This window comes from Zalophus californianus, chromosome 2, assembly GCF_009762305.2.
Source record: "Zalophus californianus isolate mZalCal1 chromosome 2, mZalCal1.pri.v2, whole genome shotgun sequence".
Taxonomy (NCBI): Eukaryota; Metazoa; Chordata; class Mammalia; order Carnivora; family Otariidae; genus Zalophus; species Zalophus californianus.
Genome location: NC_045596.1, coordinates 192938579 through 193010667, shown reverse-complemented (window position 1 = coordinate 193010667; position 72089 = coordinate 192938579).

The following is a 72089-nucleotide window of genomic DNA, read 5'->3' as shown; positions in this document are numbered from 1 at the left end:
TTTTGCTTGCAGAGGGGAAGAAAAAAGAAAAGAAAATATATTCATATATGTATAAATATATGATTGTAGACAAAGTTATCTTTTATCATGAAAGATTAAAGTAAAGATAATAACAAAATTGCATATATAGGACAATTTAACTTAATTTTGGTAGCTATACCTGCCGTGTCTGGAAGTATAATTTAATTAAAATGGAAAATGTGATATTTGGGTAATATGTTTTTGAACCTTCTATCTAATTACCAACTCTAAGTGCACTGACCTCATGCTGCTACTAAACAACGGAAAATAATACAAGTATTTCCCTAAATGTTCCTTACAAAGTCAGTGCAGTTAGCCAATTTTAAGCAAGTGTTTACTTCATGTTTCCATTTGAGCTAATATGTATGTGTTAAAATTTAGAACCTTAGAAAACTTGAAATTACTCTATTTAATTTCTGTATTAATGGCAAAAGTTTGTGAAAGTATTATTTCAGAATACCTTTCCTCTCTTTCATAAAATTGTTTCTAGCAAATTAGCACTTACAAATAAACAATATGTAAAGAAATTATAAATATAAAAAATACGTGATGGTTTCCATAATAGTTTCAAATTTTTCATTGCTTTTAAATGTTTTTTCACACAGAGATAATTTATACTTTGATCTCAAATACAACCTGCTTGGAGATGTTTAATTATTTATTAAATGTAGTATCATGTACAATTTAAATTTAGAGGGTTAGCTTTTACACAACAAATTCATGTAATGCCTTCTTGAGAATCCACTCTCAGTTACAAGTATTAGGAAATTCTGAATAAGAAATGACTTACATCAATCAGAGAAAGATAATTATCATATATGGCTTCACTTGTATGTGGAATATAAGACACAGGGCAGAGGACCATAGGGGAAGTGAGGGAAAACAGAAGGGGAAGTCATCAGAGAGAGAGAAAAACCATGAGAGGCTCTTAACTATGGGAAACAAACTGAGGGTTGCTGGAGGGGAGTTGGAGGCGGGGAATGGGGTAACTGGGTGATGGGCGTTAAGGAGGGCACATGATGTGATGAGTGCTGCGTGTTATATGCAACTGATGGATCATTGAACAGTACATCTGAAACTAATAATGTACTATATGCTGGCTAATTGAATTAAAATAAAAAAAGAAATGATTTACGTATATGACAAGTTTATTTGAATCTATGTGCGGAGATGTTTGAATGAGATGATTTTATGGCAAGGGCTGATGCCATGGAATTGAAATATACTGACCCTGGAAAGAGATGATCTGAACTACGTGTGGCACGTCTGCTGATCAACCTCATGCAAATCAGCATTTTCTGTGCCCATTTCTTTGTCTGTAAAATGGAGTTAATATTGTGTCCTTAACAATCTTTTTAGGATTAAGGTACAGAGCAGTTATACATTAGTGTACTATACACTGTTTTTTAGACTACTTAATCCCTTATAAAACATCAATTATTATTGCCTATATCAAAATTATCAGATATATTGGGCAAAATTTTGCATAATTCTTCTACATAATATCAAAAATAGATGTTTTGAATTCAGAATAAAAAAGTCAATGCCCTCATGAAGAAATGAATATATTCTGTATCTTTATTATCCACCATGCCCATAAAATGAATCTATTACAATGAAAATCTATCCATTCACAAAGCTTTTTAGAAGGGAAAATCATACTCTGCTGGGTAAATTAGTGTGGCATGGTTAAGTTTTACTCTTGACCAAAGTAATCTATTTTCTCTCTGCCTGTGTTCCTTTTTTCTCTGTCTTTCCTATTTTCTCCTGTCTTCCCTCTCTCTGTATTCTATTTCTACTCTTCTCCCTTCATGATTCGTTTAAAAATATATTATTTTCTTGTATCTGCTTTCTTATGAGTTGTTCTACCAGTCATGAAAGTAAGCAGAGGATTTTTGCATTCCTTCACTTATGAAAATTGAAATTGTCCTTTTTTTCATTAATGTCAATATCTATGGATATACCAAAATGTATTTTTAAAAAAGATTCTTATTTATTTATTTGTCAGAGAGAGAGAGCACAAGCAGGGGGAGCAACAGAGGCAGAGGGAGAAGCAGGCTTCCTGCGGAGCTGGGAGCCCGATGCAGAACTTGATCCCAGGACCCTGGGATCATGACCTGCGCCGAAGGCAGACGCTTAATGACTGAGCCACGCAGGTGTCCCTCAATATGTATTTTAGATTCCAGCATTTATTCACTTGTGGAATGCATACATCTCTTATTATATGCCAAGGATTGAGCTTGATGAAGGAAATACAAGAATATGAAAAGACAGGTATTTGTACTCAAACTAAAACAATACGAAACTATAGAGACAGGACAACACCAGTGGTTGCCACGGGTTAAAGGAAGAGGGATGAATATGGCGAGCACAGAGGATGTTTAGAGCAGTGAAAATACTTTGTATGATATTCTAATGGTGGGTAAATGTCATTACATATTTGTCCAAACCCATAGAAAGTAGAACCCCCATAGTGAACTGTCATGTAACTGAATGGAGTCTGGGTGATAATGTGTCAATGTAGCTTCATTAATTGTAACAAATGTCCAATTCTGATGGGGGATATTGATAATGCAGGAGGCTACCCACAGGTGGGGTCAGGGAGTATATGAGAAATCTCTGTACCTTCTCTTCAATTTTGCTGTAAACTTACAGCTGCTCTAAAAAAAATAAAGTTTTAAAAAAACCCAAAACTAATAATGTACAGAGGAGAATACATGCCAAAGATTATAATGTAAAACTACAGGTTTTACTGGAGGAAGTACTAAGTAGTCTGAGAACATACACACACACACACACACACACACACACACACACACACACACACACACACACACAGAGTGGGGATGAAAATAGGTGACAGAGAAGAGAAGAAACTATTTGAGTGAAAACCTGGGTAGTATTTTGTCAGGAAGACTCTCAGTGCAGAATACGTCGGGCAAGCAGACGGAATGTGAAAGTACCAAATCCTGAGAGATCACTGTGAAGTCAGGGGGCTACCCGCACATCAGTAATTCTAGACCTGGAACTGAAAAGGGGAGGTGAGCAAGAAATAAGGCTGCAAACTTATGGCTACAAGCAATAAGGAGTCTGAAATTTATTTTCAGAATAAGTGAGGAGTCCCAGAGAAATGAGGGAGGCAATATATGATTTGTTAAAGCTAGATCTTTGACATTCATTTGAAGCATTGATGGATTGAGAGGGAAGCCAATTAGAGGCTAGGGCAGAAAATGTCATATGCAGGTTACACTGGAGTCATTTACACAACAAGGATTTGATTCTAAATTTACAACCTAAAGTACAAATAATATATAGTCAATATTCTCCAGAAAAACATAGTTAGAAATAGGACACATTAAAAACCAACAAATTATCTGTCTATAAATACAAAATAAAAGCTTCTGCTACTTGGGATTTTATCTATGTTATTCACTACCATATTTCTAGAGCCTGTAAGATGTCTGGCACTATGATATGCTTAAAAAACATTGGTTAAATATGTGAGAGAATTTCAGCAACAAAGAACTGGAGGATATAAGATGGAAAATCTTATACATGTGTCCTTAAGAAAACAAAACAAGGACTGAGAGACTGATTTCCCACCAATGCCTGATTTACAGAAATTTGACAATGTTAGTTTTCTTAAATGATAGAGAGTTAGTCTGGGGTTACCTCATATAAACCAGGGGGAATTTTTGCTTATGGTTTCCAGAGATAAGAATAAGAAATGACCGAGGACAGGTTGATTTCACAAACTAGGCTGAATTAAGCTTTATTTGTACAACTAGACAGCTTTTGTCTGCGTGGGGAATGTTCAAAGTTGGTCTCCATTTGGTTTTGATTTTGACAGACTCCAGCTGAACTCTCACCTCTTTATACTCCCTGTGCACAAATACAGCTTGCTGCAAACCCTCAACAGACTCACCTGTAGCTTGCTATGCTCTGTGTGTCCCCACCTGCAATTCCTCTGCTATTCCTGAATAAACTCAACTTTTTGACAATTTTAGCTTCCCTCAGTTTACCTTTTTTTTTTTTTTTTTAGGTTTGTAACTAGTTAAGTGAACAATAGCCAAGTTGTCCTCCTCTGCTGGTAAAGAAAAGGGTTTTATTTGTGTATTTGTTTGTGTTTCTGCTTAGAGCCAGTGTAAGTAGCCAGTTTACTGTCAGGGTCCATACTGTATGAAAAACGTATTGTCATAGCCTAAGAAGATGTTCAGTGAAAAACATTTACACAGTGGCAGGTATCTAAGACCGAACATTCAAAGAAAAACAAACTCCAAATCCTGTTCCATGTCAGCCCCTGAATGCAATGGAGGGAGAGATGGTGTGTCTCACTCCTTCCTCTTTCTCCTGCCCTCACCATGTCTCCTTCCACATCCGAAGTTTAAGACCCTTAATGTTCATCTTTATGAATCCATTGTTTTGAAACAGTTTTATAGAAAGAATCATGAGGACTTCAACATGGCTGCACTAGCGGAGGTACAGAGGAGAGAATATTTATGGGGAATATTTTAGAGATTAAAGAGACAAGATGCCACAATCATTGATTCGTATGAAGGATTATGAGAGCGGGGCTAGTCATAGATGTTTGTGGCATGGAAACATCCTTAGTCAAGGTTCAAGTTTAAAGACAGAAACATACAAAGAGAAGTTCTTCCCTTGCTGCAAAGGATTGTAATTTTAGCCTGAACCTAAAGATCTTAAGGTGAATATTTTATTTTTAAATACAATTTCTGTGCAGAATTTGTTTTAAACTCAGGGGAGAGATATGACCTAGAGATAAAAGTGGGCCACTCCTCAGTGTGTCTGTGTATTTGAAGTCATATATCTGGATATGGTGTCTCAGGGAGATTGTGGTTTGAGAATAGAATTCTAAAGACAGAACCCTGTGGAGTAACAACAAGACGGGTAGCAAAAAACAAAAAGAAATCATAACAAACAGTGGTCAAAAAGTCATGGGCATCCAGAGGAGGAACAAGAAGATAGTTCCACAAGGGCGCCTGGGTGGCTCAGATGGTTGGGCGTCTGCCTTCGGCTCAGGTCATGATCCCAGGGTCCTGGGATCGAGTCCTGCATCGGACTCCCTGCTCCTTGGGAGCATGCTTCTCCCTCTGCCTCTCTCTCTCTCTGTCTCTACTGAATAGATAAATAAAATCTTAAAAAAAAAAAAAAAGAAGAAGATAGTTCCACAGGAGAAGAAAGCTTTAAAAATCAGAAGTTAGTCAACAGTAGGATGAGATGTGGAGAAGTTAGGAAAGAGAGAATACAAAGAATTACACGCTCTGGCACCATGAGATTCTTGGTAACCTTGGTGAGAAATTTTCAATTAATGTTGTAAACACAAAGCTATCCAGTATTTCCCCTCCTCATCAGAACAAGTTCCTGGACACTTCCAAAGCTCAAGGACCTAGAACAGAGCTTCCCAACCCTGTGTCAGGAATTCGTGTCACAAATCTTCAGATACTGACCCTACCCTCCTAGTTCTCGGGAATCAATATGGATCCTGGGCTCGCTGGACTATAGGCAACCCATCCTGTTATTCTAGTGTGCCACAATCTCATGTGGGTCATTATGTGAAAGGAGTTGGGAATTAATGTGATCTGCAAATGCATCCTCTAACATTTTTCCTGATCCCTACTCTTGCAAGCCATGCTGGTCTCCCTGCTATTCCTTGAACAGAAAGAAGTTGTAGGACTGTTCACACTCCCTGCTCTTCCCTGCCCCATGCAGCTCTCATTTCTTTAGGTTCTTTATAAAATGCCATCTCCTTACAAAATCTTCCCTTAACAGCCCTGGGTAAAATAGACCCCATACTCTCTAATAATAGTTATTTTGTTTTCTTTATAGCTCTTACTACTACCCAATATAGTTTAATTTAATTTGTTAGTTTATTGCATATTTCCCTTCCCATACACTGTGTGCTATGAGAGTAATGCTTTATATTGTTCACTACCATATCCTAGCAACTAAAATAATGTCTGGCATATAGTAAGTGCTAAATATTTGTGGGCTAAATGGAAGAATTAAAGAGTATGGACTTCAGACTATAGTGATTTCTCAGCAAAACTCAGAACTGAATGTTCAGGGTTGAAAAAAGGGAAACAGCAGGTAACACTGCATTGGACTTGATCTATGATATTAATATTTTTAGCACCTAAGTGGAATATTAATCATGGTGTGTGTGTGTGTGTGTGTGTGATTGCATGTTTCTATGTGTATTTCTGTGTCTTACAATCAGTCCTTTCTCTCAGATTGGTAATAATTTAGTTTATAGTAAAAAGAAAAGATATGTTTGCATGAACCAGAGTGATAAATTAACTGCTCAATTGTATGGTTTACATAAGTGGTGACCAAGAGGAGCTGATCATTCAGAAGCACCTAGGGAGTTTTAAGTATACAGGTTCTGAAACATAGCCCACGACATGCTGATTGAAATACATCTGGGATTAATATCTGAAGGTCTGCACTTAAAACTTTCCTGGGTATATAAGTGATCCCTTAGGTTTGAATACCACTGCTGTAGATAATCACTATTTCAGGGTCTAACATTTGGGGGTGGGGTGTGAGGTATAGCAGGTGAGGTTTTGAAATAATTTTAAGACTTTAAAGAAAGGGGACAATCTAGGTCGCATTCAGAAATAAAAACAACTAGCCAGGAAGAAAAATATAAGGAAGCAGTGGCTTCTATTGCTTTAAAAAGATAACCCAGCATGAGCTACAGGCTTTTTACTCCAAAGTCAACCTAAAGAAAAGGCAAAACAGGAGGAAAATGTGAATTCCAAAAGGAGACAGAAAGAGGACCTTGCATTGGTACTTAAGGTCCTATTGCCTTGTGGTGAGCGTGGGGGTGGATGGTTGCTGTGTGGGCAGCCTGTGTTCTAGGAAGTGATGCGAAGACATGTAAGAGAAAGCTTTTAGCCTTCTGCTTTGCCTTTCTCAGTGTGGAAGAGATGTATGGCAAAGTTCGGGCCACGGTGCTCATGTTTCACAATGGGGGTATGTACAGCCCAAGTGAGGGCCAGGAGTTGAAGAAAACCAGGGGGGAAATGTTCTTGAAGAGGGATGTCTCTAGCCTTTCAGGGACAGTTCTTCTCCCGTAGAGTTTCAAGGTGAACCTCGGGACCAGAAGAAGTAAATAAGATGGCTCCAAACAGAGAGATTAGTAATTATCTCTGTGCCTGGAAAATTGTTTTGGGGGTCTCCTTTCCATGTTTCTTCTTAAACACACCTTTACCTTGAAGCTCAACATAAATGGTAGCCCTAGCATTAAATCTTCCTCGATACATTCTTAGAAAAAATACATGCCATGCCTAGGAGAGCAAAAGCTTATGGACTATAAGCAGACCCCTGCCTGAAAAGGACAACTGCTCAAAAGATAGAAAATGAACCAGAACAAAGTGTACCATTGAAAGCAGAATTATAAAAATGTGTGCCCCAGAAATTTAAAATAAGCAGGAAAAATATATTTGGAAAGTAACTAAAAATATTAGCAAAATGAGAATGAACTAGAAGGCATAAAGGTGACTTAAGGAAATATTTTTTTAAGATTTTATTTATTTATTTATTTATTTATTTATTTTAGAGAGAGAAAGAAATCACACGCATGGGGGGAGGGGGGAGCGGGGGGTTGCCGAGGGAGAGAGAATCTTAGAGAGACTCCCTGCTGAGTGCGGAGCCCAAGCCCAGGGGCTCAATCTCAGGACCCTGAGATCCTGACCTGAGCTGAAATCAAGAGTTGGTCACTCAACTGACTACGCCACCCAGGTGCCCCATGACTTAAGGAAATATTAACAAAGAAATCTAGTTGTTGATGTGAAAGACAAAAAGATGAGGAAAATAGTGGACTGAATTCTGCAGAAAAAAAGTAGTAAAATGGCAGGTGACAGAGAGGAACAGTTTTGAAGGCAATTGGAGGGGATAAAGAAAAAGATAATACAGAATAAATACAATCGGAGTAGAAGTTTTGAAGGAAAAATATCACAAATGTAGATGAGGAGGTACTGGTAGAAATGTGGTGATAAATTGTCCAGAATTAGAGAAAGATTAAGTGTCCATTAAAAAGGCTCATAAAGTACTTAAGGAAAGAGAAGGAAAATCACACAGGGAGACAAATTTTAGTTGAATGTAAGAACATTGCCACATTCATAATACTTCCAGAAAAGCATAACAAATCACCTAAAACAATTATTTAATTCCAATCAGCATCAGACTACTCAATAGCAACCTGAGATGTAAGAAGTCAAACACAAAACAAAACATCCTAATGTATAAATTTTTTTCAGAAGCATGAAGAAAAACAGAAAATTAGTAAAGAAAATGAACAGACAGTTCACACAAATGCCTTTTAACACAATTTCACACATAAAAATGCAAAATAAAACTACAACAAGATAAAATTTTTCACCTAGTAGATTATAAGAATGTTTAAGATTTCATACCAAACTGAGGTGGCGAGGCTGTGAGGAATGAGGTTCTTTCATGTACTGCTTATAGGAATGCAAAATGGACACCATCTGACGAAGCTACAAATGCATTTAGCCTTGGATCCAGATATCCCACTTCTGGACTTAGTCCAAAAATATCTTTTGAAATTTTTGAAAGAAACAAAAAGTATTTTTATTGTGGCAGAATTTGTAATGGAAATATATTGGAAAATACCTGGATACCCATGCATGGAAGACACTTGGTTCAGATCCACACAGTGGGGTTCTGTGCAGCAGTGAAAAGGAATAAGAAAGATTTATATCAGCATAATCAGCTCACATGGAGTGAAAAACAGCAAGGTGCAGAATACTATCAAGCAATTAAACATTTAAATGTATTTGTTTGCTTCTGCAAAAAAAATGCAAGAGACACAGAAAGCATTAATTAGAAAAAATTAAAAATGCTTACTAAGAGGGTGGGTAAAAATTAAAAAAAAAATTGGGTAGAAGAAAATTTTGATTTAACATACGTTAATGATGTTTCTGTTCAAAAAACACATATTCTAAAATGTAAGATAAATATTAAATGAGGGTAAAGATTTTGCAATGAACCTTTAAAATAGTAAAAATACTGAATTCTATACAATACAAAACATAACTACACATTAAAGAATTAATTTAAGTAACTTTAAAACACAATGGGATATTTATTCGAAGAACAAAAATAATTGCAAAGAAATCTTGGAATTTATTTTATACAGTAATGATATTGGTATAGGAATTAAACAATATTCATTTTTGTTGTAGGCTAGATCAAATGAGTAAATGCATTCGCATTGTTAGTAACTATGATTAATACTGTAGGAATTTAGTAAATAGAGTAGAAATAAAATATGAATCCCTAAATACAGATATTTCTATTTAATAAATGATAAAGACATACTTTAAATTACTGATAAAGAGATAAATTACTCAATAAATGGTAATTGGACATGTAGCCAGCTCTTTTCATAAAGCTTGGATCACTAATTTAATCTTTACACCAAAATGAATTCTGTATTGATTAGCTCATAAATATAAGTACTAAGTAAAATATTTGGGTTTATTTTTAATCATTGTTTAAAAGGACATTTTAAGTAAGGAAGAAAATAAAGAAGCAATAAAGAATGTAGTAAAAATATGACTAAGTAAAATAAGAAAATTTTTGAAAATCTAATATGGCAAGGATATAAAAATAATTATATATTTATATGAAGAATATTTTAACAAATATGAAGGACATTAGTCTAAGTTCCTTAGTTTTAGAGACTCATAAAATAATTTTATTAATATGAAACATACAAAAGTAAAAATGGACAAATGAAGCAAATATGGTAGAACCAAAAATAAATAGCACATTAAATTTTAAAACGTTCACTTATTTCTAATTAAAGACATGCCAATCAAATAACAATGATAAAACATTTTTCCTGTATTAAGTTGGCAACACATCAAGAAGTCAGATACTATCCCATCCTGACAGTTGAGCGAGGGATTTGTATTTTTCACGTACTGTCGTTCAGGGTTAATATATTATTCAGGTAGAAATCACCAGTGTGGCCATATGCTCTAGTTGGTGCAAACATCTGTTCTAATTGGTCAGTGCCTGTATTCTAGTAATTGTAAAATACTTTTAATATCTCCCTTGTGTGAATAGGAGTGTAAATTGGCATACCCTTTTGACAGCACACTTGGTATTATGGATCCAGATTAAAAAAAGATACATGGACTTTGATTTAATAAATCCAGTGATAGGAATTTATCCCCTCTTCTAATACGCAAAAATTATTTACACCTTAAACTTACTATATAGCATTTTTCATAAACAATTTTAACTTCTCTTCTTAGAGGATCTCATTCCTAATCTTTGCTTCTGTGTAAGAGGGAGCTTCACCAGCTAACACTCTTGGACCTTATCAGGCTGCTCATATACTCCTCTTTCATCTGATTGGTGGCTTTGGGTTGAAGAAATTGGCAAGATTTGTCAATCTTATCAATCTACCATTCTCCTTTGGGATCACCTCTAAGAGAAACAAAACAAAACAAAACACTTCCAACTACTTTCTAACATGCTACCAGATTAGCAATAAAGGCTCTGCCCCCATATGGAACTTGTACCTAGTCAGTTGAATATTAGTCTGATAACAAGTATTTAAAATGTAAGAGTATTCTATGTGTAAGCCAAATTCTTGAGTATCATCTTGCATCAACATGAGTTCTATCCTTATTCTTCATCTACTTACTTGTTTACTCCTACCAATTGATTTTGAAATAAGATAAAGAAAGAGGGTTATATTTATTGTGCCTCCAACAAATTCCATCACATACACTAGAATACCGTAACTCAATGTCCTTACCTTAGATGTGGATAGTATTAGCGTCGACCTCACAGTGTGCATAGAACCCATACTATACACTTGAGATTCAGTTGGCTCTACTTGCCTGTATGCTTCAGCTACTATTTTTAAATGAGACCAGCTACTACGGATGCCACCTCGTCTTCCAAGGATGACCATATATCCTAGTCTGACCAAGACAATCCAAGTTTATACCTGTGCACTTAGTATAATTATTGTGCTTAGTGTAACTAATAGTAAGCCCTTTCAATCTTAGAAGTGCCTACATTTGGAAGATTGATTATACAGTTTCCTATTTAAAACTGTTGACTATTTTAGTCTCTTCCATGGGATAAGGGCTGGACTTTGGCTCAGTCTCTCTCTCTTTCTTTTTTTTTAAGATTTGATTTATTTATTTGAGAGAGAGTGAGAGAGCACAAGCAGGGTGGCGGGAAAGGCAGAGGGAGAAGCAGACTCCCCACTGAGCAGGGATCCCAATGCAGGGCTCCATCCCAGCATCCTGAGATCATGACCTGAGCTGAAGGCAGATGCTTAACCGACTGAGCCACCCAGGAACCCTGGCTCAACCTCTTTTGTGTCCACTTTGGTTGGAACCTAGACAGAATCAACACTTGGGTCCACAAAGGTCCAATATGATCAAACACAGCCTCTCCTTTTTCCCAGAATTTGTCCACAGGAGTCTTATAACTCAATACAGATGAGAAGGAAAGTTAATGCATGATGGATTGAATTTTTTCAGTGAAAGAAAGGGATTAGGGTGAATCCAGAAATGAAATGCATGCACTTCTTCCCTTTTATAGCTGATTAGAAGAGAGTAGCTTTATAAGGCCTCTCTGTATCTAGGGAACTAGCATTATTTTGAGAGGCTGTGACCCTTGGATTTACTTTCTATCTTTCCCTGACATACTCTCCTTTCTCTCTCCTTTGTTGACCTGGGATTGTATTCAAAGACATACAACATGGATTGTTCTCTTGCTTTGTTTTCTAGAGAACCCAGAGTAAGACAGTACCAGGACTGGCCCAAATGCAAACCCTCATAATGATCTTTTGGATTCAATATCTCACCTATCTGGAGGCAACAAGAACTTTTTTGCCTTTTTTAAGAGGGACAGTTATAGCATGCTATAAAATAACCCATTATAAAAGCTTTCAACTTTTTGAATTGGTATGGGGTATAGATAGAAGTCAAGGCATTAGATCAAGTGGCTGTTGCAATTGTTGGGTTAAGGGCTATAATACTTAGAAGGTTGTGACGTGGGTGACTGTTTTTTATGACAATGCAGGTCTTGCAAAAACAATATATATATATATATATGTGTGTGTGTGTGTGTGTGTGTGTGTGTGTGTGTGTGTGTGTGTGTGTGTGTGTGTATATACCTCAGGCACTTAATTTCCAATTTAAGACAAGTCCTAAATGTTAGAAGGCTTTAAAACAGCTTCAAAGGAGTCAATCATGTTTTGGAAATAGAAGGAATTTTGTGTTGAAATCAAGATTGCATGTGGCAGAGCAACTCAGATAAAGTATAATGTCCTATGTCAAATTTAGGGGTGTCATAGGAAAACAGTGGGAGCTGACAGCTGGGGTTTTGGTGGCTGTGCTTGTGAATCTTTAACTACCCAAGTTCCCCAAAACTCCCTGCTGGCAGAAGGATCCCAATCCCACTGGCAAAAGCTGAATAGCTTTCTTGTCTGAAGACCCTGAGATGATCATAGCCAGAGCATTTGCTTCTTAAGGTGATAATTTTTCCCCTCAATATCCACATGCACTACCCCTCTTTGCTTTAAGGAAGATGATATGGTCAGTTCTCAGCATTGCCAGAATTTGGGGGTGTGCACTCTGCTGTGGAAAGAAATAGTTCAAAGACCAAAATAATTGAAGTAGTAGGAAAATATTTTGGGAAATATCAGGTGATGGGGACAAAAGATAAGGCAGATTATGGGAAAATGCATTGGTAGTAGGGCACCAAGTTATGACATGGCAATCAGTATTCTGGTAGGGAACTCTGGAAATGAGCTACTGGTTATGTTTTGCTGCAGTGATTTCTTGAGGCCAGGGAAGAAAAGAAATAGCCTCCATTAAATGTGGTGGGAATGTGAGAACTTCTATGAACACAATTCACCAGACTTAGGGATCTGAAGACTCAGAGAGGTAAAAACCCCAGAATGGAGAACTGGGTATCCACTACCTGAACATTCTCCAGGAGTGTTCACTGGACAGTCTCTTCACTAAGGCACTGTGGACTGCCCTGGAGGTAGGGGCACTATTATTAGCAAACAATAACTCTAAGGTTGAAATGAAGTCAGATTCTAAGTTTTTAGAATATAGAGCCTTGCATTGATGTATGCTGTATTAGTTTTAAGAGTTTTAGTGTAATAAAATTTCAGAGTGAGAATAGGGATTAGGCCAGGTCTTCCCTTGTAACCTAAGAGATATTTTCTAATAGGAGATGTTTGGATGAATGCAAAACTGATAATGAAAGAAAAACACAAGAGCAATCAAAGGAAAAGCTGAACAATTTAAGAATAATTACCAGGTCACACATATGGCATCACTTACACTAGTAAAGAAATATCCTAACGCAAAATTATCTTTATATTCTTCACTAGAGGCCTGAGCAACATTTACCAAAATGTAAAATATAGTTATTTCACCTTTTGTTTTTTTATATAATACATTTTCAATATGCTTATTTGAGAATATAAAAAATATTAAATGGAAAATAAAAATCATTCCCCATCCCACCATATCTCATAATTGCTTTTATCATGAGAGTATTTTGTCTCTTATTCAATTAATTCTTGTCATTATGTTGCATCTTCAATTATACAGTCTTCTTTTTTCATTGATGAGTATATGGCAGTTTTATGATTAAGTTCTGAAAGAAGCTGGCGAAAGGCCCATCTGCTGCTGCGGTTTGTACATTGTCAATGACCTGCTGCCTCGTTCCACTGGTGTGTGTGTGTGCTGGGGTGGAACGATGCTCCAGGCCAAAAGTTCCTTCTTCCACTAAGTGTTCTCCCTTAACCTGTCTGCATCCTGGACCGGAAACACTCATCACCCCATGGTGAGGTGGTGAAGCAAGTGACTCCACAGATTCAAGGTGCATGTGACAATGTGTCTCACCTCCAAAGTTGTCCTCATGGGTTCCAGCTCTCCTGATGTGTTCCAGTGTGGCCTGGCCACCTCGATTTCAAGTCCAGTTTTTCTGTAGATCCTTATGACAGAGAGTGACTCTAAATTCTCCACAAGATGCAGAGCCTTCCATAGGTTGTTCACCAGCTCCCACAAGTGATCAAAGTTAAATCCGAATAAGGAATCTCTAATGCCACGTCACTCATAAGAGTCTTGCCCCCACTGACCAAGCCATAAATGATATATTTTCTAACTCCAGATAAATAAATCTTACTCTGTAACACAGATTATTTCTACAGGATTAGTTTCTTATAATAAAATGAGAGGGTCGAAGTTATGAAAATTTAATTTTAAACAGGTCATAATTGGCCAACAATGGAAAAATATGAGTACCCAGTGTTTGAAATTTTTCAACTCCTGGATTAATTGGACCTCTATGTGAGCCTGATTGAATATTATAGTTTAATTTTCCTTCTGGAAAATGTTTTAGTTTAGAACAAAAAATCACCTTAAATTAATTTAATTTAAAGGATGTAATGATGAAGCTTCCTAAAACATATCTCTATGTTTTACTATGGATTACTTTTTTAAGTTTATCCTAGAAAGTTTTAAATCTTCTAAAACACTGTTGTACAGAAGCAGTATTGACATAAGGATAAAAAATTAAATCTCTAAATTTATTATATAATACCATATGCATAATAAATTATATATTGCAAATTGATAAGCATATAATGGATTACTTAAAGACTATATCAAGTGTACAAAATCATACGTTACAATTGACTTCAGATGGATCGGGAAGTTGAAGAAAATATAAGTGAACTCCTTCAACTTATATATTCAGATTTTGTTTTTAATCAAGAAAATTATTTTAATATTTTCCATTGTAAATATTTTTCACCAGTGGCCTTTTATTCACAGTATTTTGAGGACAATTATTTCCTTCTTTGTTGTTTCATATGGTTTTCAGAAACCCAGTTTTTTGCATAGCTGCTTTATTATATTTGTGCTTGAAATACATGAGAATTCCCCTACTTAATAGTTTCTCAATTAGCTGTGTGTGTTGATAGATTTTGATCACCTTACCATGATGTTTCATTCTAAAACTTTTTAAGCTAGAATGATGATTAATATCCAGACAATTTTAGTCACATTTCTGGTTAGAAAGCAAACATTTGTCAAATTTTATATTTCTCAAATGGAAGTTCATGAATATACACAAACACACACACACACACACATATACACAAACATACAAATATAAATATACATGTATATCCATATATATATACACATATATATTGCTATAGTGCTATTCATGTAGTTGGTTTAAGAATGTTTTTGTATTACTTTTTCATTTTACAATCTTTAACTCTTTTTTAGAAACTCATGTAATGCTACAGTCATCCCAGTACATCAATTCCAACTCTCTTCCTATCCATCACTTGCTATTGAATTCACATCTAAGAATATAAGGATATTTCTTTACATGTCAGTCTACATACTATTTAAGACATTTTTTAGAACATCTTGATTATGTGTGAAAAGATTAAGGGAAGGAATGAGAAAAGACACTGACAGACATTTGTATTTCGACTAAAGGAATCCTAAAATATTGTTACTTCTATTCCATGGAGATATAAATCATTTCCTTATATAACTTTGGGATGGCTTTTTAAATTCAAAACTAATACCGATAATAAAATATTGGAAATTTTCCAAATATGTTTCCAATGAATTATTCATTCTTGGAAGTTAATAATGATGATGATGATAAATTCTGTAAAATTAACTATTAAAATGATCTTTGCTAAATTTTTGAATAAGAATACATGTAGATTCAGGTACAGTTCTCAAAAATTCTGTAGAAAATCATTGGGGTTTTCAAATAGGCTTTTTGAGGAGAAGGGGAAAAGGAAACTGGAATTTTTTAAAATAGAACTTTAGTGAAATTTTTACCTAGTGAAACTAGGTAGTGGAATAATCTAATTTGTTCTTGAACATCAAGTCATCTTTAGAAATGTCTCATGGCATAAAGAAGAAAGTGTTTGTATTCTTTCTTCCTAACAAAAGACTGATTTTTATTATTAATGAATAAAATTTATGATATTAAATTTATTGCACTCGTGTGAATTATATTCAATGACAGTTGTTATGTGTTTGAACAGAACAAGACAGTTTAATAGGATCTTTCTTGTCATGATAATATATGAAAGATACAAGGAAATTCCCATAGGACCACTAGACATGCAGAACTTATATATATTTGCCTAATAGCACTCTCAGGAATTTTGCCCACATGCATTTTGCCCTACTAAAAAAACGACATTTTCAATATTATTTTTTTCCTTTCCTACTTCTTTTTGTAAACTATAAACATCTCTTTCTCTCTCTCTCTCTTTTTTTTTTTCCAGAAGAGAAGACATAAAGAGCTGCCAAAAGTTTTTCCTTGCCAGAATTAATTTGAAAAGTGACATTTATATCAGAAAGAAAATTGTTTTGGGGGATACATATGTCAATTAACATCACTATTGCCAAAAAAGTTATTCTATATTCACAAAATTTATTAGCAGAATTTGAAGTAATATATAATTTAAGGTTAACATCACATACAATGGACTCAGTTCAATTAACATTCACCAGGAATGTTTTTCACTAAAGCAGATATAGTGTAGATGTGTGGGTTTTTAAAAGTATCTGTTCAGACATTGCCTTTACTTTTCTTACTCTGGGCAATCTTTTAAAGTATGTCATGCATCTGCCATGTCACTCTGACAGACCTACAAGAGAAGAGCCATACTAGATGCTGTAAAAGTCTATATGGACACCACACTCGATTTGTCCTCAGACTTTAAATAAAATAAAATTAAAAAAAAAGAATTCCATAATATATGTCGTAGAATAATCTTTATTTTTCAAAATGTATTTACCTAATATCCACCATTTTGCAAGTTTCATTAATTATAAAGATTGTGTATTATATTAATAGTGGGAAAACCAATCGTAGTAAATTGCATTGGATAGTGCCCTAGTTTTCTGCTATTTTTACGTTAAATGTAAAAATGAGCCGAGACGCCCTTCAACAGATGAAGGGATAAAGAAGATTCATATATACAATGGAATATTACTCAGCCATCAAAAGGATGAATACCTTCCCATTTGCACTGACATGGATGGAACTGGAGGGCATTATGCTAAGTGAAATAAGTGAAGCAGAGAAAGACAATTATAATATGGTTTCACTCATATTTGGAACATAAGGAATAGTGCAGAGGACCACAGGAGAAGGGAGAGAAAACGGAATGGGAAGAAATCAGAGAGGGAGACAAACCATGAGAGACTTTGGACTCTGGGAAGCAAACTGAGGGTTATAGAAGGGAGGGGGCTGGGGGGATGGAGTAACAGGGTGATGGGTATTAAGGAAGGCATGTGTTGTGATGAACACTGGGTGTTATACACAACTAATGAATCACTGAACACTACATCAAAAACTAATGATATATGTTGGCTAATTGAACATAAAAAAATAAAATGGTAAAAAATAAAATTGGAAAAAAAAAGAATACATTTTTTGTGTGTGTAGAGAAGAGGAAGCATTCCTCATTATATAAATGTTCAGGAGGCAGTAGGTTTAAGCCATTACATTGAAAGCTTGAGTAAGCCTGACAATTAAGCAAAAAATAATTCTGGATGTGGCCAAACTATATGCCAATTATGTGCAATGTAATGACTGAGATACATTAAGTCTGATTTGATAGTTCCCCAGATTAAGTTGGAGAAAAAGAAGGTGAGTTTAATTCTGTCCCCTTTTAAAATAGCAGATCCGTAGCAGCATTGAATTTGCTAGACTAAACATTTTGGAAATGTGGATGCATTGGTTTTGGATGGCATGGTGGTAAAAAAAACAAAAAAATAAAAAAAGAATAAAGATAAAAATTGCTCAAGTCCAGTCTTCATTTTTATTTAAACTTTGAACACAGAAACTTATTTTTTTATGAAACTTATTGTTTAGTAACTTATTAGAAACTTATTGCCTTACTTATAAAGAATAATGACATTTAAACTCACTATTCAAAGAGTAAAAGTCAGATTAAGGGTCTTTTAAAAGTAAAGTTTTCAGAATCATTCAAATTTTCTGAATTTTAATACTTCTTGCATTATAGCACCTACAAGTACTAATTATCTTGTCTAAAGTCTGTGTTTAATGGTTATGGTTCTGTTTTATGTTCAAATATGCTCACTATAATCGTACTAAATTTGTACTTTGGAGTACTACCTAAATTCTCTTTCTAGAAAGTGTCATTTTGCAACATTTTTTATTATGGTAACTGACTATTCCCCAGATTCATCTGAGTAGATAAGCAAAAATTTTATAACAGAAGGAGGTCTTAGCCCAATGATTGCTCAGAATAGATAACATAAAATTAAAAAGAAGAAAACACTTAGAAGTAAATTTGGGGGTAAATCTTTGTGACCTTGAATTAGGCAATGATTTCTTCTTCATGAGTTTGGGTTAAACAATGATTTTTTTAGATATAAATGGAATGTTCATGGTAACATTATTCATCAGAGCCCAGAAGTGACATAACATAAATATATGTCAATTGTTATATATCCATACAATGGGAAATGATTTAACAATAAAAATAATGAGATACTGATATATGAAAGAACCTCAAAAACATTATGTTACTTAAAAGCAGCCAGTCACAAAGTACTACATATTGTATTATTGTGTTAAATTGAAATGTCCAGAACAGACAAATCTATAGAAAAATAAAGTATATCAGTGATTTATTGTGACTGGCATGAGAGGGGATGTGGAGTAACTGAAAATGTGTTTGGGGTTTCTTTCTGGGGTGATGAAAACATTTTAAAGTTAGATTGTATTGATGATTGCACACTCTGTAAATATACCAGAACCATTGAATTGTACACTTTAAATGGGTGAATTTCATAGCATATGAATTATATTTCAATAAAGCTGTTTTTAAAAAGGATATAGAAGACACGAAACTGTAAAATATGGAGGCAGAAAGTTTTGAGAAAATAGTTCAAAATGAAAGGGAATAGAGCATTCTGGATAACAGCTTAACTTATATTGATCCATTCTACTATTCATTGTTTTCCATTTTTGGTTATTACTGACTGTGCATAAAAAATTTTTGCACATCTTTTGATTAACATATATACATATTCTGTTAGGGATAATACTAGGGCGTGGAAATACTGAGTTATAGACACACATATGTTCAGCTTTAGAAGATACTGCCAAATAAATTTTTCAGAGTGATTTTATATATATATAAATTCTATAGAATATATACATATTCTATATATATATGTATATATATATTCCACCAGCAATTTGTGGAAGTTCTCGTTACTCAATATTTTGTGTTTTGTCTTTTTCATTTTAGTCATTCTGGTAGGAGTGTAGTTGTGTCATTTGATGGTTCTACATATTATTTTATTATGATTATTTAATTTCTTTTTGCTGAGTAACAAACTACTAGGAATTTAGTATCATAAAACAAAACTAAGTTGGGCATTTCTGATCCATGTGGATCAGCTGGGATCAGCCCTCAGCTGGACTGAATTGGAAGATCCAGAAGTCTTCACTCCCATGTCTGTGCCAAAAACTATGAAGAATCTGAGATTTTACCTTATTTACAAACCAATATATAGACTGTTACTATTTCACCAATGCTAATAAAAATGGGTAGGGGGATGGGTTAGCCTGGTGATGGGTATTAAAGAGGGCACGTATTGAATGGACCACTGGGTGTTATATGCAAACAATGAATCATGGAACACTACATCAAAAACTAATGATGTAATGTATAGTGATTAACATAACATAATAAAAAATATAAGACATTTGGATGAGAGACAATGAATTTTGTTATACACAGCAAAAGCAGTAACCAGAAAGCAGGCATAATATTCCTGCTCATAGGTGCAATACATATGGGTCTGCATGAATACCAACAGAAATAGTGAATTTGGGGACAGAAGAGGAATGCTGAGTTTGGGGAATGTACTGCTTTTATGGTGAGTGGAAATAAGCCCACTCTTTGTCCAAAGGGAGATGTTACATCATCTCTCAAAGCTGTTCCATGAAATCACAATCCTGAAAAATGGTCAGGGTAGTAGGCAGTAAGAACCTTGAATTCTTTGCATGCATAGCAAGAATTTGAATGGACCTTGGGGCCCATGACACATTGCCTCTTCATTTGTGGAAGAGACTGTCCTTTCCCAGTTGCATATTCCTGTCAGCCTTATCAAGATCAGTTGACTAATGTATGGGCGTATTTCTGCCCTCTGGGCTCTCTATTCTATTCCATTTGTCTACATTTCTGTTTATATGCCAATACAATACTGTTTTAACTACTGCAGCTTTGTAAAATATTTTGAAATTAGGAAGCATGATGCCTACAACTTTGTTCTTATTTCTCAAGATTCTTTTGAATATCTGGGGCTCTTTGTGGTTCCATATGAATTTTAAAATTGTTTTTTAGATTTTTGCAAAAAATACCATTGCAATTTTCATTGGCATTTCTTTGAATCTGGAGATCACTTGGGGTAGTTTAGACATTTAAATAGTATTACATCTTCCAATTCATGTACATGAGATGTCTTTCCACTTTTTGTACCTTTTACAATTTCTATCATACAGTCTATCACTTTCTTGGTTAAGTTTACTTGTATTTTATTCTTTTTGGAAATGTGGATGCATTGGTTTTGGATGGCATGGTGGTAAAAAAAAATAAAAAAGAATAAAGTTAAACATTGCTCAAGTCCAATCTTCATTTTTATTTAAACTTTGAACACAGAAACTTATTTTTTTATGAAACTTATTGTTTAGTAACTTATTAGAAACTTATTGCCTTACTTATAAGGAATAATGACATTTAAACTCACTATTCAAAGAGTAAAAGTCAGATTAAGGGTCTTTTAAATATAAAGTTTTCAGAATCATTCAAATTTTCTGAATTTTAATACTTCTTGCATTATAGCACCTACAAGTACTAATTATCTTGTCTAAAGTCTGTGTTTAGTGGTTATGGTTCTGTTTTATGTAGCCATTTTAGTAGCTGTGTAGTGATGTCTCATAGCTTTTTCAACTTAAATTTCCCTGATAACATATGATGCAATTGTAAATGGGATTATTTTCTTAACTTCCTTTTTGGATAGTTCACTGTTATTACATAGAAATGAACTGACTTTTGTACATTGATTTTATACCCTATAATTTTACTGAATTTGTTTATTGGCTTTAGGAGGTTTTTAGCTCCTTTAGTGTTTTCTACATATAATATCATGTCATCTACAGATAATTTTACTTCTTCCCTTTTTTCATTTTTGAAATTTTTTATTTAAAATTTTTTTAAGTTTTTATTTAAATTCCAGTTAGTTAAAATACAATGTAATATTTCAGGTATACTATTTAGTGACTCAAAACTTCCACACATCACCAAAGGGTTAGTATCCAAAATATATAAAAGAACTTAAAAACTTCCTTTTTGACTTGGATGCATTTTATTACTTTTTCTTGCCTAACTGCTCTGGTTAGCACTTCAGTAGTATGTTGACTAGAAGTGGCAGTAGTGGACATCCTTGCTTTGTTCCTGATTTTAAAGGAAAAGCTTTAAGTTTTAAATAATGGAATATGATGTTATCCTTGGGCTTTTCATATTCAGGCTTTGCTAAATTGACAGCATTTCCTTCTATATCTAATTGGTTGAGAGTGTTAATTGTGAAAAGTCATTGAATTTTGTCAATGGATTTTCTGCATGTTTTGAGATATGGGTTTTTCTCTTTTATCTTTTTTTAAATTTTTTATTGTTATGTTAATAACCATACATTACATCATTAGATTTGATGTAATGTTCCATGATTCAATGTTTGTGAATAACACCCAGTGCTCCACGCAGAATGTGCCCTCTTTAATACCCATCACCAGGCTAACCCATCCCCCTACCCTCCTCCCCTCTAGAACCCTCAGTTTGTTTTTCAGAGTCCATCGTCTCTCATGGTTCGTCTCCCCCTCCGACTTACTCCCCTTCATTCTTCCCCTCCTGCTATCTTCTTCTTTTTCCTTTTTCTTAACATATGTTGTATTATTTGTTTCAGAAGTACAGATCTGTGATTCAACAGTCTTGTACATTTCACAGCGCTCACCATACCACATACACTCCCCAATGTCTATCACCCAGCCACCCCATCCCTCCCACCCCCGACCACTCCAGCAACACTCAGTTTAATTCCGGAGATTAAGAATTCCTCATATCAATGAGGTCATATGACACATGTCTTTCCCTGATTGAGTTATTTCACTCAGCATAACACCCTCCAGGTCCATCCACGTCATTGCAAATGGCAAGATCTCATTCCTTTTGATGGCTGCATAATATTCCATTGTGTATATATACCACCTCTTCTTTATCCATTCATCTGTCAATGGACAACTTGGCTCTTTCCACAGTTTGGCTATTGTGGACATTGCTGCTATAAACATTGGGGTGCATATACCCCTTCGGATCCCTACATTTGTATCTTTGGGGTATATACCCAGTAGTGCAATTTCTGGATTGTATGATAGCTCTATTTTCAACTGTTTGAGGAACCTCCATACTGTTTTCCAGAGCGGCTGCACCAGCTTGCATTCCCACCAACAGTGTAGGAGGGTTCCCCTTTCTCCGCATCCCCATCAACATCTGTCATTTCCTGACTTGTTAATTTTAGCCATTCTGAAAGGTGTGAGATGATATTTCATTGAGGTTTTGATTTGGATTTCCCTGATGCCGAGCGATGTTGAGCAATTTTTCATTTGTCTGTTGTCTGTTTCATTTGTCTGATGTCTTCTTTGGAAAAATGTCTGTTCATGTCTTCTGCCCATTTCTTGATTGGATTATTTATTCTTTGGGTGTTGAGTTTGATAAGTTCTTTATAGATTTTGGATACTAGCCCTTTATCTGATGTGTCATTTGCAAATATTTTCTCCCATTCCGTCGGTTGTCTTTTGGTTTTGTGGACTGTCTCTTTTGCTGTGCAAAAGTTTTTATCTTGATGAAATCCCAATAGTTCATTTTTGCCCTTGCTTCCCTTGCCTTTGGCGATGTTTCTTGGAGGGAGTTGATGCGGCTGAGGTGGAAGAGGTGGCTACCTGTGTTCTCCTTTAGGATTTTGATGGACTCCTGTTTCACGTTTAGGTCTTTCAACCATTTGGAGTCTATTTTTGTGTGTGGTTCAGTTGCATTCTTCTGCATGTGGCCGTCCAATTTTCCCAACACCATTTGTTGAAGAGAATGTATTTTTTTCCATTGGACATTCTTTCCTGCTTTGTCAAAGATGAGTTGACCATAGAGTTGAGGGGCCATTTCTGGGCTCTCTATTCTGTTCCATTGATTGATGTGTCTGCTTTTGTGCCAGTACCATACTGTCTTGATGATGACAGCTTTGTAATAGAGCTGGAAGTCCGGAACTGTGATGCCGCCAGCTTTGCTTTTCTTTTTCAATATTCCTCTGGCTATTCGGGGTCTCTTCTGGTTCCATACAAATTTTAGGATTATTTGTTCCATTTCTTTGAAAAAAGTGGATGGTATTTTGATGGGGATTGCACTGAATGTGTAGATTGCTCTAGGTAGCATTGACATCTTCACAATGTTGGTTCTTCCAATCCATGAGCATGGAAAGTTTTTCCATTTCTTTGTGTGTTCCTCAATTTCTCTCATGAGTATTTTATACTTTTCTGACTACAGATCCTTTGCCTCTTTGGTTAAATTTATTCCTAGGTATCTTCTGGTTTTGGGTGCAATTGTAAATGGGATCGACTCTTTGATTTGTCTCTCTTCTGTCTTGTTGTTGGTGTATAGGAATGCCACTGATTTCTGTGCATTGATTTTATATCCTGCCACTTTACTGAATTCCTGTATGAGTTCTAGCAGTTTTGGGGTGGAATCTTTTGGGTTTTCCACACCCAGTATCATATCATCTGAAAAGAGTGAGAGTTTGACGTCCTCCTTGCCGATTTGGATGCCTTTGATTTCTTTTTGTTGTCTGATTGCTGTGGCTAGGACTTCTAATACTATGTTGAATAGCAGTGGTGATAGTGGACGTCCCTGCCGTGTTCCTGACCTTAGGGGAAAAGTTCTCAGCTTTTCCCCATTGAGAATGATATTCGTTGTAGGTTTTTAATAGATGGCTTTTATGATATTGAGGTATGTACCCTCTATCCCTATACTCTGAAGAGTTTTGATCAAGAAAGTTGCTGTACTTTGTCAAATGCTTTTACTGCATCTATTCAGAGGATCTATGATTCTTGTTCTTTCTTTTGTTAATGTATTGTATCACGTTGATTGATTGCGGATGTTGAACCAGCCTTGCAGCCCAGGCATAAGTCCCACTTGGTCATGGTGAAGAATCCTTTTAATGTACTGTTGGATCCTATTGGCTAGTATTTTGGTGAGAATTTTTGCATCCATGTTCATCAAGGATATTGGTCTGTAATTCTCCTTTTGATGGGGTCTTTGTCTGGTTTGGGGATCAAGGTAATGGTGGCGTCATAAAACGTGTTTGGAAGTTTTCCTTCCATTTCTATTTTTTGGAACAGTTTCAGGAGAATAGGTATTAATTCTTCTTTAAATGTCTGATAGAATTCCCCTGGGAAGGCATCTGGCCCTGGGCTTTTGTTTGTTGGGAGATTTTGGATGACTGCTCCAATTTCTTCCAATAACCAAGGGGTTATAAGTCTGTTCAGGTTTTCTATTTCTTCCTGGTTCAATTTTGGTAGTGGATACATCTCTAGGAATGCACCCATTTCTTCCAGGTTATCTAATTTGCTGGCAATGAGTTGCTCATAATATGTTCTTACAATTGTTTGTATTTCTTTGGTGTTGGTTGTGATCTCTCCTCTTTCATTCATGATTTTGTTGATTTGGGTCATTTCTCTTTTCTTTTGGATAAGTCTGGCCAGGGGTTTATCAATCTTGTTAATTCTTTCAAAGAACCAGCTCCTAGTTTTGTTGATCTGTTCTACTGTTCTTTTGGTTTCTAGTTCATTGATTTCTGCTCTGATCTTTATTATTTCTCTTCTCCTGCTGGGTTTAGGCTTTATTTGCTGTTCTTACTCCAGCTCCTTTAGGTGTAGGGTTAGGTTGTGTATTTGAGACCTTTCTTGTTTCTTGAGAATGGCTTGTATTGCTATATACTTTCTTCTCAGGACTGCATTTGCTGTATCCCAAAGATTTTGAACAGTTGTGTTTTCATTTTCATTGGTTTTCATGAATTTTTTCAATTTTTCTTTAATTTCCTGGTTGACCCATTCATTCTGTAGTAGGATGCTATTTAGCCTCCATGTATTTGGGTTCTTTCCAACTTTCCTCTTGTGATTGAGTTCTACTTTCAAAGCATTGTGGTCTGAAAATATGCAGGGAATAATCCCAATATTTTGGTAGCGGTTGAGACCTGATTTGTGACCTAGGATGTGATCAATTCTAGAGAATGTTCCATGGGCACTGGAGAAGAATGTGTATTCCATAGCTTTGGGATGGAATGTTCTGAATAAGTCTGTAAAGTCCATTTGGTCCAGTGTGTCATTTAAAGTGTTTATTTCCCTCTTGATCCTTCGCTTAGATTATCTGTCCATTTCAGTCAGGGGTTATTAAAGTCCCCCACTATTACTGTATTGTTGTCAATGTGTTTCTTTGCTTTTGTTATTAATTGCCTTATATAATTGGCTGCTCCCATGTTAGGGGCATGGATATTTACAATTATTAGATCTTCTTGTTGGATAGACCCTTTAATTAGGATATACTGTCCTTCTTCATCTCTTATTACAGTCTTTGTTTTAAAATCTAATTTGTGTGATATAAGGATTGCCACCCCAGCTTTCTTTTGGTGTCCATTAACATGGTAAATGGTTTTCCACCCCTTCACTTTCAATCTGGGGGTGTCTTTGGCTCTAAAATGAGTCTCTTGCAGATAGCATATGGATGAATCTTGTGTTTTATTCCAATCTGATACCCTGTGTCTTTTGATTTTGGCATTTAGCCGATTTACATTCAGGGTACCTATTGAAAGGTATGAATTTAGTGCCATTGTATTGCTTGTAAGGTGACTGTTACTGTATATTGTCTCTGGTCCTTTCTGATCTATGCTGCTTTTAGGCTCTCTCTTTGCTTGGAAGACCCCTTTCAATATTTCTTGGAAGGCTGGTTTCGTTTTGCAAATTCCTTTAGTTTTTGTTTGTCCTGAAGGTTTTTATCTCTCCTTCAATTTTCAATGAAAGCCTAGGTGGATATAGTATTCTTGGATGCATATTTTTCTCTTTTAGTGCTCTGAAGATATCATACCAGTCCTTCCTGGCCTGCCAGGTCTCTGTGGATAGGTCTATTGCCAATCTAATATTTCTACCATTATAGGTTAAATATCTCTTCTCCCGAGCAACTTTCAGGATTTTCTCTTTGTCTCTGAGACTCGCAAGGTTTACTATTAGATGTTGGGGTGTTCACCTATTTTTATTGATTTTGAGAGGGGTTCTCTGTGTCTCCTGGATTTTGATGCCTGTTTCCTTCCTCACATTAGTGAAGTTCTCTGCTATAATTTTTTCCAATATACCTTCTGCCCCTCTCTCTCTTTCTTTTTCTTCTGGGATCCCAATTGTTCTAATGTTGTTTCATCTTATCGTATTGTTTGTCTCGAATTCTGCCCTCGTGATCCTGTGGTTGTTTCTCTCTCTTTTTCTCAGCCTCTTTATTTTCCATCATTTGGTCTTCTATATCGCTGATTCTCTCTTCTGCCTATTTATCGTAGCAGTTAGTGCCCCCATTTTTGATTGCACCTCATTAATAGCATTTTTGATTTCGATTTGGTTAGATTTTAGTTCTTTTTTTTCTCCAGAAAGGGTGTGTCTAATAATTTCCACGCTTTTTTCAAGGCCAGTTAGTATCTTTAAAGTGATGATTCTGAACTCTAGGTCCAACATCATACTAATGTCCGTATTGAGTAGGTCCCTGGCTGACGGTACTACCTCTTGTTCTTTTTGCTGAGGTGATTTTTTTCATCTTGTCTTTTTGTCCAGAGGAGAATAGATGAATGAGAGAACAAATGCTAACAAGTTAACAACATCCCCAGCATATATACTCTATACAAATCAGAAAAGACCTGAAACCAGGGGAAAAGAAAGGGAAAGAAAGAAAAAGAAAGAGAAAAGAAAGAATGAAAAAAATAAAAAGATAAAAACAAAAACAGAACAATACAAAAAAAAAACAGAATGTGATCAAATATGATCAGGCTAGTGCATCGATCATTGCCACACCCTAGATTTTGGGCGTATCTTGGTCTGTTAGAAAAAGTGCCTCCTAAAATTTTAAAGGAAGAAAGACTTATATATGTACAAAATAAGGGTTGATATAATGAAGGGATGGAAGATTTCTGTAAAGGTGAAAATTATAAAAGGTTTTATAAAAGGAATTGACAAGAAGTTGTTTGAAAAAAGAAAAGAAGATTTAAAAAAAAAAAAGAAAAAAAAAAGGGAGAGAATGTGATCAGGCAGGAGACTAGAACAAATCCATATACTAGTGATTTATGGTATATTTTGATCTGTTAGAACAAACTCTATCTCAAAATTTTAAAGAGAGAACTTATATATATATATATATATATACATATATATATATATATATATGCCAAAAATAAGGGTAACTACTATGACGGGATAAAATATGACTTTAAAAATGAAAAATAAAAAATGTTTTTATAGAAAAGGGATTGATAAGATGTTGGTTGAAAAAGGGAAAAAGAAAAATTTAAAAAAAGACAGTTAAAAAAATTAACTTTGAAAAACTAATGAATCATGGTAAAAAAAAGCCATGAATTCTATGCGCAGTATTCCCCTAGCGCTGGAGTTCTCCCGTTCTCCTTGATCGGTAAACTTGGTCTTAGCTTGCTGGCTGTTCCTGCTGATCTTCTGGAGAGGGGCCTGTTGCCGTGGTTCCCAAATATCTTTGCCGGAGGCGGAATTGCCCCGCCCTTGTCGGTCCGGGCTAAGCAAGCTGCTAGGGTTTGCTCTCAGGAGCTTTTGTTCCCTGCAAGCTTTCCGTGCAGCTTTGGAGGACCAGGGTGAAAATGGTGACCTCCCAATCTCTTCCTGGAGGAGCTGAGAACTCGGGGCCCTGCTCCTCAGTGCGCCCCCAGAGAAAATCAGTCACTCCCGTGTCCCCGGTCTCCGGCCGCACTCCATGCTCACCCGGCCTGTGACCGAGCGTTTCTATCTCTGGCACCCGACCCCGTGTGGTCTCCAAACCCAGCAGATCCCTGTGGTGTGCTCCCGCGCCGCTCCTCCCGGGGGAGGGAGGAGAGTCTCCCCGGATCTGCCGCTTGTTGGGTCCCTGCTGGAGGAGCAGTGGCCCGACTGGGCCGCGGATCACAGTTTATGGCCACCCCGAGCTGAGAGCCCGCGCCTCGGCTCCGTCTCTGCAGCCAGCTTCCCCGCTCCGATCCCTGGGAGCTCTGCCGCACTCAGGCACTCCCGGTCTTTCTGTGACCCCGAGGGTCCTGAGACCACACTGTCCCGTGAGGGCTCCACCCACCGCTTAGCCACTGCAGTGACGTCCCTCAGCGGAGCCGACTTCTAAAAGGTCCGATTTTGTGCTCCGCGGCTCTAGCACTTGCCAGAAGCGGCCGACGGAGGCCCCCTCCCCCGCCGTCTATCCTCCCGAATATCGCCTCGGATTCACTTCTCTGCACGTCCTACCTTCCAGTAAGTGGTCGCTTCTCTGTTCAGAGAGTTGTTGCTACTCTCCTCTTCGATCTCCTGTTGAGTTCGGACGTGTTCAGAATGGTTTGATCCCTCTTCAGCTGAATTCCTGAGACCAGACAAAATCCAGGTCTCCTACTCCTCCGCCATCTTGCTCCAAGATCCTCTTTTATCTTAATAGACTGATTTTTATATCACCTTTACATTCAGAGCAAAACTGAGTGGGAGGTACATAGATTTTGCACAAAACCCTTCTCCCCCAGAGTGAAAGACTCCTCCACTATTAACTTCTCTTACCAAAGTGATACATTTGTTAAGTTGCTGAGCCTACATTAACATATCTTTTTTAGCTCAAAGTCCATAATTTACATCAGGGTTCATTCTTGGTGTTATATACCCTAAGGGTTTAGACAAATATATAATATATAATGATATGTGTCCATCATTATACTATCATATGAATCAGTTACACAATCCTAAAAATCATCTGTGCTCTACCTATTCATACTTCCCTCTCTCCTAACTCCTGGTAATCACAGATCTTCTTATTCATTTATGTACTTATTTATCTATTTTAAGTTTTTATTTTAATTCTAGTAAGTTAACATACAATTTTATATTAGTTTCAGGTGTACAGTATATTAATCTTATAGTTCCATTCATCTCAGACCTTTTTATTGAGTCCACAGTTTTATTTTTTTCCACAGAAAGTAACATAGTTGGAATCACATACTATGCAGGTTTTCAGCCTTTTTTTTTAAAACTTATTAATATGCACTTAAGTTTTCTCCATGTCTTTTCATGGCTCGATAGCTAATTTCTTCTTATCCTTGATTAATATCCCATTGTCTGGATATACTTCAGTTTATTTATACATTCACTTACTAGAGTACATCTTAATTGTGTCCACGTTTTGGCAATTATTAGTAAAGCTGCAAGAAACATCTCTGTATTGGCTTTTGTGTGCACTTGTTTTCAACTCTTTTTGATAAATACCAAGGAGTGTGATTACTGGATCTTATGGTGAGTGCATGTTTAGTTTTGTAAGTACCTGACAAACTGTCCTTCAGAGCTTGCACCATTTTGTATTCCAGCCAACAATGAATGAAAGTTCTTGTTACTCCACAGCTTTGTCAACATTTAATATTAACAGTGTTCTGGATTTTAGCCATTTTAGTAGCTGTGTAGTGATGTCTCATAGCTGTTTCAACTTACATTTCCCTGACAACATTTGATGTGGACCATCTTTTCATATGCTTGTTTGTTATCTGTATATCTTCTTTGGTGACGTGTCTGTTAAGGTATTTGGCCCGTTTTCTTTCTTCTTCTTTTTTTTTTAAATAAAGTCTTTTCTTTTTTAAGATTTTATTTACTTATTCGAGAGAGAGAGAGAGAGCAAGAGCACAAGCAGGGGGAGGAGCAGAGGGAGAAGCAGACTCCCCGCTGAGCAGGGAGCCCTATGCGGGACTCGATCCCAGGACCCTGAGATCATGACCTGAGATGAGGGCAAATGGGTTAAGACCCAGTGAGCCACCCAGGTGCCCCAGTGTTTGGCCCATTTTCTAATAGGGTTGTTTGTTTTCTTATTGTTGAGTTTAAGAGTTCTTTGTATGTTTTAGATAACAGTGCTTTTTCAGATGTTTCTTTTGCAAATATTTTCTCACATAATTTTCTTGACATTGTCTTTCATATAGCAGAGGTTTATAATTTAAAAAAATTTAAAGATATTTATTTATTTGAGAGACAGAGAGAATGTGCATGGGGGGAGGGGAAGAGGGAAAGAATCTCCAGCGCACTCCACACAGAGCATGGAGCCCAAGGCAGGGCTGGACCCCACAATCCTGAGATCATGACCTGAGCCAAAACCAAGAGTTGGACGTTTAACCAACTGAGCCACCACAGAACCCCAGAAGTTTATAATTTTTGATGAAAGCCCAGCTTATCAATTCTTTCTTTCATGGATCATGCCTTTGTTGTTGTATCTAAAAAAATGTATCACTATACTCAAAGTCTAGATTTTACTAGAATTAATGTGCTCTAGGATTCTGGCATTATTGAGGAAATGATAAATGCAACACTAGAATGTTTGCTAAGACATTAGTAGAGGGCAATGTAATAATCTCACTGTGTATTTAATATTAAAGCAAAGAGTGAAGAGTCAAATAAGCAGGAAGACTGATTACAAAACAAAATGTAGGGTGACAGATACACACCTAGAAATAACAATATTTTTTCTAACAGTAAGTGTCCTAAATATTTCTATGAATGTTGCCATGGGAAAAAAAATACAAAATCCTTCAAAAAGACGTAACAAACATAATAATACCAAAAGCTTGAGAGGAGAAACACTGATAAAGGTATAATATGCTAATGTTAACTAAAAGAAGGAAGACATAAGCTATACCACTACCGAAGTAGACTTTGAGGCAAAATTTACTACAGAAATAAAGGACATTTCATAACAATAATGCAACAGTTTATAGGAAGATATTACAACACTAAATTTGTAAGCAAACAGAACATCACTTCAATATACCTTAAACAAAAATTACAAAAAGATATAAGAGAAGAAATAAGAAAACCCACTACAGAGTAAAATATTCAACGGCTCCATTTTCGATAACTGTTAGTAAGGCAGCTAAATATTCAGTAAGGTCATGGGAGAGAACAAGAATACGATTAATAAAATTGACCTAACTTATTTTATATGTATACAGAATTGTGCTCCCACATTGAATCTTTTTGATTAAACATGAAAACATTTGTCAAAGCTGAACTTATATAGCTGTCATAAAGCAATCCTCAAAAATTTAAAAGGATTGAAGCTATTCAAATTTTTACCTTAATCATATGGAATTAAACTAGAACACTAAAAACAACAATGGTAATGAGGAAATACTCAAATCCTCAACTGCCTGGAAAACAAATAATACATGTATGTATGCGTGTGTTTGTTTTTTGTTTGTTTGTTTGTTTTTTGTTTTTTTGTTGAGAGTGAGGGCATGAGCAGAGACGGGCAGAGGAAGAGAGAGAATCTTAAGAAGTTTCCATGACCAGCAAAGAGCCCAATGCACAGCTCAATCTCACACCCTTGAGATGACATGGCTAAATATTAAGTAGAACAAAAATAATATAAAAACAGATGTTAGAAATCTTTTATGTTCATTAAAATTAAAATTTAACATCTGAGCATTTTTGAGTAAACAGAAAGGACAGCCTATACATGAATGTGCATCAAAGATTTCCCAAAGAGAAGAAAATAGCAACAACAAAACACCTACTATGATGGAAATAAAACAAAATTGTACTATGTTCCAATTAGAAATTTATATTTATAAAATAAACTGTTATGGGAATAAAGATGCAACCCAAAGAGTGGAGAAGATATTCCTAATATACAATATATGAAGTTATTATCTTCAGAATATATAAAGAACCATCAATCAAAAAGAAATTGACAAACAACTGAATAAAAAATACAGAAAAGATTAGCCACAAAAACAGCTAAAATAAAAAGGACAGCAATAGTCCAGCTTTGGAGATTATGTGGAAACAACAGAATTTATATACACTGATGATGGGAGTGTAAATTGATAAAAATAACTTTGTGAAAACTATCTGGCAATATCTACTATAACTAAATATATGGATGCTCTGTACTCCAGCAACTCCTCCCATGGATATGCACCCAAAATAGATGAGGACATATATTAACCAAAAAACATACACAAGGTTATTCACACCAATACTGTTCATAAGAGCCCAAACTTTCTTAACCCGCAGAAGTAGAATGGAGGCAAACATGACGGTGTATTCCTCCAAGGTGATCATATGCAACGTTGAATATGCAATATGAAGAAACTAAAGCAACATCCAGTAAAAGGAACAAATTTCACCATCTTAATTTTCAACATACAAAAAAGAGAATATTGATGATTCCATTTATATTAAGTTTCTTTTTAAAAAAAAGCACAGCTAAACTATGGTGTCAGAAGCCAAGGTATTGGTTACCCTTTGTGAGATGTTACTATTTGAGGATGTGCAAAAGACTTTCAGGACACTGGTGGCATTCTGTTTCTTGATCAGTTTCAGTTATATAGCTATGATTCAATTTTTGAAATTTCATACAGCTATATGTCTGCTATTTACATATTTATATATGGGTATATCTTATAATAAAATAATGTACAACAAATACTGCTTTTGTTTAGTTAGTTGTTTTTATTCTAGATGATTTTTAGTGATTTTTAAAGATCATTCTAATGCAAATCAACATTTTAAAATTTATCATTTCATTCTCATTCAAGTTTACGTAACAATGACAACGCCTAACAACTTTAGGGCTTGGTATAATTAAATAAGAAAAAAATGTATACATTTTAAGACAGTGATATTATAGCTTGTGATAGCATAGACATTTCAAAAGTAAAATTTAAGGGTTATAAATAAACTTAAGTAATAATAGGCCATTGGGGTGTAATAGTTATCATGTCCTAATATCATCCCTGAAGAGAATGCCTGTGCCCTTAAGCACCCAGGAGTGTTATCTGATAATTACACCTGCTGCTTTCCACCATAGATAGTATAAACATTTTGTATTTAAGTACAGCCATTATACTCATTTTAAGTGTATTGCTCTGACCACAAGAAAATACCAATTGTTATGATAGTTTAATAATTAAGATATAATGATATTGCATCACTCATTATAATGTAAAAAAAATCTTACTCAAAGTAAAAAAATCTCCTTTAAAATATTAATAAAAATATAAGAATCTACCTTTAGTTATATATTCCTAATTATAACAAAAAAGTAGCTGTTTATGAAAATCAATTAATCATGGCAATCACTGATCTCCATTCTCCTATTTACCCTATTAAAAAATAAACCGGGTGATCCCCTCCTTAAATAATTGTGGAGTTTCATTTCACCCTTACTTTTCTAAAGGATACTTATAAGCTAACAGAATTTAAAGAGGAGTGAATTTAGCTGTAATGTTTTACAATACAAACTTGTGGCTTGTATTTCATTAATTGGTTAATGTTTTAAAGATAGGAAATATTTTTATATAATGTTGTGGTAGTGTAACATAGAAAACAATTATCAAATAAATCAGTTAAGACTCATGATTGTTATGAATGGTTTTAAGATAAAATAATCAACTACAAATAAATTTAATATTATGATGGGTAGTCTTTCATAAATGCTACTCAATTATAAGAAAAAAATATTTTCTGTATTCCTCCCATTCATCTCAATGCTTTTTAGTATTTCATCTTAAAATACAGTTTATTCATTTTTACTTTTCCAAGTAGACACACTAAAATTTAAATTACCAAAAGAGCCAGCACATTTAAACACTAGTCAGTCACACCAGAAACAGAATGTAATCCACTCTGTTCTTGGTCTGATGTGCTTTCCATTGGAATTCCCTGCCCCACTTAGGAGAAACATAGCAGCCATGAAAGAAAGATATTGATGCTTTAATCAAATGCCTTACACAAGTAAAATTTTCTACTAGTGTCCAATCTTATATTAACCAACCACTAAACCCCTCCAATTCCAAAAATACTCTCCACTGTTACTGACTATATAGTTGAATGGACAATTGTTCTATTTTTTTGAAAATTGTAAGTTTCAACTTCAATTTATGGAAAACTAATGGTGTTAAGCTTATCAATAAGTTGAGCTGCAAAGGGAACAAAGTTTTCAACTTTATTTCTGAGAAATTCCGAGCTATCAGCTTACTATACTTAAAACAACACAAACAAGAAACAGAACAGACATCATTAAAGACAGCCAGAAGATGAATACATTTTTTTAAAGATTTTATTTTTAAGTAATCTCTGCATCCAATGTGGGGCTCAAACCCACAACGCTGAGATCAAGAGTTGCATGCTCCACTGAGAGAGCCAGCCAGGCTCCCCTGAATAAATTAAATATAGAGAAAAATAAAAAGGAAAAGTTGATCTGAGGAGAGAGATTGATTAGGAAAACACACACACGTGTCCGTGCACACAGACACACACGCGGGGGCACACACACAGACATACATACCTAATAGCTTTAAGTCTGAACACATTTTCCAAAGGAGAAATAACGTATTTTTGGCAATGTAATCATATAACCACAATACACAGGAGAGTAAAAATAATGTATAAAAGATAACATAGAACAGTCACCAAGCATACAGTGAGAAAGTTAGAATAACAGAACATGAAAGCAAACGAGCAAGCCAACAAAAAGGGGAAAAGGTGGAGTATAACTCTCAGTAACACTATATATATATCAATTTACTAAATACTAACATCTAAAAGATAGGGGCCAACATACCTATAAAATCTGGCAACATTTGAATTCTGGGGTCAATTTTGATTGGATTACCACAGGCTTTATATCCTCCGAAACAGGGTATTTTGTAAGGTGAGTTTCGGTTTTATTTTAACCTCAAAATTTAATCTGGAGTACATTTATATAGAATTTAGTCCTCTTTTAAATCTTTAGGTCACAATGTTTTGAGTCTCTTAGGACTAGAGCACTTACAAGGTCTGAGTGTTAAGTGTTAGCTTTGGGAGATCTCAATCTATTTCTCTGCAGATTTGCAAAGTTTGTAGTGAGCCTAGGTATTAAAAGAACAGATATTTTGCATTATTATTATTCTTTTTAATGTTAAAGGGACATTTAAACAGTGGTTTATTTTCCTTCATTTTTTAGAAAGAGGTGAATCCACAGAGCTGTCAGGCAGTTAGGAATGAATGAGCAGGATAAAGTAGGTGCTGGCCACACCCTCAGAGCACCCCTTTGGGTTAACAGCCACACCTTCAAAGCCACCTCTAAGAGCTAACAGAACAGGACAGGCCTAGCCCCAGAACTGGCTCAAAAACCACAGGGGCCTTCCAAGAGCTGAGCATGGACACAAAAGGTACAACTTGCCGTTAAGTACCTTTAAGGTCACAACAAAAATTCATTAGACCCTCATAAATATACAAGACATAAATAAACACAATTACAACAGAACGTGTCATGGGTAGGCACATGCACAGAAGCCGAAATGTTATATAACCTCCAACTGTCAATCAAAATGTCAATCAAAGCCAAATTTAAACATGCAGAAAGCAGGCTTAAAAGGATGCAGCTAGAGCTTCTTGGGGCCATTACCCCTCTTGCTTTGACAGTGGCCCACTTTCACTCCTGAAAGTGTAAACTATCTCGTCAATCCGGTCTCGGGTCTCCAATTCTTTGGTGCATCTGGGACCAGAACAGAGTGACCTAACTAACTATTATTTACTTTCAACTTTAATTCAGAATACAATGTTGAGTGTCTCATTTTGTCTCACTATGAGTGTGTGTGTGTGTGTGTGTGTGTGTGTGTGTGTGTGACCACACATATATAACTTAGAGGAAACTTAATAGCGCAGTCTTAACCATTAATATTGGTACCCTGATGACTTTGCCCGCATACAACGCTTAATGCCAATTGGTCTAAGTTGGGCAGAATGCCCTGTGATCATACTCAAATGCCAAGAACATGGGAGGATTTATAAGGTGGCGCTAGTAGGCTGTTTGTCATTCACCTCCCTATTTACCTTGGAGGCTGTCACTGGACAATTCGTTTACTCCTTCTGTGTTCTGATGATCTCTGAGGCTTTCTGCTTCCCCATTCTTAAGGTACATAACTGCAGGCTTTCAAATTGTGACCTGCCATTCTAGATTCTGTCATTTGGACGTTTGTAATTCAGTGTCATCCTAATAGACATTAGGAATAGACACCTATGCTATTCTTGCTTTCACTGCCTGTGTAAATAATAAATTTTCTGAATTTAAAAGGAGTTTGTTATTTCTTTAACAGCTAAATGTGTTAGCATTACTTGAGTCTACCTTTCCATGAAATAGCATATTCAAGGCTGTGTTTACACAATACTGCTTCATAGAGTGGCTTTTTTTCACTAAAGTATTTGTTAGCAGGCCAGGCACTTTATACACTTTTAATCAATACAGGAAAGGAAGAACTATAGTTGAGAACTGAAGGTAAAACAATGAAACTTCAGGACCATATGATTTCTTCCATATTGCCATGATTTTCCAAGAGTTATTAGGGAATCTCCATCACTTTAGTTTACTTAAATTAGAATAAAATATCTCCTCTCTGGATAGTTTAGAATGTTTATGAAAGAAAAAATAAATTTTGTAGAGTTTCTGTATCAAATATAAAGAAGACTTTTATGTGCCATAAAAAGTTTCCAGAATGCTGAGCAGAATGAATAACGAAGTGATATTTCTCAGAATATTTCAAGTCAATAGTAATAAAAATTAGATGTATCAAGAAAATCATTACTATCAATCTTCCTTTCCATTATAGATGACATAACTATTAAAGAAATAAAGGAAAATTAGGCAAGGCAAAAAGAACTTGTAAACTATTTACTATGCAGAGTCTCATTTAGAAGTTCATTATATCAGCATTAGCTGAGAGGTTAGTGCTGGACTGAGAACTATATAAATAAGAAAATAATTCTGATTGTCACTTACTTTTGAACAAAATACATAAAATTTTGACAAGATGTGAATTCTTCAGAGTTACGTCTAGAGTTGCCCCATCTCCAAATCTGGATTAAGTATTCCTAATTTAAGTTTGGCATGTGTGTTCATCAAGTCTTTAAAAAACCCATTATTACAAGTCTATATTCTACAGGTATCAACATTATTTCCAGATATGTTTATCCACTTGCAAGTGACTATACTGACAATTTTTTCAAGACAGAATTTGAATAATCGATGTAGTAACTAGAACAAATAATACAGAAATTTGCAGTTCCTTCTTGAGTATAGAGTTGAAATATATAACTACATATCATTGGTAAAATGATATGATAATTTACAAAACAATGAACTATTCACTGAATATATTTCTTTGCTGAGAAGCTCTGGTCAAACGGTTTAAACACACTTTTAAATTTTCTCCATATTTATTATCAATATTTCCAAATTGAAGTAATAATATTTGGGCTTGTGTCAATTAAGCGTTACAAAGTTTTGAATTAATTGCTATCCAGTATGTTTGAATGAGCATACTGAATAATTTCATGTCTAGACCCAATTTCCTTAAAAGTGACATGTAGTAACTACTTCCAGAGAAATAACTTGCTCTCTCAAAGGAAGTAAACAGCTCCTTAACAATACTGACATGCTGATCATGTTACATTACTCTTCTACAAAAATATTTTGATCCAAAATTGGCTTATTACATGACAGGCAGTCTTTTAATAATACGTTTACATTCAAATCCAACAACTAATTAAAATCCTCTGGACAAAGAATAAATTCCATAATCCCTCTAACCTAATAAAAAAATGTTTCAATTTTGTTTTAAATCTCCTCAGTGATTTTAGGATTGCAGTCATAATGAACTGCACAATAATGTCATTTTTGTGTGTTATTAAAACTTACTCATTTTCACATTTCAACAGTAAAAGTTATTTTATAATAGATAAACACTGAAGCGTACTCAATGACCAGCCTTACTGTCCAAAAGTAATGCTAAAGATTTGGATTTATTTTTCAATATGTTCCTCCAAGTGTGCGTGTGTGTGTTTTCCTGTCCTATTTTAATCAGAAGAAAAAGTTATTACACTTTACATTATTTCTGCAGCTTGCTTCTTCACTTTATTGATCAGGCCAGAAAACTGTCTTCAAACCTAAATAAAATATATGAAACTACACAAAACAGAGTCATATGAAACCTGTAAGAGCTACATAAACTATATAAGAAGTACATAATACAGAAATAAATAAAATATGATTTTATAATAAAACATATAATTGAAATTCTGTCAAGTTTTGGGTTTGCTTCAAACACTTGCTCCCTAATAATGGACTAAAAATCATAATTTAAATATTATATGAATGTCAAAGAATTACAAAATGAACTTCATATAATGCAAAAAATGCAATCATCACTTGTTTTACTTTTTAAAATAATTGACTTAAAAAGAACTACAGTTAAAACTCATAAAAATTATGCAAAATATGAAAAATTATTAGAAAAACAACATAGCAGGATATTAAATAGAATTAATGAAGAGAAAGAGGGTTTTGTTATAGGGTTGCAAGGAAGATATTTATATACATGCATATTCTGGTTCAAACAAACTCTGTAGAATAGGAACAGATGGGCATCTCTTTACCAGGAATTCACATACAGGCAGCAACACATACACACACACGTACACACGTACTTCTAATGTTCGAGACAATGGGCCGCCAATCCAGCTCAAGGACATTTATAGTCCAGTCTTTTGAGAACCAAGACAGCTGCCCTCAGCAGGTTCTAGAAACACACCCTTGTGCAGGAGGCAAATGTTATCACTACACATGGCGTCTGTGATAGTTATTAGGGTTTTTACCTATGTTCAGTAGAAACCTACCCTGGCTAACCTAAACAGAAAATAAATTTTTTTGGAAGGCTATTTTGTAGTCCACACATCAACAGGAAGCCTAGAATACCAGCTTTGGAAAACAGACTGGCACCAAAGAAAGCTCAGAAATCACATCCTGCAGTAGGAACAGCTTGGTCAGAACACAGCCTGTGGTACTACCATTGATAAACATAAAGCAGCTGCTCCTCGATTGCTCAGTGTTGTAATGTGAACGAGTTCTAACCTTTGGGTTTAATCATAAAATCCCTGAGGAAATGTGTCCAATTCACCTAAATTATCTCCAGTAATTGTTTCCTGGTTAGGAGGAGGGTAGGCCTAAATAGAATCATATATATACTTATGCATGTTTGGCTTCCACATTGGAGGTGGAGACCTGTATGTACCATACTATATGAATGAGATCTTTACTCAATTACAGTTTCTAACTCATTATAATGATTTAAGATATCAATTGTTTACTGATTATTTATTTTATAATAAGCCCCTTGTTGATCTACTTAATTCCTATGAGTTTCTGGCTCATTCTTCTGGATTTTTGAAGAATTCATCATGTCACTTGGGTATCATGGTAATTTTCCTAATCTTTTAACATACATTTACATATTTATTTTCTTTATTATTTTCTAATTGCATGAACTAACACTTCCACAAGGAAATCACATGACTGTTATACTTCACCATTTTGTAAGGAATTCAGTAACTTTCTCATGGCCTGTCTCTCCTGAGATACCTGGTTGAGCTGGCAGAGTATCTTTTCTACTGCAGTAAAAATATTTTAGCATCATCTCATGGATAGAGATTATGAGAGAAGCTTTAATGCTATCCTTCATTGTGATTCCATACGACTTAGATCTCTTCTGGCCAAATGTGTATATTTATTATGTCATGTATTATAGAAACATTTATTTAAAATTACATGCATGAATGAGCGAAATGTTAAATTTCATTAGAAGAAATATTGCATCATTAGTCTGAAGCAATGGGAAACATTTAATAAATTAAATTAATTTAATTTAAATAATGAAATTAAAGCAGTTCCACGTAAGGCAGCTTGATTCCAGAGCCTATGGCCTCAACCACCTTTCAATAAATATACATTTGCAAAGCTTATGTATATATGTTCCATCAGTCCAGCTAAAAGAACTGACTAGAATCTACTGCTTTTTCAAGGCAGAAATTTACTATATTTTACAGGGCAAGCTTGCCCACACAAAAGGTAGAAGCAAAATTTGTGGGATTAATCCTCACCTCTTAGTCTTTAACCTACTACACTAAAGCTGAGTTTAAGAGATTCTATGATGTTATATGGCACAGAAGCTCAATCAAGCTCATTGCCTACAAAAGTAAATGTTAATGCTCAATTGGATTTGTTCAGAAATATTCTAATATATGCATTACATAATATTTTTAAATATTAACCTGATTGACCAGTCATGTAAAAAAGACAGATAGCTATTTGACATAGAAGCATATTCTGAGGTTAATGGAAAAAAAGAATGTTCATGTCTGCAAGACCATAATGATAAAGGAGGTGACACTTGAACTGAAGAATGAAGAGAAAATTCCCACTGAACTTTCCCACTGGAAAAAAAGCATGACATACTTCTACAGATACTGATATTCAGACAAACCAAACAAAAATGTACTTTAAATAATTAAAACATTTGAGTGATGGGGTAACATTTAATTCATTTTATCATTTTGTATCCTGTACAGATTTAAATAATACAACAATTTCATTTACCTAAAAGTAAACTGTTGCCAAAATGTCTTTCCAACCTCATGAGATTTGACCAGTCAACTTATAAGAGCAATTTGGAAATTATGCCTCTGATTAACTAAGCTTCCCGGAAATTTCAAAATATGTTAACCGTCAGCTGACTTGTCAGTTCCATATGGTTACTTTCAGAATGAGATCATAGGGTTACTTTGTTGCAGTGAAGACATCAGTAAGGGGTTTACAATTGTGTTTGAATTGTACCAATTATTCCTCCCTATTATACTTCTCATTTACATTGATAAAATGTAAGTTTTGAAAATGTTTATTCCATATTCATTTTTCATTTCCTTGTATCTCATATATAATATAGATATCAATATTGAATATTTAAACACAAGCCAATATACTAAATTGCAAAAATATTTACAATTTCTTTTAAATCAACTCAATGAGTTTACCCTGAGTAGATGATAAAAATTATGGGTATCTAAAATTACATCACTTTCGGGGCGCCTGGGTGGCTCACTCGGTGGAGCGTCTGTCTTCGCCTCAGGTCATGATCCCAGGACCCTGGGATCGAGCCCCGCATCAGGCTCCCTGCTCAGCGGGGAATCTGCTTTTCCCTCTCCCTCTTCCCCTGCTTGTGCACTCTCTCTCTCTCTGTCAAATAAATAAATAAAATTAAAAAAAAATTACATCACTTTGTACTTTAGGGTTCCATGACAAATTAAGTATGATTGATAAGTTTATCATGCGACTTTAAAAAATATATTTCCATACCCTCTACCCTAAACAAAAGATTTATAGGGTTTGAGACACTAAGAAACACCCTCCCTATGATTCTTTCTCTTCCAATCATCAGCAAATCCTGTGACAAGGTTGCAGAAATACAAAGAAAATTTTTGGGAATAATAGTTCTAGAACACAATGGCCCAGGCTGTGTTCCACAGGACATTCATGTATAGAACAAAATAATTATTCCTGGAAAGAAGAACTGTAAGGTCAAAAATTTTGAGCAAATTTGCATATTATTAATACTTGGAAATTAAAATTTTGTCCCACCACTCAAATGGATGTGATATCTCAAATGAGTGACTCAAATCAATTTTCTCATTTCTAAAATGAAATAATGACATCTACCTCATATGCTGCTTTAAGATTTCAACGAAGAAGTAGCTGATCAAAGTAAGTATTCATCAAATGAAATTCTTTTCCTTTTCTCCAGTGTCTCAGCTGAATATCTCAATGCCAATTTTGGTATATTTTAAAGATATTTTGTGATGCACTCAACAGGAAGACTGGAATAGTTAAAGTAAATGTCGATGTCCTATGAAAATTATTTTATATGTATAATATTTTAAGTTTTGTGTCTTGAAAAGCAAAACAAAAGCCAGTTCAGATAGGGAGTGAGTTTCAGCATAACACACATTATAAGCCTAGGTAATTGTATACTGATTATCATAACTTAGTGCGAAGAATGTTTGATTTATTATACTTGTCTCCCTAAGATAAAATGTTTGAACAAAAATTAATTTTAATATTCAAACTTAGGATTGGGTTTAAGAGGAAACAGCCAATCAGAGAAAAAGCCTCTTGTGATGTAACAAGCTGAGCAAAAAAGGGCCTATTACAGAACTGCCCTTATTCTGATAAACTGCTGATGAATTTGCGAAAGTGGGCCAGGGGAAGTTCTGTAAAGGGTCTTAACTCTTGCCATGGACTGTATTGAATATCAAATCTTTCTATTTAAATGGAAATCAAGTCCTATTCTTTTAAGTCCGCTTGGGGGCATAAAAGGAATTTATGCCTATGATATAATATAGAATAACGACCACAGCATCCACAGAAGTCAAATCCATCCTGAAGGAAAGAATTGTTAGTCTATAAAATCTATGATTCAGAAACTATGAGTGAAAGAGAAATATGGGCAGATAGTTGACACCACTGCCTTCTCTTTTCACCTTAAGTTATACAAGATTTCACTTCCCTATGTTTAAATCTTTGCTCTAAAGACATATTTTAATTTATATGTGACACTGGATTGATAAGAATGTATTTACATGATGCAAGCTGGTTTAGGAAACTAGTCTAGAAGAGAAGCTTTCCAAGTATAAAGATCTAATTCATTTTTTCCAGATTTAAGGTATAATTGACAAATAAAGATTGTATATATTTATGATGTTTTGATATACATATATGTTGTGAAATGATAACCACAATCAACCTAATTAACATATTCATCACTTCACATAGTTACTATTTTTAAACTGTGGTGAGAATGTTCAAGATATATTCTCTTAACAAACTTCTAGTATACAAGACGGTATTATTAATGATAGCCAACATATTGTACATTAGATCTTCAGAAATTAATTCGTCATAACTGAAACCTTGTATTCTTTGATCAAACTTTTTCCATTCCCCCTGTCTCCTAGAGCCCCTGGCAACCACCATTTTACTCTCTGCTCCTATTAGTTCAACTTATTCATATTCTACATATAAGTGAGACCAGGAAGTATTTGTCTTTCTAGATCTGACTTACGTCACTTAGCTTAATGCCCCGAGTTCATTGATGCTGTGACAAACGTCAGGATTTCCCTTTCTAAGGCTCAATATCCCATTGTAGGTATGTATGCGCACACACACACATACACAAACACGAACTACACCTTCTTTACCCAATCATCCTTCAGTACAAACCTAGGTTGTGTTGTTGATTCTATACATTGACTCTTGTGAATAATGCTGCAATGAACATGGGAGAGCAGATACCTTTGCTACAAGATCCTGTTTTCATTTCCTTTGGGTATATACACAGAAGTGAGATTGCCAGATCATATAGAAGTTCTATTTTTAGTTTTTTGAGGAACCTCCATAATATTTTCCATAATGGTTGTACTGAAATACACTCCCATCAACAATGCACAAGAGCTTTCTTCTCTCCACATCCATGCCAATACTCATCATTTGTCTTTGATTACAGCCATTCAAACAGGTGTGAGGTAACATCACCTTGTGGCTTTGATTTACATTTCCCTAGTGATTAGTGATATTAAATGTTTTTTTCATATACCTGTTGGCCATTTTTGTGTCTTCTTTTGAGAAACGTCTATACAGGTCCCTTGACCATTTTTTAATCTTGTTTTTGTTTTCTTCCTATCAGGTTGTTTGAGTTCTCTCTCTATATATATTTTGGATACCCCTTATTAGATGTATGGTTAGCAAACGTTTTCTCAGATTCCAGAGATTGTCATGTCATAAATTCTAAGATTTTACCCATTTCTTCTAGGATATCCAATTTGATGTCATGTAAGTGTACATAGTTCTCTTATGAACCATTCTGTTTCTGAGATATCAATTCCAAAGTCTTCTTTTCTGATTTTGTTTGAGTCTTCTCTTTCTTTTTCTTAGTCTAGCTAAGGATTTCTAGGTTTTGTTTTTCTTTTCAAAAAACGAACTACTTTTTGTTTCCTGTTTTCCAAGTCTGGATTTCATTTGTTTCTGTTCTAATCATTCTTATTTCCTCCTGTCTGCTGATTTTAGGCTCTCTTTTCTTTTTCTAGTTCCTTGAAGCATAACGTTATGTTTTTTGTTTGAGATTCCTCTTTATTCTTAATGTTTATCTTGATAAACTCCCCTCTTAGAATTGCTTTTGTTGCATCCCTTAAGTTTTGGTATATTGTATTTCTATTTTTATTTGTCTTGAGATATGTGTGGATTTTCTTTTTATTTCTGCTTTGACACATTGGTTGTTCAGAAATGCATTACTTAATTTCTACATATTAGTAAATTTTCCAATTTTCCTATTACTGATTTCTAGTTTCATACCATTGTGGTTGAATCTTACTGTTTTAAGACTTGTTTTGTGGCCTAACATATGATGTACTTGGAAAATATCTGTGTACTTGAAAACAATGTGTGTTTTGCTATTTTTGGATGGAATGTGTACATGCTAGGTCCATTTGGTCTATAATGTTGTCAAGTCTGCTATTTCATTACTGATTCTCTGTCTGGATCATTTGCTCATTTCTGAGAGTGGGATATTAAATTATTATTATTATTATTATTATTTGCTGTGTATTTCTTATTATTAATTGCTGTGTATTTCTCCTTTCACTTCTCTTAATATCAGCTTTATATATTTAAGTATTCCAGTGTGTGCATATATGTTTATAATTGTTTTTCCTCTTGATGAATTCACCCCGTTATCATTATATAATGACTTTATACTTCTTGTGACGGTTTTTGACTTAAAGTATATTTTGTCTGGTATAAAATATAACCACTTCTGGTGTCTTTTGATTACCATTTGCATAGAGTATTTTTTTCCATGCTTCACTTTCAGGGTATGTGTGTCCTTAAATCTAAAGTGAGTCTTTTGTAGGCAGTGTATGGTTGAATTATTTTTTTTTTAATCTACTCAACCATTCCTTGCTTTTGATTGTAAAATTTAGTCTATTTACATTTAAAATAATTAGTGATAGTTAAGAGTTTAGTATTGCCATTTTGTTAATTGTTTTCTGACTATTCTGTAGTTTTTATTTTTTTTTTCCTCTTTTGCTGTCTTCCCTTGTGATTTGATGATATTCTTTGGTAGTACAGATTCTTCTTTTTTATTGTTTGTGTATCTATACAGGTTTTTTTCCAGTCATTACCATGACACTTACATAAACATGTTATAGTTGTAATAGTCTACTTTAAACAGATAACTTCAACTTTATACAAAAACTACACTTTACCTTTACCACACACATTTTATGCTATTGCTATCATAATTTACATATTTTATATATTCTGTAACTTTTAATAAATTATTATACCTAGAGATATTTTTAATACTTTTATATTTTAACTTTTATATTAGAATTAAAAGTGATTTTTTCGCCACCATTGCAATATTAGAGTTTTGAGTATATTCTTACCTTCACAGTGAGCTTTATACTTTTCTATGTTTTGTGTTTTTGTTTCAACTTGAAAAACTTCCTTAGCAATTCTTTTTTTTTTTTTCAACTTCTTTAGCAAGTCTTATAGTGCAGGTCTAGTGATGATGGACTCTTACAACTTTTGTTTAGGTAAGTCTTTATCCTTAATTTCTGAACTAAATTAAGAAATTACCAGGTATAGCATTGCCAGGTATAGTATTGGCATTTTTTCTTTCAGCATTTTGTAGTTATCGGTCCATTTCCAGACAGCTCTAGGCTGAGAAATATTACATTTTTTTCCCCACAATTGAGAAGCACATGAGTTATACTTGGAGGAGTTGGATTATAACATCGGACAAAACGTTCAGTTAATCTCCATTCAAAGCAGTAAAATGCACTGTGGTTTGATGAAAGTAGCACCATTTTAAAATCAGTAACTTCTGCTTCCTCTTCAGTAGCAGGGTAACCCGGAAAAGTGGGCAGAAATAGCATTGGCTTCACAGATTTGTGAATTTAACAAGGGTTTAAAATTCCAACACTAAAATATGCAGAGAATGGCTGCCTCATGAAAAAGTATGGCAGGGAACAATTTTTGGGTACCTACTTTATGCCAGCTACTTGAGAGGGCAAATACATTTCCTCATTTACTCCTACCCACTGTGTGCAGCAAGTATGATGTTCACCTCCTCTGCCCAAAGAAAGAAGCAGAGGTGGAGAGGTCAGCCAATGCCTCCTTATTTATCAGATGACAAAAAAACAGGATCTAGATTTAAACAATTTGATGTAACAGAAAAGTATTACCATGACACTGAGGAGTATTTAAAGCCAATTTGAAAGATGATTGATAAAATAGGCTTCATAAAGCATCCCCGCTACCCATAAAGCAAGATGTATACACCCTAATCTCTGGAACCCATGAATGTATTATTTTACATAACAAAGGGGACTTTAAATGTAGTTAAGAGGACCAAACTTAAAATAAGATTATCCTGGTTTATCTGACTTAACTCTAATTTCTTGATCCCTTAAATGCATAGAACTTTCTTCAGCTGGAGTCAGAGAATTGTGGCATGAGAGGGACTTAATGCACCCTGTTGGCTTAGTGACCTTGGGGACCCACACATAAGAACTGGAAAGAGGCATCTAGGAGATAATAGAAATCATGAGACTGAAATTTAGCAGCCTATAACCAAAGATTAATCATGGGCTGACAGCCAGCAAGGAAATGGAGACCTCTGTCCCACAACCACTAAGAACTGAATTCAGTTCTTTGTAAAGAAGAAAAGCAGTCTTGCCAGCACTGAGATTTTTACCCAGTGAGACCAGTGACAGACTTTGAACCTCCAGAACTGTGAGATGATGAATTTGTGCTGTTTTAAATGACCGAGTTTAACAATTGGTTAGAGGAGTAACAGAAAACAAGTACAGTTACTGTTGAGGTTTATTTTGGCAACCTGTCTGTCTCAGACTGTGTGGCTTAAACAACAAGCATTTCTTTCTGATAGTTCTGGAGGTTAGGAAGGCCAGTGTGAAGGTACCAGCTGATTCAGTATTTGATGAGAGCCCTCTTCCTGGTTCCAGACTTCTTCTTGCTGTGTTCTCACAGGATGTGAGAAAAGGAACAAGAGATCTCTCTGGGATCTCTGTTATAAGGGCACTAATCCCATTCATGAAGGTGCCACCCTCATGACCTAATTACTTCCCAAAGGCCTCACCTCTTAATACCATCACATCAGGGGTTAGGATTTAAACATATGAATTTGGAGAGGAGACACATTCAATCCATTGCACCGTCATCTTTATTAAAGATTTTCAAAGTGGAGGTAGAGTTTATTTGCTTTGATTCCCTGTATCACCTGTTCATAACCCTGGAGTTACCTCTCAAATATAAACCCCAAAAGCACAATTTATTAAGGTCAGAAGCAAACCAATATTTACATTTTCATTTTTGTTAGGACAGAGTGGTTATACTGTATTTCTGACTTCACACAAGTAAAGAAATGACTGAAGTGGTTTTCACTGGACATTGTATGACCCTGTCTGACAAATTCCCTGAGATTCCTGTCCATTCAATGCTTATCACAAAAGAGCTATGATGCTGTTGATTACTTAAGCAAATAAATACAGTGGGCTGAGGATATACAGAAAAAATATTTTGTTGGATATTATACATAATACATTGTAACATCTCACCTTTAACCTTGAAAATAACCATAAGAGGTATGTATCATTATCAACGCTTAACAGTTGGACAACCTATAGCTACCACCAGCCCCATGACATGGCCAGGTTAACAGCTATGTTGCATCTAAATTCCAAAACCTGTGCCTTTTATGCTCTCTTGTCTACTACCAAACAAATCAAAAATTTTATATCTAGGATTGTATCAAATCCAAGCCTCATCTGAAATCAATTATCATTATTTTTTCAAGATTTTATTTATTTATTTGACCGAGAGATACATAGTGAGAGAGGGAACACAAGCAGGGGGAGTGTGAGAGGGAGAAGCAGGCTTGCCTGTGGAGCAGGGAGCCCGATGTGGGGCTCGATCCCAAGACCCTGGGATCACGACCTGAGCCGAAGGCAGACGCTTAACGACTGAGCCACTTAGGCACCCCAACTTAATTATTTTTAACAGCAACCAAGGATTAAATACAGTCAAACTGTTGGGTTGGTTGAATTTTGTTCTCTAGGTATACTATTGCAAACAAATAATATCACTTCACTATAACAACACAAAACACAGCCCTGATAAAGAACACAAAAACAATAAAAAGAAGAAGGAATTCAATAGGGTAATTTCCTTAATATAAAATGCAAGTAGGAGATTTAGTAATTAACCATTCTTGCATATTCTAGTCTTTGCAGATGTCAGTTATCTAATCACTACTTTATTAGCTAGCATAGATTGGATGCCTTCTAATGGCATCTGTACATTTTGTGCTTCACTGGCATTATAGGACTCATCACTATGGTCTGGATAAGAAAACTCTTTTGCTTTGTGTTTCAGTGATAGAAGAAAATTACATACTAAACGTTTAACAGAAGAACTCTCTTTGAGTTTAACATCAAAACTACAAGTGGTTAGTGAAGTGTGAGGCTGAAGCTCTCATTCACTGTATTCATTTTCATGCCAGAAGACGGGGGGAAAAAGAGCCAAGATAACAAGCCTGCATGGATTTTCCAGTGATACGAATCAATTAAAATTCAGGAGGAGAGAAAACAAAAGTCCAGAGCAATTTATTAATTTGTTTACAGCTGTTTGAATATGTAATATGAAAGAGTAGTTTGGGGAATAGCTGTAGATTGGGGGATATATTGATTTTGATGATAGTGCTCAAAGAAATAGACAAGTGGTTTTGATGTATAAACTGCTACAGTGTAACTTGTTTAGTCTATTGATTCATGTGCTTTGATGGAGTTGTATATGCCTGCTCTTCTGGGACTCACTGAAAAATGAGATGCCATTTCAATGTGTGGAATAAAGAGTATATTTAAATGTGAAAAGCTGCTGGTTCCTTCTGTTAGTTTACTGTATTTTATTGTTCCTTTGCCCAGAGTTTTTGCAGGAGCAACCACTATATTTGTTTTTTTGAAAGGGAGTGAAAACAGTGCATAAAAAATAATAAGAATTTGAATCTGCTCAATTAAAATGAAACAAACAATATTTCTAGACTTCATAAAAAGGTAGGGATGTTTTGCAGATAACGATAAAATCTGAGATAAAGCAAAAAGCTTTGAGATTACAGAGCAAAAACGACTGAGGTATTATTCAGAGTAAATTCAATGTTAACATCTTTATACTTCATTTTTGACAACATAAAAGAAGATGTAAGAAACCACTTTACAATGGGTGGAAAATATTTCTTTTCTTAGGTTGCAAAGATTAGAAATTACTTTTGATTTCACATTTCATAAGAGATGAGACAAGGTCTAAAAATAGGCATGAGGATATCTTTATAGATAATTTTTAAAGAATAAATTTAAATATACATAGATTATAAGTATGTTTTTAAATAAATATTTTTTACTTGATGTTTCACAACTAAATCACAGAAATGGAAGTTCCATTATACATTACAATTTTCCAGAAGAGTTAACTAATGATTTGAAAATTTATTCATTTTCCAGAAGAGTTAACTGGTGATTTGAAGACTCTAATAATTGGTTAGGTCAAAAAGTCTTGGCAAATTCAAATACCCTGAGTGTTGGTTGACTTTAACTTACATCACTCTTATTTTCACTGCCATATAGTGAAAACTGCAATATGTGATCCATTCTGAACTTTGTTGTACAGAATGTAGCTAGAGATAGTCCAATTCATATATGTCTAATATACATGTCTAACATACATATTGAATTACTAATTATGATTTCAAAGACATGGTAGTTGTCTACTTCTAAGCTAGCTATATTTTATCCAAGAGAAAACCCTTCCTCCACTCAAAGTTTTATTTGTACTTGAAGTTTTGAATACTCTGGTTTTGATTCATATAGAGAATTATTAAAATGAGACCATCAACGGTGGGAAACAAATCCTTCATAGATTTAGGGTGTTTTGCATGCCCTGGGCATTCTGAGCAAAAGACGTATGGGTAGCAGATATGCCTTAGAAGCAAGTGTTAGTGTATCCTCCCTCCCAGAAAGATTTAGAGATGTATCCCTGGGAGGCATCCCATGGTGTTAAAGATCAAGTCCTGTCTTCCTACTCTTTAGAGACATTTGCTTACATTCCATTGTAATAAATCTAAGACACCTGCCTTTTTCTCCCCCACAGGAGAGTCTTATATTTAAGAGCACAGTGTAATCTGTATCTCTGGAGGGAAGATTGGGGAGATATGCCTGAAGCCCCATAAAAGCTCAGCAATGCTAATTTTGAGGTTACTCTACCGTGGTATACTCCACTGCAGGTATAGGTGATGTCCAACCATCATCACAGCAAAATCAAATCAGGCTGCTGTTTTGCTGTGAGTAAAAAAAGGCCTATTTTTTTGTTCCAACAATTTTGTCTCTCTGTAATACACACACATTTATATGCATTTCTGTGTGTTCACAGAATATATATATTTAAATATGTAATATATTATAAACTATGTACTTACAAATTTAAAAATCATAAATTTATCATTTTTCAATTTATAAGTATTTATATTTATATATTATGTATAATATGATGTATTTGTTATATATGTAATATATTCATAACATAACATATTTATTATTATAAATTTATATATTATAAATATATATATTTAGTGTTGTGACACAGTACTTGTTAGCTTGCAAGTAGTAAAATCTTCATAGTTCCTGACTTAACAATAAACCTCAAAATTATATTTATAGAGTTAACAAAAACAATATTGCTAAAAGGAAGTATAGAGATTCAATTTATAACAACATTCAGTGGGCGGTAGCTCGAATGATGATCAAAAAAAAAGAAAAAATGTCTATGCCCAAATTTCCGAAATCTGTGATTATGTTACATTGCAGGGAAAAGGAACTTTGCAGGTGTGATTAAAGTAGATATCTTAAGATGGAGAGACTTATCTGGCTTATCTAATGACTATTTATTTTTAAACATTTTATTCATTTATTTATTTGAGAGAGAGAGAGAGCATGCTGGGTCAGAGCAGGGGAGAGGAGAGGGAGAGAGAGAATCCCAAGGAGCTTCCATATCCAGGATGGAGCCTGGACTCAGGGCTTGGTCTGACAACCCTGCTCTCAGGACCCTGAGATCACGACCTGAGCAGAAATCAAGAGTTGGATGCTCAACTAACTGAGGCACCCAGGTGCCCCATCTGATGAGTCTTTAAAGGAAGACAGTCTTTCCCAGGTAAAGTCAGGGAGAGAAACGATAGGAAAAAATGCAGGAAGAATGCAAAGCATGGAAGAGATTCAACTCTGTTGTTGGCTTGGAAGATGGAGAAAGAAATGAGGGCAGGCTCTAGAAGCTAGAAACAGCTCTTAGGTGAGAGCCAGCAGGGAAAAGAAGACCTTAGTCTTAGAGCAACAAACAACTGAATTCTGCCAACCACTGAATAAGCAAGGAAGCAGAACCCCTGTCCCAAAGCTTTCAGAAAGAAATACAGGCCTATCAACACCTTGACTTTAGCTCAGTGAAACCCATGTCAGAATTCTGATCTATAGAACAGTGAGATAATAAATTTGTGTTGATGTAAGCCTCTAAGTTTGTGGTAATTTTTAAAGTCAGCAAAAGAAAATAAATATATCATGTTACACTCCATCAAGTTGACTTTGTTCACAAAATCCATTTCCCCATTCTTCTAAGAAAAGCCTTCATTTCATTTGAGATATCACATCTCCCCCAATCCAGTCTGTGCAGTTGAAGTAAATTAACAGTACCCTTCTGATTGGTCATTCAATATACTTCATTCTTCCAGCAAGTATTTTTGATTCAGGGATAGGCACATTGCCTAATAAGAATCAAAGAGTTATTGGAAACATTTGTTGGAGTTGCTGCTAAATTGCATTTTTCTCTCTCTTCCATGGATTTGGTGGGTAAAATTGTAAGTTCAGAGACTTTAGTCATTCAAGGCTGAGAGTAGGGAGTCTAAAGCAATGGGAGTCCACAAATAGCCTGAGAAGATAATGATCCAACTGAGATTATTTTAATCCTCTTCCTATAAGTCTAAACATTCCTTTTTTGTTCTATGAATTTGAGTTTGTCTTCACTCCCTTAAAATAAAAACAGTCTAACATGTGTAGCACATGTTACTTCACCTGAATTTTGCATTTAAAATTCTGAACTTAAAGATGAATATTAAATTTAAAACATTTTTAACACTGCATGTTATTGGGAAAGTTATTTGTGGTATTTCTTAAAAATAAAGAAATGAAGAACCACTGTATTCTTGTGAATAAGAATATTTGGTGTACAAACCAAAAAATCTGCATATTTATAAAATTTTTAAGGTTATTCGTAAAACTCACTGAAGTTTGAGAATCACTCCCCTAATAAAAACAAATTAAAATAGAATATAACTGCAAGTTCAATTTACCAACTTGTTTTCTCCTCCTTTCCATATATAACAAATTGTTAAAATGTATATAGGATTCTATATATCTAATCATAAAGATGATGTAACTGATATTAATTAAATAACATAGTAGACACCTGTTTCTTTCCTCTTCAATCTTTAGTCACAGTAATGACACTTCTTTTGATACACTGGTATCTCAATTTTCTTCTAGAGGAAGTAATTCTCTGACTCTTGACTCTTTATGTTTGAAGAGAAACTTTCCCACCTTTGGCCACAGAGGTGGTCTTTGATTTCCTTAAGTGAATCGGCATATTCTATTCTCTTAGCCTCAGTGGATGGACCTGACAACCAAGGTATTGCTATAGTCAGTGAAAAATAAGATAAGTGTTCTATTTTCTTGCACTCTTTGGTTAAAAAGGAGAGGTTATGACTTCTACCACTCTTTTAGACCACTGGAGAAGTGCCTGGAACTGCCAGTGTTAGTTAAGCAAGAGAAAGGCATTCATCATTACCTGAGAGAAAAACTTGCAGAGCAGAAGTGTAGAAAAAGGAAAAACTCCGACCTTGGTGACATTATTTGAGTCACTAGATTTTTGACTAAAGCCAATACTATCCTTGGACCTTTTTAATACTTGAATCAGTAAAATTAGTTTTTGTTGATGCCAATTTGAGTTGGATTTTATATTATTTATAGTGCCTTGATCTAACTTCAACATTTCATGAATTCTTTGTGATCTTCTGTAAGATTTTAATCACTATTTAGTCATCATAAATTATTTTAATATATTTCCTGATAAACATGATGTACAAAGGTTGAAAAATTTATGAATAGGAACATTTCTTAATATATTTATATAGATTGCAGGGATAGGGGTAATAGGCATTAAACTGTGACCTCCAGACCAGCATCTTCATCAACACCTGGGAACTTATTAGAGGCAAGTTTGAAAACTACTGATTTAAGGGAAAAGAAGAATTATTATTATCTGGCTAACTCATCAGTAGTTTCTATTTGGTACCTCACAATATAAAATACATTTAATATTGTGTAGCACTCAACATTGCTGAGCCTTTAGGGGAAATACAGATTTATTGTTTATAGTAACATAATTCAAAAAGGAAGAAATGGGCATTGATTTTTCAAGATGGGTTATTGATAAAATGGAGAGATGGTTAACTCAATACTTATACTATTTTCTTAATCATTGTAGAGTGAACTGTGACTTTTTTTTTTTTTTTGGCTCTGCATATACATTTTCCCAACCTCTTTCTTCTAGTTACAGAAAACACAGCAATGGGCATGTGGTGTGTCTATCTATAATATCGAACCAATCTTCACGAGGGATAGATAAATGACCAAGTAGCAGAAAATAAAAAAAACTTCAGAATGACTATAAACACTGGAAGAAAGAATCTTTTTTATTTGTTAGCTGATGTTGCAAAACTACACTTTGAATCATTTAGTGAGAGAACTTCTTGGCAAAATGAAGGTGGAAATGAGAGGTGGGCATGTAAGCACCCCCCCGAATAAAACCAGATTGAATCTGAGTTCTTTCTTTGATCTTGTAACTATGTGGGTATTCAGTACCTAAGATAATATTCCATTTTGCTAAAGTTATTTGAGTTCAGTTTCTGTTATTTGCTAATATAATAATTTTTAATAATATGCACAAAAGAGTGGCTACTGAATCTGCAAATATTCAATAGGAAGGAATATAGACCAGTGTAATAGTATTTACCATTTCCCCCAATGCATTTTATTAATGCTATATTTTTCCCCATAATCAGTAACTTTACTAAAATTTGCCAATTTTTTACCTGATTACCAATATCAAAATGATGAGGACATTCCAAAGATTCCAATTTTTTCTTCCTAGTCATTAAGGAATTATAACATTTAAACTAATCTGGGGGTGCCTGGGTGGTTCAGTAGGTTCAGTGCCTGACTCTTGATTTTGGCTCAGGTCGTGATCTCAGGGTCTGAAGATCGAGCCCTGAGTTGGACTCCATGCTGGGCATGGAGCCTGCTTAAGATTTTCTCTCTCCCTCTGGCCCTCCCCTCTCTCCCCCACTCCCGCTCATGTGCTCACTCTCTCTAAAAAAGTGAAATGAAATAAAATAAAAATTAATTAATCTGATTTTTTTTAATGAATTGGCTTAAAACAAAGATACATTACTGAGTTGCAAACATTTTAGAATCAATTCCAGAAAAATCACTTCCTAGATTTCTGAGTATAACTGCTATTGATTTCATTGCATCTACCAAATAAACAAAATATTTTGAATACTTAGAAAAGATACACTGAATAGTTATTCATTTATTTACACTCATTCTAATTCTGAAATATTATTTTGTATAAAGGAAAATATTACTTTAAAATATGTGCTATGTAAGCCATTATAGCTTCCATTTTTATCAATTTTTGTTAATTAACCTTTATATAATCCCTCTACCATTTGGATTACTTAAATCAGTAGTTCTCAAACCTGATGGATTTTAGAGTCACTTGGAGAACTAAAAGAAACAAAAACAAAAACACTTAAACTAAAAAATAAAATTCCTATATATCCGTGACCAACCTCCAGAAATTTTGATTTAATAAATTTGGCATGGTTTTATACTTTTGAAAGGTCCAGAAATGATTTATTGTTTAGCTAGTGTTGGACAGCACTGAATTAAACCATCATCTCAACTTTAAACATTAGCAAAGGGCTCTTCTAGTTAATTCTCTTAGGATCTATTTTACAAATCCTTTAAAACATATAGTATGCCTAATCGATTTAATTATATATATTTTTCAGAAATAAACATACAATACACATACATGCATTTGTTCAACACTATTTTTAAACCTCTGAACAGGTTTCTTCCTCTTATAAAACATTTTCTATATCCCCTTATCAACTCAGATTTATTTATATCATGGTCATTGACTCCATTTTCTATACCTTTTTTAATTAGTCAAGAGTGTTTTCCGCAGATCTTGATGACAGAAAATATTTCTCTGAAATATGCTCTTTTGCATATAGTTTTTACACTTAGGATAACATTTAAAGTCTTGGATATGGCTGACTCTGGTCTCTGCATTTCTACCCAGTGTCATTCCAATGCATTTTCCTACTATCTTTTGTTTTTGTGTGATTCCCTCATATTGATCTTTTCTAGTCTTTAATTTTACTTTTTCATTTAAGTGAACAAATAGACAATGATGCATAGCACAATGGATTTTAAGTATAGACCCTAACATCCTTACGTTTGCTAATTTTATGTTATACTCTGCCACAAGTTCATTCAAATATTAATCTGATATTTCTCAGAGTTTTTTTTCTTTTTATGGAAAATTTCAACTTTGAGACCATATATGCAAAGTTAAGAGATATCTCTGATCACTAATAATTGTGTGTTATATACTAACCACTTCTCTCAGTGCTCTCTCTATATCTTTGTCATGTGTTATCACTCCAATTATTCAGATGATGCTAAAGATTTTTGGAGATGTATAATAATTTGGCCACACTATTCTGATTCTAGAGCATCCATTCTATTTTTTAACAGCTTTATTGAAATATAATTAACATATTATATAGTTCACCCATTTAAATTATACATTCAATTTGTATTGTGTATTCATAGGATTATGTAATCCTCTCCACACAATCTAATTTTAGATAACTCTAAAAAAAAAGCCAATATCCACTAGCAGTCATCCCATGCCCATTGACAAGACCAGGCCCTAGGAAACTACTAATCTCCTTTCTATCTTTATATATTTGCCTATTTTGGATTTTTTCATATAAATAGAATCATATAATATATAGAATCCTGTTACTTATTTCACTTAGCATATTTTCAAGGTTCATCCATGTAGTAGCATTTTATCAGTACTCCAATACTTTTAATTATTGAATAATATTCCATTGTATGGACCTACAATATTTTATTTACCCATTTATCAGTTGATAGACATTTGGGTTGTTTCTAATGTTTGATTATTTCAAACATTTCATAAGTTTTTATTTTAGTGTGTTTTCTTTTCTCTTGCATATATAACTATGTAGTAGATTAAATGGTTGTCCCCAAAATGATATGTCTGTGTCTTACCCTCTGGAAACGGTAAATAGGATCCTATTTGTAAAATGGATTTTGCAGATGTAATTAGGTTAAAGATCCTAGATGAGGTTATCTGGAATTATTTGTCTGATCCCTTAAGGCCATGGCAAGTGTCCTTATGGTGACTCCCAAAATGATATGCCCATGCCCTAACCTGCAAATGGCATTTTGTCTGGGAAAAGAGTATTTGTAGATATAATTAGTTAAGGATTATGAGATAAAATAACTGGGATTATTTTAAATATTTTGTCTGGGAAAAGAGTATTTGTAGATATAATTAGTTAAGTATTATGAGATAAAATAACCCGGATTATCTGGTGGGTCTTAAATTCAAAAACAGGTGGACTTATATGAGAAAGGTAGAGGAAGATTTCAGATGTAGAGGAAAAAACCATAAAGAGGGAGGAAGAGATTGAAGTCATGCTGAGGAATGCCTGAAGACCACTACAGCTGGGAGAGGCAAGGAAGGAATCTCCCCTACAGACTTCAGAGGAACCGTTACCATGCTGAAATCTTGATTCCAGACTTCGGGCTGCCACACTGTGAAAGAATGCATTCTATTGTTGTAAATCACCCAATTTGTGGTAGTTTTTCAATAGTAGCCCTAGGACACTAATACAATCTAGAAGTGGGATTGCTGGGTCATAAGGTAAAGCAGTATTTATCATTTTGTGGAATTGCCAAACTATATTCCCACCAATAATATATGAGGATTCATTTGTGGTTTTATTTTCGTTTTGCTAACTACTAATGATGTGGAACATTTTCTCATATGCACATTATCCACTTGCATATCTCCATTTAAGGAATGTCGATTAAAATCTTTTGGCTGTCTTTATTTAATTTGTGTTTTTAATATTGTGTCTTAGAAGTTATTTATATATTCTTGATGCAAGCTCCTTTTCAAATATATGATTTGCAATATTTTTTCCCAATTTATGGGTTGTCTTTTCATTTTCTTGATGGTATTATTTACAATACAAAATATTTTAATTTTGATGTAGTTGGATTTATCTACTCATTTTCTTTGTTGTTTGTGCTTCTGGTGTTATATCTAATAAAACATTGCTTAAACTAACATATGAAGACTTACTTCTCTGTTTTCTTCTAAGAGTTTTGTAGTTTTAGCCCTTACGTTTAAACTATGATCATTTGGAGTTAATTTTTATATATATGGTGAGAAGTAGCAGGGGTCTTACTTCACTCTTTTACATGTGGAAATCTAATGTACCAGCACAATTTGTTGAAAAGATGGTTTTTCACCATTGAATTGTATTAGCACTGATGTTGAATTATGGTCAATTGACCATAAGTATAAGGATATATTTCTAGACTCTTAATTTTAATTCACTGATCTACATATGTATCCTGGTGCCATAGTGCTATGGTGTCTTGTTTATTGTAAGTTTTGAAATTTGGAAGTGTGAATTCTGCAATTTTGTTTTTTGTTTCCATGCTTGTTTGGGCTCTTCAAGGTTCCTTGCATTTCCATATGAATGTGGGAGTCACCTGGTTAATCTCTGCAAAAATACAGTTGAGATTTTGATAAGGATTGTGCTCAATCTATACATCAACTTGAGAGCATTGCCTTTTAAATATTCTTCTGATCCATGAACATAGGATTTTAAAATTTAGATTCTCACAAAAATTGACAAGGCAAGGAACAATAAATGTTGGAGCGGTTGTGGAGAAAGGGTGAACCCTCTTACACTGTTGGTGGGAATGCAAGTTAGAACAGCCACTTTGGAAAACAGTGTGGAGGTGCCTCAAAAAATTAAAAATAGAGTTACCTTATGACCCAGCATTTATACTATTTGGTATTTACCCCAAAGATACAAATGTAGTGAAAAGAAGGGCCGTATGCACCCCAATGTTCATAGCAATCATGTCCACAATAGCCAAACTGTGGAAAGAGCTGAGATGCCCTTCAACAGATGAATGGATAAAGAAGATGTGGTCCATATATACAATGGAATATTACTCAGCCATCAGCAAGGATGAATACCCAACATTTACATCAACGTGGATGGGACTGGAGGAGATTATGCTAAGTGAAATAAGTCAAGCAGAGAAAGTCAATCATCCTATGGTTTCACTTATTTGTGGAACATAAGGGATAGCATGGAGGACATTAGGAGAAGGAAGGGAAAAATGAAGGGGGGGGTTGGAGGGAGAGACGAACCATGAGAGATGATGGACTCTGAGAAACAAACTGAGGGTTCTAGAGGGGAGGTGGTGGGGGATGGGTTAGCCTGGTGATGGGTATTAAGGAGGGCACGTCCTGCACGGAGCACTGGGTGTTATACAGAAACAATGAAGCATGGATCACTACATCAAAAACTAATGATGTATTGTATGGTGACTAACATAACATAATAAAATAAAATTCAAAAAAATAAAAAATTAAATTTAGATTCTTTTCTTTATTATTTTTAAAAATTTTGTTGTTCCACTGTATAGTCTTAAGCTTATTTTGGAATTTATACCTAAGTATTTTATTCTTTTTGGTGCCATAATAAATGAAATAATTTTCTTAATTTCATTTGGGAATGTTCATCACTAGTATATACAATACTACTGATCTTTGTACAATTGGTTTTGTATGCTGTAAATTTGCTTAGGTGGTTTATTAATTCTAATAGTTTCTTTAAGTGAATTCCTTAGGATATTCTATATACATGATCATGTCACCTATGAATAGAAAGAGTTTTTATTTCTTCCTCCCAATCTTGCTGACTTTCATTACTTTTTTGTAGTCTAATTTCACTGGTTATACTTTCCACCTCAATGATAAATCAAAGTGATGAGAATAGAAATCCTTGTCTTGTTCCTGAATTCAGTGGAAGCATTCAATCTTTCATTAAGGAGGATCTTAGCTGTGTGTTTTTTGTTGCTGCCTTTTTTTAGGTTGAGGGCATTCCTTATACTTTGTGAACATTTAAAGGGTCTGTCAACTGATTTTTTTCCTGTATTTAAATATGCATTTTAACTCATCTAAGTAGACCTTCAAATACCATTATAACACTTTATGTGTACTCTAGGTACCTCATATCTGAATACTCCCAATTCCTCTCTTTTGTCCTTAATGACACTATTTTCACTCATTCCACTTATCCACATGGTGTACTTACCCACTATATTGTTACTACTTTCAACACTTCTCTTTCAGATCATTTATGATTAAGACATAACAATTTTTATTTTACCTTCATTTATTCCTTCCTTGATACTTCTCTTTATTTATGTAGATCCAAGTTTCAGACATATATTATTTTCCTTATATCAGAGGACCTTTTAACATTTCTTACAGGAAAGGGCCAGCACTCAGCGAATGCCCTCTGTTTCTGTTTAACAGAGAAAGTATTTCTCGATTATCTTGCTGGATATAGAATTCTAGGCTGGTGGGGTTTTTCTTTTTTTTATATTTTATTTCACTCCACTCATCTGCTTTCATGCTTTTGGATGAAAAGGTGGCTATCATTCTTTTTTTATTTTAAGTGTTTTTTTTTTTTAATTTTTTTATTATTATATTAATCACCATACATTACCTCATTAGTTTTGGATGTAGTGTTCCATGATTCATTGTTTGTGCATAACACCCAGTGCTCCACGCAGAATGTGCCCTCTTTAATATCCATCACCAGGCTAACCCATCCCCCCATCCCCTTCCCCTCTAGAACCCTCAGTTTGTTTTTCAGAGTCCATCGTCTCTCATGGTTCGTCTCCCACTCCGACTTACTCCCGTTCATTCTTCCCCTCCTGCTACCTTCTTCTTGTTTTTTTAACATATATTGCATTATTTGCTTCAGAAGTACAGATCTGTGATTCAACAATCTTGTACATTTCACAGCGCTCACCATTGCACATACCCTCCCCAATGTCTATCACCCAGCCACCCCATCCCTCCCACCCCCCACCACTCCAACAACCCTCAGCTTGTTTCCTGAGATTAAGAATTCCTCATATCAGTGAGGTCATATGATACATGTCTTTCTCTGATTGACTTATTTCACTCAGCAAAACACCCTCCAGTTCCATCCACGTCGTTGCAAATGGCAAGATCTCATTCCTTTTGATGGCTGCATAATATTCCATTGTGTATATATACCACTGCTTCTTTATCCATTCATCTGTCGATGGACATCTTGGCTCTTTCCACAGTTTGGCTATTGTGGACATTGCTGCTATAAACATTGGGGTGCACATACCCCTTCGGATCCCTACATTGTATCTTTGGGGTAAATACCCAGTAGTGCAATTGCTGGATTGTATAGTAGCTATATTTTCAAATGTTTGAGGAACCTCTGTACTGTTTTCCAGAGTGGTTGCACCAGCTTGCATTCCCACCAACAGTGTAGGAGGGTTCCACTTTCTCCGCATCCCCGCCAACATCTGTCGTTTCCTGACTTGTTAATTTTCGCCATTCTGACTGGTGTGAGGTGGTATCTCATTGAGGTTTTGATTTGGATTTCCCTGATGCCGAGCGATGTGGAGCACTTTTTCATGTGTCTGTGAGCCATTTGGATGTCTTCTTTGGAAAAATGTCTGTTCGTGTCTTCTGCCCATTTCTTGATTGGATTATTTGTTCTTTGGATGTTGAGTTTGATAAGTTCTTTATAGATTTTTGGATACTAGCCTTTTAGCTGATATGTCATTTGCAAATATTTTCTCCCATTCTGTCAGTTGTCTTTTGGTTTTGTGGACTGTTTCTTTTGCTGTGCAAAAGCTTTTTATCTTGATGAAATCCCAATAGTTCATTTTTGCCCTTGCTTCCCTTGCCTTTGGCGATGTTTCTAGGAAGAAGTTGCTGCGGCTGAGGTCGAAGAGGTTACTACCTGTGTTCTCCTTTAGGATTTTGATAGACTCCTGTCTCACGTTTAGGTCTTTGACCCGTTTGGAGTCTATTTTTGTGTGTGGTGTAAGGAAATGGTCCAGTTTCATTCTTCTGTATGTGGCTATCCAATTTTCCCAACACCATTTGTTGAAGAGACTGTCATTTTTCCATTGGACATTCTTTCCTGCTTTGTCAAAGATGAGTTGACCTGAGAGTTGAGGGTCCATTTCTGGGCTCTCTATTCTGTTCCATTGATCGATGTGTCTGCTTTTGTGCCAGTATCATACTGTCTTGATGATCACAGCTTTGTAATAGAGCTGGATGTCCGGAATTGTGATGCCGCCAGCTTTGCTTTTCTTTATCAATATTCCTCTGGCTATTCGGGGTCTCTTCTGGTTCCACACAAATTTTAGGATTATTTGCTCCATTTCTTTGAAAAAAAGTGGATGGTATTTTGATGGGGATTGCATTGAATGTGTAGATTGCTCTAGGTAGCATTGACATCTTCACAATGTTGGTTCTTCCAATCCATGAGCATGGAATGTTTTTCCATTTCTTTGTGTCTTCTTCAATTTCTTTCATGATTATTTTATAGTTTTCTGACTACAGATCCTTTGCCTCTTTGGTTAAATTTATTCCTAGGTATCTTCTGGTTTTGGGTGCAATTGTAAATGGGATAGACTCCTTGATTTGTCTCTCTTCTGTCTTGTTGTTGGTGTATAGGAATGCCACTGATTTCTGTGCATTGATTTTATATCCTGCCACTTTACTGAATTCCTGTATGAGTTCTAGCAGTTTTGGGGTGGAATCTTTTGGGTTTTCCACAGTATCATATCATCTGCAAAGAGTGAGAGTTTGATTTCCTCTTTGCCGATTTGGATGCCTTTGATTTCTTTTTGTTGTCTGATTGCTGTGGCTAGGACTTCTAATACTATGTGGAATAGCAGTGGTGATAGTGGACATCCCTGCCATGTTCCTGACCTTAGGGGAAAAGCTCTCAGCTTTTCCCCATTGAGAATGATATTCGCTGTAGGTTTTTCATAGATGGCTTCTTTGATATTGAGGTATGTACCCTCTATCCCTATCCTCTGAAGAGTTTTGATCAAGAGAGTTGCTGTACTTTGTCAAATGCTTTTACTGCATCTATTGAGAGGATCATATGATCCTTGTTCTTTTTTTGTTAATGTATTGTATCACGTTGATTGATTTGCGGATGTTGAACCAGGCTTGCAGCCCAGGGCTAAATCCCACTTGGTCATGGTGAATAATGCTTTTAATGTACTGTTGGATCCTATTGGCTAGGATTTTGGTGAGAATTTTTGCATCTATGTTCATCAAGGATATTGGTCTGTAATTCTCCTTTTTGTTGGGGTCTTGTCTGGTTTTGGGATCAAGTTAAGGGTGGCCCCATGAAATGAGTTTGGAAGTTTTCCTTCCATCTCTATTTTTTGGAACAGTTTCAGGAGAATAGGTATTAATTCTTCTTTAAATGTCTGATAGAATTCCCCTGGGAAGCCATCTGGCCCTGGGCTTTTGTTTGTTGGGAGATTTTGGATGACTGCTTCAATTTCTTTATGAGTTATAGGTCTGTTCAGGTTTTCTATTTCTTCCTGGTTCAATTTTGGTAGTGGATACATCTCTAGGAATGGACCCATTTTTTCCAGGTTATCTAATTTGCTGGGATAGAGTTGCTCATAATATGTTCTTAGAATTGTTTGTATTTCTTTGGTGTTGGTTGTGATCTCTCCTCTTTCTTTCATGATTTTGTTGATTTGGGTCATTTGTCTTTTCTTTTGGATAAGTCTGGCCAGGGGTTTATCAATCTTGTTAATTCTTTCAAAGAACCAGCTCCTAGTTTTGTTGATCTGTTCTACTGTTCTTTTGGTTTCTAGGTCATTGATTTCTGCTCTGATCTTTATTATGTCTCTTCTCCTGCTGGGTTTAGGCTTTATTTGCTGTTCTTTCTCCAGCTCCTTTAGGTGTAGGTTTAGGTTGTGTATTTGAGACCTTTCTTGTTTCTTGAGAAAGGCTTGTATTGCTATATACTTTCCTTTCAGGACTGCCTTTGCTGTATCCCAAAGATTTTGAACAGTTGTGTTTTCATTTTCATTAGTTTCTACAAATTTTTTAAATTCTTTAATTTCCTGCTTCACCCATTCATTCTTTAGTAGGATGCTCTTTAGCCTCCATGTATTTGAGTTCTTTCTGACTTTCCTCTTGTGATTAAGTTCCAGTTTCAAAGCACTGTGGTCTGAAAATATGCAGGGAATAATCCCAACCTTTTGGTACCAGTTGAGACCTGATGTGTGACCTAGGATGTGATCTATTCTGGAGAATGTTCCATGGGCACTAGAGAAGAATGTGTATTCCGTTGCTTTGGGATGGAATGTTCTGAATATGTCTGTAAAGCCCATTTGGTCCAGTGTGTCTTTTAAAGTCTTTATTTCCTTGTTGATCTTTTGCTTAGATGATCTGTCCATTTGAGTCGGGGGGGTGTTAAAGTTCCCCACTATTATTGTATTATTTTCAATGGGTTTCTTTGCTTTTGTTATTAATTGCCTTATATAAATGGCTGCTCCCTTGTTAGTGGCATGGATATTTAGAATTGTTAGGTCTTCCTGCTGGATAGACCATTTAAGTAGGATATAATGTCCTTCTTCATCTCTTATTACAGTCTTTGTTTTAAAATCTAATTTGTCTGATATAAGGATTGTCACCCTAGCTTTCTTTTGGTGTCTATTAGCCATGGTAAATGGTTTTCCACCCCCTCGCTTTCAATCTGTGAATGTTTTTGCGTCTTAAATTAGTCTCTTGCAGACAGCATGTCGCTGGGTCTTGTTTTTAATCCAATCTGATAGCCTGTGTCTTTTGTTTGGGGCATTTAGCCCATTTACATTTAGGCTAACTATTGAAAGATATGAATTTAGTGCCATTGTATTGCCTTTAAGGTGACTGTTACTGTACATTGACTGTGTTCCTTTCTGGTCTATGCTGCTTTTAGGCTCTCTCTTTACTTAGAGGACCCTTTTCAATATTTCTTATAGGGTTGCTTTCGTGTTTGCAAATTCCTTTAGTTTTTGTTTGTCCTGGAAGCTTTTTTATTTTTTTAACGATTTTATTTATTTATTTGAGAGAGAGAGAATGAGAAATAGCACGAGAGGGAAGAGGGTCAGAGGGAGAGGCAGACTCCCTGCTGAGCAGGGAGCCCGATGCGGGACTCAATCCCGGGACTCCAGGATCATGACCTGAGCCGAAGGCAGTCGCTTAACCAACTGAGCCACCCAGGCGCCCTGTCCTGGGAGCTTTTTATCTCTCTTTCTATTTTAATGACAGCCGAGCTGGATAGGGTATTCTTGGGTGCATATTTTTCTCATTTAGTGCTCTGAAGATATCATGCCAGTCCTTTCTGGCCTGCCAGGTCTCTGTGGTTAGGTCTGTTGCCAATCTAATGTTTCTACCATTGTAGGTTACATATCTCTTCTCCCGAGCTGCTTTCAGGATTTTCTCTTTGTCTCTGAGACTCTTAAGTTTTACTATTAGATGTCGGGTGTTGACCTATTTTTATTGATTTTGAGAGGGCTTCTCTGTGCCTCTTGAATTTGATGCCTGTGTCCTTCCCCATATTAGGGAAGTTCTCTGCTATAATTTGCTCCAATATACCTTCTGCCCCTCTCTCTCTTTCTTCTTCTTCTGGCATCCCAATTATTCTAATATTGTTTCGTCTTATCGTATCACTTATCTCTCGAATTCTGCCCTCGTGATCCTGTAGTTGTTTCTCTCTTTTTCTCAGCCTCTTTATTTTCCATCATTTGGTCTTCTATATCGCTGATTCTCTCTTCTGCCACATTTATCCTAGCAGTTAGTGCCCCCATTTTTGATTGCACCTCATTAATAGCCTTTTTGATTCAAGTTGGTTAGATTTTAGTGCTTTTATGTCTCCAGAAAGGGTTTCTCTAATAACTTCCACGCTTTTTTCAAGCCCAGCTAGTATCTTTAACGTCAGATTCTGAACTCTAGGTCTGACATTGTACTAATGTCAGTATTGATAGGTCCCTGGCAGACAGTACTACCTCTTGTTCTTTTTGCTGAGGTGATTTTTTTCATCTCGTCATTTTGTACAGTGCAGATTAGATGAATGAGAGAACAGAATGCTAACAGGTTAAAAATGTGCCCAGCAAATATCCTCTAATCAAAGCAGAAGAGACCTGAAACCAGGGGAAAAGAAAGGGAAAGATAGAAAAAAGAAAGAGAAAAAAAAAGAAAAAATAAAAATATAAAAACAAACAAAAACAGAACAACAACAACAACAAAAAAACAGAATATGATCAAATATGATCAGGCTAGTGCATAGATCAGTGCCACACACTAGATTTTGGAAGTATTTTGGTCTGTTAGAAGAAAGTGCCTGCTAAAATTTTAAAGGAAGAAAGACTTACATATGTACAAAATAAGGGTTGATACTATGAAGGGATGGAAGATGACTGTAAAGATGAAAGGTAGAAAAGATTTTATAAAAGGAATTGATAAGATAAGAAGTTGTTTGACAAAGGAAAGAAGATTTAAAAAAAAGAAAAGAAAAAAAGGGAGAGAATGTGATCAGGCAGGAGACTAGAACAAAGCCATATACTAGTGATTTATGGTATATTTTGATCTGTTAGAAGAAACTGTATCTCAAAATTTTAAGGAGAGAACAACTTATATATATATATGCCAAAAATAAGGGTAACTACTATGAAAGGATAAAATATGACTGTAAAAATGAAAAATAATTTTTTTTAAAAAGGGATTGATAAGATGTTGGTTGAAAAAGGGATAAAAAAAAATTAAAAAAACAGTTAAAAAATTAACTTTGAAAAACTAATAAATCTTGGTAAAAAAGCCATGAATTCTACGTGCAGTATTCCCCTAGCGCTGGAGTTCTCCCGTTCTCCTTGATCGGTAAACTTGGTCTAGGCTTGCTGGTTGTTCCTGCTGATCTTCTGGGGGAGGGGCCTATTGCCATGGTTCCCAAATGTCTTTGCCGGAGGCAGAATTGCCCCGCCCTTGTGAGTCTGGGCTAAGCAAGCTGCTCGGGTTTGCTCTCAGGAGTTTTTGTTCCCTGCAAGCTCTCGGTACAGCTTTGGAGGACCAGGGTGAAAATGGTGGCCTCCCAATCTCCACCCGGAGGAGCTGAGAACTCGGGGCCCCGCTCCTCAGTGCACCCCCAGAGAAAAGCAGTCATTCCCATCTCCCCGGTCTCCGGCCGCACTCCGTGCTCACCCGGCCTGTGACCGAGCATTTCTATCTCTGGCTCCCAACCCCGTGTGGAGTCTCCAAACCCAGCAGATCCCTGCGGTGCGCTCCCGCACCCTCCTCCCCGGGGGAGGAAGGGGAGTCTCCCCGGCTCTGCCGCTTGTTGGGTCCCTGCTGGAGGAGCAGTGGCCAGACTGGGCCGCGGATCACAGTCTATGGCAACCCCGAGCTGAGAGCCCGCGCCTCGGCTCCGTCTCTGCAGCCGGCTTCCCCGCTCCGATCCCTGGGAGCTCTGCCGCACTCAGGCACCCCGGTCTTTCTGTGACCCCGAGGGTCCGGAGACCACACTGTCCCGCGAGGGTTCCACCCCCCACTTAGCCACTGCAGTGACGTCCCTCAGCGGAGCCGACTTCTAAAAGGTCCGATTTTGTGCTCCGCGGCTCTAGCACTTGCCAGAAGCGGCCGACGGAGGCCCCCTCCCCCGCCGTCTATCCTCCCGAATATCGCCTCGGATTCACTTCTCCGCAAGTCCTACCTTCCAGACAGTGGTCGCTTCTCTGTTCAGAGAGTTGTTGCTACTCTCCTCTTCGGTCTCCTGTTGAGTTCGTAGGTGTTCAGAATGGTTTGATCCCTATTCAACTGAATTCCTGAACCAGACGAAATCCTGGTCTCCTACTCCTCCGCCATCTTGCTCCCTCTCGGGTGGCTATCATTCTTACCTTTATTCTTCTATACCGTTTCTCTGGCTTCTTTAAAGAATTTTTCTTCATATTTTTGCTGTGTTTTGTTGTTTTATTTTTTACATTTGAACATGATACTCCTAATTTTTTGTGTCTATTTTTTACATGTCTCCTGACCGGTGTTTTTTGAACTCCCTGGATCTGTGATTTTGATGTCTGTCATTAATTCTGGAAAGACTTCATCATTATTATTTCAAATATGTATTCTCCATACTCTACTTCTCTACATTACACATATGTTACTACTTTTGAAATTGTCCCATAGTTCTTGAATATTGTTTTTTTTTTTAAGATTTTATTTATTTATTTGAGAGAGAGAGAGAGAGAGAGAATGAGAGATAGAGAGCACGAGAGGGAAGAGGGTCAGAGGGAGAAGCAGACTCCCCACTGAGCGGGGAGTCCGATGCGGGACTCGATCCCGGGACTCCAGGATCATGACCTGAGCCTAAGGCAGTCGCTTAACCAACTGAGCCACCCAGGCGCCCTTGAATATTGTTCTTTTTTTGTCCTCCCTCCCTCCATTCTCTGTTCCCTTTGCATTCAGTTTGTAAATTTTCTATTAACCCTCCTTCAAGCTCACTGACTCTTTCCTCTTCCTTTTCCATTCTACTGACGATCTCATCAAATCATTCTCTGTTACCATTCTAGTTTTTTTTAAAGATTTTATTTATTTATTTGAGAGAGACAATGAAATAGAGATAGAGAGCACGGGAGGGAAGAGGGTCAGAGGGAGAAGCAGACTCCCTGCTGAGCAGGGAGCCCGATGCGGGACTCGATCCTGGGACTCCAGGATCATGACCTGAGCCAAAGGCAGTCGCTTAACCAACTGAGCCACCCAGGCGCCCCCATTCTAGTAGTTTTTATACCTAGAATTTGTTTAACTCCATCTTAGAGGTCCATCTTTTGGCTTATATTGCCCATCTGTTCTTGAATGTTGTCTAATTTTTCCATTAGCTTTTTTAACATGTCAATTATAGTTATTTTTATTCCCTGTCTATCAGTTCCAAAATCTGTGTCATATCTGAGTTTTGTTCTGATGCATACTTTGGCTGTTCACACTATCTTTTTTTTTTTACTTAGCATGCCTTATAATTGCGTTTTTTTCTTTGAAAGACATGATATTTGGGTTAAAGGAACTAATGTAAATAGGTCTGTGGTGTGAACATTCTATGTTATTCTGGCTATGAGTTGGGCTGTAATTAATTTGCTGTAGCTGTGAGTGCCAGAGACTTCAAATTTTTCTAGTATTCTTTTTTATCACCTCCTCATATAAAGTCTGCATCATAGAGCTCTTTCAGCTGTAATTTACTGTTAGTATACTGCGACCTTGTTGGTATCGTAATAAGGTGTGTTGGGGGGATGCTGTACAGTTCTGTGATTAAATCTCAGTCTTTTGGGGAGACTGTGTCTCTTGGCTATGACCCTCACAAGTGTTTCTCCAGTTGTGTAGTTTTTCCCACCATACCCCTACTCCCTTCTCTGACTACTGCATTTTCAATCTATTTTCTTGAAGTCCAGACCCCTATTGATTCTATTATTATCATCCTTTGGGGGAGATAGAAAGATAAGAGGGAACTTGAGAGAAAGAGTGCCCTTCCTTCAGCTGGTATAAGGGTCTGGAAAACTCATTTCCCTGGAGACTGCCCCTTATAGTTGGGAAGGTGGTGGATATATTTCACAATGATTGTTTTTCCCTTTCCCTAACCAGATCTATGAGGGAATTGTCTTGAATCTTCACAGTGAGAACCTGATGGGGCTCCTGGAGGTAATGCCAATGAAAGTGTGGTTCCCTCTCCCAAAACTCTGGCCCCTAGATTATCAGTCTTATGTCAGTCCACACTCAACCAATTCAGCAATAATACCACCTGAGTGTTCCCACAATCGTGATGGTGCAATCTGATTAGAATTGGACTTTAAATTGGTGAATAAGGTAAAGGAAGTCTTTGTTTTAAAATGATAGTATTTAAAAGATGATTTAAATTTTATTTATATTGGGAATAAAAGTATATTTTAAAAAGAATACTTATGAATATGTTTTTAATCTGTGGTGATACCTAAATTTATATCTTCATCTGAGTCCTCTGTCTGGTGTAGCAAAATATTATTATAATAGATTTTGTATGTCCTAGGGGCAAAAAACTCAATACAGTCCAAATTTACCTCATAAACACTATCAAAACTTCTCTCCTCCTGTCATATTCCAAATCTCAGTTTTGAGAACAAATATCAACCTACTCAGTAATAAACAATTTAGGCCAGTCTGCTTCCTATTGTTTCTCTGTTGGGAAGAAATTTATCACCAGTACTCTCAATTCCATTTTCTCCCCCTCCAACTATGTTCTCAACAGAGCAGCCAGATGTTCATTTAATAAAAGTAAATCACATTATGCCATTATTCTGTTCAAACCCTTCAATACATCCTCATCAATAAATGGTTTATCACTGTCTTGAAGGTCCATGTGATTGTCACTCAAACTGTGGGAAAATTAATATAGATTTTCTGAGGTAAGTTTGGTGTTTGTATATGTAATTGATAGTCACAGAAACTGAGATTTTGCTATGTCCAGAGCCTATGTCCAAATATATGTCCAATTTGGCCAAATATTCACAGGTAAATTTTTCTGTATAGGCATGGCATGTCTGATGCAATGTGTTCAGGCTATAATGGACACAATGTACTATTCTATGGGTCGATATTTGAGTCAAAGCAAGAATCTGTAGACAGGGCATTGATAAGGACCTGCACACATGGATGGGGTTTGACACTTCTCATTTTAGATGCTTCCTTAAATGTTAATGACATACTCCCAATGAGTGTTTCTCTCTTGGAAAGTTTGATATTGATGTACAAGGGGCAAAAAAGCAAAAGAGAGGAATTTGAAGGAATTTAAATGGATAAAGAGTTAAGAAGTAAACTAGGCTACTACCATTTCTGTTACATCTTGGAACAGGATGAGCCATTGAGGGAGGTTAGCATGAGTTCTGGAATGTACTGCAGTTTTGTAAATCTGAATATTAGAAGAACTTAGAAGATTAAAGGAAAGTCTAACATACTAAACACAAATCAGGAAAAGTTGTATTACTGTTAATACAATTACAGTGTGATAAAACACTAGGTAAAAAGAAAGAGCCATATGTGCTCGCTTCGACAGCACATATACTAAAAAGAAAGAGCCATAAAGAAAAGATAACAAATTCCTTCTTGCACACCTTGGAATAAGTTATCATTCCTCCCCATACAGAAACTTCATGCTTCCAGAGGTTTGTTTTTTATATCAAAAAAGGAAAAATATGAGTATATATATATTTATTTTCACTCCCTTATAACAGAAAATGTAAAAAAAAAAACCTACATTTTACTTTCTCTTTTTATTTAATACTGTATTTATTATTATTGCTAACTTAAGGCATATTTTTGATATCATAATTTAATTGGACAACTTCCTCTGACAGACTTTGAGTTGCTTATAGTCTTCTACTATTACAGCAATCCTGATCTGAATAAAAACTAACATTTGAAAACACTACTCATGTATCAATTTTATATCCTCAACAAAACGGAAAGTTAAGGTTTAGAATATATGAATTTGTTGGTGTTTGTTCATTTTGACATACAAAATGGTAGTTTCAGATTGTTCAACTTATTATTAGTCCCTTTTTTAATAGATAAGGAAACTTCTGTAGTTCAGAGATGATATGCTTGTGAAATTTTAATTAGTTAGCTAGTGTTCACAATACACAGAATCTGATTTTAGTTTGAGGTTTTAATTTCTTACATATAGCAGTGTGCTACCTAGTTCTTCAAGCTGATACCTCACTAAGCTATAAAGTTATACTTACAAGTATATACAATTACTTTATAATTTACATAACGACATTGTTAGGGAAGAGTGCCCATTAAATACCATTTTTTCTAGCTATTTAATCATTTTAAAAATATACATAAATTACATATTAGACTTCTTTAAAAAGGATTAACACAAATAAAGAATGATTTGACTACTTTGGAATAGATAGTAGTTATACATTCCAGTTTTGTCAAAATAGTGTCTATAGTGCCTTATAAATATAGACAGGGGCCACTATATATTTTCTAAAATTACACTATTATTCTACAAAATCTGGAAAAATCATTACTCCCCAGTCACAATTTCTCTCTCTCTCTTCTTTTTTTTTTTTTTTTTTTTGTTTCAGCCAAACACAAAGCAGTGTTTCATCTATTTCTATCGATTATTTGGGTTGCTCAAACAATCATACTGCACAGTACATCCCTTATGTATTGATTAACACCTCTTCCCATTCTGCATCATTGTTTGTTTTTATGATAATATATAGCTGAGTCATACATAGTTATT